The 72,089-nt window shown below is 40.9% G+C and overlaps 1 protein-coding gene across 1 annotated transcript; it reads right to left on the bottom strand.

Moving 5' to 3' along the window:
• Positions 1-32,780: 32,780 nt before the first annotated feature.
• Positions 32,781-53,112, bottom strand: LOC111951955 (rab11 family-interacting protein 2). The gene is made up of 6 exons (XM_023970328.3): positions 52,931-53,112; positions 51,718-52,372; positions 44,712-45,118; positions 44,207-44,576; positions 43,234-43,297; positions 32,781-40,698 (listed from the first exon to the last, which is right to left on the bottom strand). Exons 2-6 carry the CDS (start codon positions 52,068-52,070, stop codon positions 40,471-40,473), a joined length of 1,422 nt encoding a protein of 473 aa, XP_023826096.1. The 5' UTR covers positions 52,071-52,372; positions 52,931-53,112; the 3' UTR covers positions 32,781-40,470.
• Between the last annotated feature and the right edge of the window lie 18,977 nt (positions 53,113-72,089).

Raw genomic sequence — 72,089 nt, 5'->3', positions numbered from 1 at the left:
AATCTGCTGTCTTCCTTCTTCTTGTGGCGGATTCCTCATTAGCGGCAGTTTTCATCATATGGAGCGTTGATGTTGTTTCGCACGTGCACTTTGAGAACTTTCAAAGTTCTTGAATTTTCCAGATTGGTTGACCTTCATCGGTCTTAGAAGTAATGAGGATCTTGTGTTTTCTCTTTTCTATTTGAGTTGTTCTTGCCCATCCAGCATTTATGGCGACTTTGGTCTTTTATACAAATAGGGGCTCATCCTTTCTGTTACCACCCCTATTGTCCAGGCACAACTTGATCTTGGTTCAAAGCCATACTGAACAAGAAGTGAGCAAGGAATTCCAATAAATTAACTTTCATAACAAATGTTAATTGAATGCATTCCAGGTTGACCTACTCATGAAGCTGGTTGAGAGAATGTCAAGAGTGTGAAAAGCTTTCATCAAGGCAAAGGGTGTGCAAATTATGAAGAATCTAATAATCAAAAATATTTTTTTGATTTGTTTAAACACTTTTTTGGTTACTAGCATGAGTTCATGTGTTTTTTCATCAGTTCTTTTAGAATGTCTCCATCTTATAATTCCAGAACTGTAAGAAATAGTCAAAAAAAATAAAAAGAAATACTGGCTCGCACAATAATGAGTAGGTTCTTTCCAAACTTTTGACTGGTTTCGGTGCTCACAAACCTTCCGTATTATATTAAAGCTTATTAATGTGATCTTTGAAAGCCGCGTGTTGTTGGATATATTGGCATGGGTGTTCAGTTAGTGCTGCCCGAGTAGAGAAGGCACTTATCAGCTTTTATAGCAATGGGTTACCCGTAAACATATTCAAGGCAAATGATCTTTTACACTATTTTCATTAAAATGTTAATATGCACTGAATTTATTCATATCTATTTTCATCTTCACAAGATCATAGTCCCGAACACCGGATTTTGGGGTTGTTGTTAAGGCAGAGCTGTTTGGTTGTTCGTTCTATCGGTTTGGTTGCCAGAGATACGACCCAGTCGTTCAGTCTTTTTGTTCTGTATCTATGGACGCGACCCAGTCGTTCATTCTAAATGTTCTATTGACATACTGGCTGGCAACGTTCTTATAGAATGCGGTTTTAACCAATCAGCATTCAGGATTATATATACATGACTTATATCAACATCCTTAGCTTGCCCATTCACTATACAGTTAAAAAATCTGACTGACACTCAATAGCTTAAAGGTCCATCAGAATACTTGGATTGGACCAAAAACAGGTGTGCTGTAAAGCTAAACAAATTCTGTTTCGCTCACTGAGGAGATGGTGGATCAAATTGCAATTGTTTCTGTTGTTTGTTCTCTGGCAGTGACTCATTGCAACTGCCACTAATAAATGCAGTTTGTGTGTGTGTGCACACTTGCTCATATCCTCCTCAACCTTTAACGTTACCAGCCGCCACTGACAGAAACTAGAAGAAAAAAAGTTCCCAGGATCCAAATCCCAGCTTGTGACGCAGCCTCTATTCCTGTGCAATTCTACACTTAAATTCTGTTAATAGTTTTGAAAATGTTCATAAACATACTCCATCCTACTTTTTTTCCCTTCTCACATATCCACAGCTGCATGCACTGTCTTTGGGATGGGGGGAGTAGAATTCCTGTCCTGATTTATATGATGGACCTGGTTTTAACCCAGCCGTGTGTGCTGAACACATGCCATCATAGTGGCAGTTATTAGTATGCTGTTGAAAGTGACCAGATAGCATTTTACACCGGGTTTGGGTCAGACTGGGCGGGTTGGGTGTTTCAGGAGTGGAGGGCCTCTCATCAGGTGTGTGAGTAAATCTGTCATACACTCCCACGCTTGCACCACTCAACATGGACAGAAAACACTCATATTATATTGCCATGCTGAAATTACGGAACTTGGGAGGAAAAGGATTGTTGAAATTAAAACTGTCCATTTGACTGAAACGGTGTCTTGAGTGCTGCAGTTAGAAATGTGGGTTCCCATATTTGACCTTTGGCTTCAGTAAAAGCTGCTGTCCACCTTGCCATAAGTCATTTAGAAGTTCACYGATCATAATAACGGCAACAGAATACTAATGGCAGTCATAAATCATGACAATCCAACTACAAACCATAACATTGAAATCGTTCATTTTAACTTATATAATGCAAATAAAGGGTATTGTAATGGGAACACATCGTGGGATGCTCAATTTAAATACAGGGTAATGTAATGGGAACAAATTAAGGAAAGGCCGGCCGGTAAAGATTCAAAGAAAGCCAAAGACTACAGCCATTTGTTATCCTTCCTAGATCACTGGAGGGCCTATGCTAAACCCTAAACCACACCAATGAGCACTTGTAAAATGCCTGTTGGTAAGCTCTGTAGTAGCTGGATAAGTCGAAGAGGAATCTAGAAATAAATAAAAATGGATTAGGCACTCTGAAAGCCTCCATCTTTGCCCTACAGCTGGCTGGGTACCTCTCCTGTCTGTATGATAATAGCTTTTGTCAAGGCTCATGACCCAGTTCGTACATAGTGGGAAATTACGTCATTTGCAAATGTGCTTTCATTCCATGATAGTGTATAATTGTACAAATGAAAAGAGATTATCTCTCTAGTCTTCCACAAACAGCTATCCAGCTTCATAGAGGGGATTGGGGAAAAAGTGATCATTTGCCCCAAAAAAACATGGCGTGGAAGCATGTAGTCAACCTTGGGCCCAGGTTATTTTAAAGGAAGCCAATCTTTGATCAGCCAAGCTGAAATGGCTAAGATAAGTGGGAGCTACATCTCGCGGCAGGACCGCGCTCCGCTCTGTTATTGCTGTGTCCTCCTTGGTTTCTCGAGAGCGGTAAACAGCGGCTACCCCCTCCATTTCTTCGTTCCATGCACCCCCTCCTGTCTCCCCTCCCCCTTATCTGCTCCCCACTTTCTTCTGGAGATCTCTGTCACTTTAATCCACAGAGTCTGCCGCTGGTTAACAAGGAAATCCTGTGTCAATTATCACCAACCACTTCCTGCTGGGAGAGCGGTGGGGAATCAAAGGGGCCTGAGAGTCTTTCACACCAGAGAGGAGCAGTAGGCCTAATTAAATGGCCCTTGTGTCCTGCTGGCTGCTGGTGGCCGGGTGACAGATAGCTCGGCCCCAACGATAACCTCTTTTAGCTGACGATTGTTTTGATAGGGGAGCGAGTGGCACTTTGGGTGCCCTAAGGTTGGCAGATTGGGATCCATGAGTCTAAATGAATTCACGTCCAAAGTGCCTGGTCCTAAGTAGGTGAATGATGGATGAATACTTGGGAATGTGTAAGTATGGCGGTAATATTTGGGACAGTTTGGGACAAGTCTGTCCACTGTGATAGCCTAGATGGCGACAATGGAGGAAAAGCTGCACAAAACGTGTCTTCCCCGGGTTAGTTTGGTACGAAACATAACATTTTTATCAAGCAGACTTTACATGTTGAAATCCATTTATGAACAGTCTTCATTCAGTTCTATTCACTCTTTCCAATTGCTTTGAGATAGAGAGAACTGCTATCGTCTTCTGGTCTTGCATGTGGGATCAAGTGAAACTGTCAAAAAGAAACCAAAATTAAGTGTTGCATACTTAGCTCTTCATGTATTGACCAATCCTGGCGTTGTCCGAGTGTTTAAGTCATTAACTACATGGTGAGYGTTCTACATATAGGTGGAGATCCAYTTGTRACTCACTTACTTKTCCCTTCAAGAGTTACTGGCACATCCCCTTGTTCATTTGCGCTAGGGGTTGCACTTCTTGGATTTCAAAAACATTTATTGATTGGGAAGAAAACAAAGGTAGCAATTTGAGCAAGTTACTATATATTTKAAATATTAGTTAGAAATAATAATGCATTCACCTTTTRTGTCATACTTTAGTTCGATTTCCAAAACTTCCCTTTGGAAAAAGGCAAAAGGAAAGAGGCTATTTGAGGGCAAAATATGCAGCACTCAAAATGATAATTCTCAGACATCTTTCAAGTGGAGGTCTGAGAAACGGCAGCTCAAGGTTCAAACTGCTTTATATCATCTTTATCATCATAAGGGGTCAGCAAATCGCCAACCTGCTTACCTTGTAGTAGCCACTTCACTCATAACTGTCACTTACAGGTATCTGGTGCCTGCATAATGCCAGATTATGCTATCACCCAGAGTCACCACAAAAAGTGTTTCTTTGCATGTATTCATTAAAAAATAACTGTTCAAAAAACTTGCCTGAATTATAATTTCAAACTTGTGGAAGTGTATGAGATATGCRGTATATTTGTTCACCAGACTTCCAGTGCTTGATAAAATTGGTAATAGAAGAGATGGAATGAAGTAAATGAGTATAAATATTTGTGCAGACAGCACGGAATCATACACGTTACAAGTGTTGGCATTGAATTAAGATAAACAGCACGAAAAAAGGATGTAACATTGTAAGCAGATATAATAATATTACAAATAAATAATAACACATTTGWTTACACTTTGAGATGTATTTACATCTTAACAAACTCTGTAGGAGGACAAAAACCCAAAGACCTGCTAGCTCTCCCCAGTTCTATCCATTTCACCCCCCCTCCCTTCTCCTCCCCAATGCTCTCCCCCATTCTCAGCCTCTGCTGAAGGGTCCCCCCTCTGAGCACCTAGACCACCTTTACATTTCCGTATGGAGAGAGGGGGGGGGTGCAGAAAAACCAATTTACTAACAGAGCGACATCATCTGTTTGGCCGTTTATCTCTGACACACCACCCCTCAGTCCAGTGTTGACGGTACATGATATTCCATTAATCTGCCTAATGAAAATTTAACCAGTGTTATAAACAAATAATTGGCCATTATCCTCTCAAAGATTCCGAATAAATTACTTGGGCGTTTTTCATGGGCTTCTGAAAGAAGAAGAAGCCGGCCCCTCCTGATTGATGCTGGAATAAATGCGGGGCCTGCTCCGTCGCCGCGAATGGGTCTCGACTAAGCCTGTGATTGACTTAATGAGAGTCTTTGGGGTGAGTAAATGTTCCAAATTGCCCAGTCATTAGCTTTTGCTCGGCTGTCTGAAGATACCCCCGGATCTCCAGCACGGGTCTCTCCTCTTGTACCATTCCGCCTGCAATTACATTTTCATTTAGCGCAAACCTCTGAAGTCCGATAGGCAGGCCACTTTTCATTACGCTGGCCTCCTTTTTCTTTTTTATCTAAATGGTGTGAAATGTCTCTTCATTTAGACCAATTAAAGTTGAAAAAGACTGTGCTGTAATGAATTATCATACAAATTATTTACTTAATGCCACAATCTCGTTCGCTCTCTCCCTCTCCTCCTCTCTCCTCCTCCTCTTTCTGGCACCAGGGATGCAGAGAGCCAGGCAGACAGGGAGAGCGGTGAGAGGGAGGACARGGTGGGAGTCCACTGTGAATCTACTTTAAAATAGAAACTTCTCCCCTCAAATATATACTCGCACAAATTGCTGAGGTTATCCCCTTTGCCGGTTTTATCTAGGTTTTGCATTAACTGTGGGCTGTGGCTACTMTATTCCGGAATCGAAGAGGGAAGGAGCACCACTAGATGAACAAAGGCATATATCGTCAACATTACTGTCATTTCAGGAATTTCATTTCAGGAGATGTCTAAGCTCCTCTTAATTAAGAACAAGCTTATGCTTTCAAATTAACTCATTTTAATTGAGGGGGACGTTTTCCATCTGCAAGATGGTGTGGAGAATGTCTCAAGTCTCCTTCTCCGGGCTGCTGGCTGACACACAAACACTGGGAGAGTTCAGAACTATCACAGCAGCCACATCCACTCCACTGGGACTGCCTCTCTCTATCTCTCCACACTAGGGCACAACACCACTAAAGGCTCCTCCATTAGCCTTTTACGCCAATACACGTCAGCTACTTAGTGCATAATTATTCAGCCACAATACAAGGCAGCAGCTAAATGTACCCACATTGTTGTTGTTTTTTAGGAATGGTGAAACTGTATATTATATCTTCTGTTGTTTTTGTTTTGCATCAGTCTGAATCAGAGCCCAGTAGCACTGGGCAAAGCTGATAGAGCTGAAGTGGCTTGTCACCATGGAGACTGCAGCTCCAGCTACATGCCAGAGCAGTTTCGGCACAGGCCCCAAGATGAGGGGGCAGCAGGAGGGGGCCACCAGGGCGTCCCTGTCCAACCCCAATCCCACTATAAACCCCCACTCCTCTCCAAATAGGAGGGGAGGTCTGGCCTCAGAGAGAACCCAGATACACTGCTTTGGGCCATATTTAAACAACAATGCATTGAAAAACTATCCTAGATTAATTACTTTTAAGTTTGATGATGAAATCTAAATGCTATGGGGGGGAAATAAACCCATGAGGGTCAGATCCAGAGGAGGTGTCAAAGTGTTGTTAGACTCACAGGGCAATAACGTTAAGTGCTCCATGATTTGTGCTAATCGGTATGAAATCACCCACAGTGCTTATGTGCAGCTACCGTTTCTGTTACACTGCTCTGTTCAGTGTCAGGGCCGATTCGTTCTGACAGCTTCGAAATGCAAATACCAAATGGTCACCCACCTTGAAAACTTTACTCTTAGGTACAGCGGAGTAGACTTAGTAGACGCTCTTATCCAGAGCGACGGCATACATTTTCCTAGTTGTTCATCCAGGTCCCCTGTGAGTATCAAACCCACAACCCTGGTGGTGCAAGTGCCATGCTCCACCAACTGAGCCACACTTTTCTAATCAGTCCTCATTGGCTTGATTTTCTTTGGAATTGTTTGCATTGATCATCCAATTAGAATAAAACAAATAAACGTGAGACCTAAAGGCAATTAAAACATGATTAATGACTTCAACTGCAGTGATATGGCGAGGGCCTCTGAACGGGACAAATTGAACTCTGGTGGAACAAACAAAAGAGGTGATATAAAGAGTCAGAATCACCATATATTATGTACATTTGACTGAGTTAACCTCTGTTGAACAGTCACTATCACCTTAGACCGCGAATGTCATTCTGAAAACAAACATAGTGACGAGCATCTGTTAAGTGGTTAAACACTAGAGCTGAAGGAAAGGGTCTGAGAGCCAATGCAACAAAAAAAAAAACTGCTCGTTTAGATGTGTCAGAGGATAGGTAGGCTGTCCAGTCACCACTCATACGGCTAGACAGGGGATGTTTGCTCAATCAAACACAAAGCAGTCTGGGTTATCATACTCAAGTCAAGTGCCTTAGAATTATGCATGGCAGTGTGCATGCGTGTATGTACAGCTTATGCATGCTAATGGCTGATTTGCTAGTCCTGTGTTTTCATGGTCAGGAATAAGATGGCAACCTATCTTTCCTGAAAACAGCAGAGGGATAGACTGCCCATATTCTTATTCACAGTATGTATCATATATTGTCATAGCTATGCCTATATTCTAGTAACGGTCGTTGTAACAACACAGAGCTGTTTGCAGTACACTCGAATTGTGTTACGTGCGAGCACAGTTCTGGCTTGTATTTCATATTAAGAATAAGATTAAGGTCACTTTATTGGTCAATGGCACATGAGGTCCAATCAACATTTGACTTCCTCTTTTCACCCAACCCCTTCGAAAGACACACACGGGTTTTGCAGAGGTGTGGGGGCTGCCACACTGGGTGCCCGTGAGCTGTTGTAGAGGGAGAGGGGTGGAGGGAGGGAGAGTTTTAGGTGCCTTGCTCAAYGGCACAAAGGCATCTAGGATTTGATAACAGCAACCCTTAATAAGTTGCCAGCTTACTTTCAGACATATTCTTCCCATCGGACCCAGGATTCAAACTGGCAACCCTCTGGTGGCTGGCTCACCTCTTTAACCACTAGGCTACCTGCCGCCCTTATCATATATCCTGAATGAATCAAAGCAGCTGTTACTGTACATGTGATAGCATCAAATGAATCATGAACAGATCAGAGAAGTGTGGGGAAGTACCTTACACATGTCCCTCACATACAGTATCTGATCCAAACCTTACAGTCCTAATATTGTCTTTGCAATGTCTTAGCGCGAAGGTTTCCAACCTTCCGACAAAGAAGAAAATTGTGACTCTTCTAGCCTCTCTCTCCTACCTTACCACCACATAATATGGGCATGTGGCACATTGTGTAAGGACACGTAAATGTGTTAGACAACAAATGGACGAATATCGATGCCGCTTGTCATGTAATAGTTTCCTTTMAAAAAATGGTGTCAGGAATTGTATTGAGCTGCCAGTGTTTGTTTGATGGTGGTTGAGCTTTTACGACTTCATTGTTCAGTGAGGCAGATCACATCAGAAGAAAGTCTTTGCAAACCTGCGGGATCACATTACCTACCTCCCACCTGAACACAATGGGCTTGTTTCTTTAGTATTAATAACCAAGCCTCACCTATACAAAATCAATTTGAAAGTGTGCTTTTGCTCCTGAATGGAAAGCGGAAGAACTATTAATTAAAAGTGGAACAGGTTCTTATTTTAGTGGAAAGTGGGAAAATGATGAGCCTTTGTTGAGGAAAGCCCAGGAGCAAAGCTTTCATTAGCCTACATGCATGGCAAAAGCAATTCATCAACTATAATTTTCTCTCAATGGGCAAAAAAAAAAAGGGATCAACCTCAGTATGCTATTTATGGAGATTTACAGAAGTCTGGGAAATGCTAATGTGATTAACATTTATCTACAACATGTTTTGAAATGGCCCTCGTGTCCATATTTGCCACAAGATTAAAGTATTGCACTTATTCCCAGGAAAATAATAAAGATATGCTGTGATATCAAATCTGCTTTGCAACGCAGGAGTAGCACACAATTATGATTTTGGGGAGAATTCTCTGTCATATTAGAGAATTTCTTCTTCTCTCTCTCTCTCTCTCCCTCTCCCAGCCCTCTCCTCTCTCTCTAAATATCTCTCTTTATGTGTGTCTGTCCCCAATGAAGGCACGGCGAGCAGAGCGGCTGCTTTTGTCCTACCGGAGTKTCTCTCGGAAATGTGAACTGTTCCACGGATTAGCCGAGCTGAGATTTATTTAATGCATCCTCGTAGAGTATTGTTGAAATCTATTTTGGGATACGAGGCTTGCCAAGCTCTAAGCCTGGTAATATATGCCTGCTACAGTTTAAGAGAGAGGGTTCGCAGACCCTCTTTATGTTGGGATCATATGGATCATACAGTCATTGAATATGAAAATATTGAGGGTCTGGTAACACATTTATTGTTTTCACAAAGGAAGCCCTCAAAGGCGTGTTTCCAGCATTCTCCCCTGTCTCTTGTTTGTATGGACTGTTTAAATATTTGATGTCCTAGAGAATGTTTTTTGATATTCTCCAGATAAGATACTGCACATGCATATGCCATGAGAGGCCCCTATTTAAGATGTGGGATTAAGATTTCTGAGAGGCCAACAAAGCCATGGYTGGAAGAGACAGGAGTGCATTTGCATTGAGGCTGTGGATTTAGAAGGAAAAGCGAGAGGAAAATGAATTATAATAATGTATCTTATTTAAAATGCTAAGTATTTACCWTATATTTTAATTTCCTTATCATAAAACCGCGAGTATAGTCACGACACATTTGTATTTACCATTCATTTCAATGACTTTCTTCTGTTCTAAACATGAAATATATAGAAATGAATATATATATAAAAATATATATTGTAACTCAAATTACACCATACATGTCATTCTATCAGTCTTCCATTTTTCACCCAATACTGAACATACATACATCATCAATCTGCACCTGCTGATCTTCGTCTACTGTAGTCCTAAGAATTAAGCTTAGAATGAAGCTTAGAATTCTCCAGACATATTCCAACTACATTTCCCAGCATGCTTCAAGGTTTGGACTCCATTCCTCGCAGTGAACTGTGGGCAATGTGACAGAGAGCGACACAAAAGAGGAAAGCCAGGGGGTGCACAGGAGTGGGGGAGAGGGAGCCGGACAAAAGGGGAAGACATGGGCTTTTCACGGAGGACACGATAAAGCCAGCAGCATTATCGTCAGTGTGAAAGACGGGGGCCATACTTCAAACGGGATTTTCTCTCCATGACAGGATACTCCGCTGACGCATTGCAAATACCTCTTTGTAGCAGCAGCATATAGCCCAAGGGCTTCTGTGGTCCTTTGTACAGTCACTACAACTACAATAAAATGATTCGATCTGTTATAGAGAAACCCAGAATTTTTCATACAGATTGATAGAGAAATATATAATTGTTGTCCAGATCGTTTGTAAAAAAATATATATACGATTTTCCATAGAAGAAAGGTGGTTTTCACTCTTGAATCTCAACATAATCTAAATGTTTTCAAGGTGCACAATATCCTTTACATACTGTATAACAGTGAAAAATGCCTTCATTTTTCCCGAGAGGCATTGAGCTTTACAAGATATCCCTCCTGCAAGGAATCCACAGGGTTCAATCAATTAGTTTGTGATTACGATTACTTCTGTTCTTATTACTAGTCCCACTAGCCTGGCTGTTATGGTAACCCTAGACACAGTCCATACTACTAATCCTTGCCCCTTCCCTAACCCTAACCTTTACTCTCTTAATCAGCATCATGTCGCGAGCAAGGGTGCACAAATATGTACATGTTAGTTCTTGCTATGTTCAGTGAGAATTCCCTCTCAGTCTGGGAATTCTACATTCAAGTTGTTTGTTTGTGTGTGTGTGTGTGTGTGTGTGTGTGTGTGTGTGTGTGTGTGTGTGATTCTGCCCTAGTTCAGTGGACGGCTTTCACTCCTTTGTCTGGGTTGAAATACATTTTAAAAAATTAACATTTGAATCGAAATAAATTAGCAGAAGAAAAGATTTTAGTTGTAAATGGGTTGTTGTGCATGTGAAGGTCTGTGTTTGATATGACTCTGTCTTGTACATTATAGCTGTTCTACTGCCCTAGTAATATAATTCATAGTCTGTCTTAAAAGTTGTGGTACAATACCATGTATTATGACTAAATAGCAGCAAAGAGAGTAATATATGGTATACCCTAACCGCAATTAAATAAGTTCAAGCCAGACAATGGGTAGGCTGTCTTTTCATTTCGTGTTTTTCGGCAGCAAAATGATTGTTGAAGAAGTTTGATGTGACAATAAATATGAACTGGACGGTAAGATAAAGAAAAGCATGAGAACACTGCAGCAAGCAAACATGACAGCAAGACAAAGATATTTCCTATGCAAAGCTTGCACACAATGTCATGTGTGATAGGGAAGGATCCTGTCCAAGTCACACGCAGGAGGGGAGTGGGGGTGGGGGGGGGACCGAAGCGAGGCCGGCCGCCTGCATCTTCCATTGATTCCCCCACTCTTTGCTTTGATTCTGTTGATCCGGTATCTCGCCGTATACCAGGGACAAAAAGCAGATCTTGGCTTTAGGGTAATCTCATTAAGAAACTCTAACCACCATGAGAAGAGAAGAAAATCGACTCATTCTGCGCCATGCCAAAACTAAGGCTCAGGGAGGCAGGTGTAATGTTACATAATTAGCCTTTAAACCGTAAAAAGGAGATTATTGCAAATGGGCCTACTAGCCAGCACATGCAGCAAGTGTACCTGCATGGTCCCTAAACACACACCAATTGAGTGGCACTGAAAACTCCAGGGGGACTGATCTGGGGAAAACAAAAACAGAGTATGCTGCTGTGAGGGTGCAGTTCAGGGGGGTTGYCGGTCAAGAACGGTGGTCAAAGTGTATGGTCAATATCCTCTCAGCTCCACTCCAATATACGTTATGAACATTAAACATTCACGGTTTAAGCATGTCAGGGTCATATGATTACATTTTGAAACAATATACCCACATTCTATATGCCTGGGGTTGGAAGGAATGTATTGGAACTAAACAAGGTCAGCATCCAGTAAGATATAATTTTTTCTTCCATCTCTCTTGTTACTTTTCAATACATAAACACTGCATTGAGGGACTTTACTGAGGCCAGACTCTGTGCTCCTGCTGAGTTCTTCTGTCAACTACTACCAGTGGTTCCTGCATCTCCTTCTTCAAAAAAAAAAATGGTTAACAGAAGAAGTGATGGAGACTATGATCCAGGGAGCCCATACCAAGTCTCTCATAACCTCGAGACGGAATTATCATGTCAGATTGTTGCCATATGTGGCACGGAGCACCACTCACACAATGACAGTGATCAACTACTACTGTGCAGCGTCCCCATCCTCTCTGCAATGGACTAGACAGGATCACTGGGAGTTGAATCCTAAAACACTTCTCATGGTAGAGATACCCCCCCCCCCCGAGCTGTTTGAGAATTCAATCCCGCTCCACATTTTATGTTTCAAACATGTTAATTATTGAAACAGACGATTCGAAGCACTGTACGGTCGAAGACCAAACCCGGCTTTGGAGCAGGCAAGGGGGCGGCATTCCTTTGTTGCCTCTTCAGACGCACTGAAGCATCGGCTCGTTGTTACATAAAGTGGTATAACAAATGAGGCTGGAGCCTTTGAACTGGGCTGACCACACAGACCTGGAAGAGCCACTAGGAGCCCAACATGTGGCAGCAATAAGAAGGCCCCGCCCACTGCGAGACATGTGAGAGACACTGCATTCCAGCCGAGCTCATTAAAGCCAAAACACAACTCCGACAAACACTGCACCAGTCACAACGTTACTGGGTGGACTATTTAGTCAGCAGAAGAAAAATGATATAGAACATAATTGCTGCCTCAGTTTAACCGAAAGGCCTTCAATGACAAAAAAAAAGTTACAACCGTAGTGTGGTTAGTCGATGTGTAATCTCACAACGATGTATAGAATCGAACTAACAAACTGTTTCAAACAGCATGTTATTAATGATTGACAGCTGTACAACAAAAGGTTTTCCTAAATGCACAATCTGTAAGATTTCCTGCTTTTCAGTGCTTTCCAATGGTTGTCCTAATCAAATGCTATATACCCATTATACCCCGTATTTAACTGTCTCACAACTGTCTTACCCTATCATCACACAAAATCTAAGGTTGTATTACTCCATTGTTTTTGCTGCCATTGATTATTTGCAAACAAATAATGTATAACTTAAAAAAACWAAAAAACATGCTTAAAACGTCCATGTCTTTCAGTCTCATGGACAGTCAGATCATGCAGCAGTACTATAGCTCTGTCTATGAATTTGACAGTGGTAACATTTACCCAGACTCATCCCGCAGCTTTGGGAACAAAGTGGCAGGGTAAGGCTGTTGAAATGACAGATTTGGGCCTTTAAAAGTAGTCAGTTACCTTTTGTAGAGAGGCTAACTTTAGATGCTACGGCTTCAACAAACTCTACAGATGTGGTTACGTTTCCCAACTAAAATATTGAAACCTGCSATTGAATTATGTTTACTTCTGTCTCGTTGGAGTGTGTGCGTTAATAGACAATTGCTGACTTTCATTTTGAACCACTCCCTGAACAATGACATCAACAYAGAACAGTCTTTCAGGTAAAAAAAAAACAGCAACCTCATATCATCAAATGTGACCGAATATTATTCAATTTGCTTAAAATGGCATCACAACATTGAAGCCGTGCATTCTGGACCCAAGAGMATATTCACTTAAGATTGCTAAAAACAACCAAATCAAATGCCCACCGGTGGAGGCGGTTTGCTTGGTGTAAATCACATCTGGCATGATTATTTTCAGCTCTTCAACTAATCCTCTCGAAATGTAAACTGAGGAYAAATGTGCCAAATGGCTTTAGAGCAAGACTGTGTTCTGGACTTGCGGAAAGATTTAAATGAGTTGTATAGAAATGTTAGAGGCATTATTGTAAAACGTAGTGAGACAATTGTAATTAGTTTTCAGCCTGTCACATTTATAATCATTATCCCACTTTTTAGACATGGCAAATTTTCACTCCCCGTTAACCGTCACAACCGTAAGAAAAGCCACATCAAACGCAGCAATTTTGTTGATGTTTTGATGTGCCTTCGTCCTTGTTGTCACCAGCCAGATGTTTGATACTGTACGTGGTGTTGAGACTGAAAATGTACATGAGTCGTGTGCATGCCATTCAGAGGTGGCACTGCAAGACAAAACATCTACTTGTCAGGGTTGACTGCCAAGAATGTCAGCCCACACACTTTGTAACATTACTTTATTCAAATTGGAGATCTGGGACATAAACTGTCTAGAATAAAACACACCCACCAGCATCAATGAAAAGGAGAGCTACATCAAAATATGAGCATGCGAACATGCTACGAAAACATTGATCCTTGTCCACTCAAAAAGCTTAAGAGTTTGCTGCACACTGGAGCCGAAATGATTTTTGTTGATAACGAGTAAGCGCACTAATACAAGACTTTCTGGAAGCGTGTTCTTTTTAACTCCAAATATGTTCCTGCAATATTGAAAACTAACCTCATATTCATGAAACTACGTATTATGTGTATGCAACAAAGAAACTGTGTTTTCTGTACAAGCCAAGATGCAGCGTAGTCGCCCCCACATAGCAGGTGCCACATATACAAGAATATGTATATGTATATATATTCTTATTTGAATAAGAAGTCAAACTAATTTTGGGGCTGAAATACATAATACACATTTCCATGCACATTTCCATGCAGTTGGCAGGCAAACAGTGCCATCATTCAGCTGCTTAATATATGAGCAAGCAATAACATATACATCAAATGATGTAGCTAAGTCTGAGATTCCAATCCCCTGACTTCAAACAACGAGATGCATTTGACAGAGGTTCGGAATAGCCCAATCACAACAATAATACAACACACTGGCATGATTGATGGGGTTTAAGTAATGGCTCTTCGTGGCTATTTAAACAACCTCCAGTTGGCCAGTGACTTCAGTCTCCAACACATCATGAATCTCTATAAACAAAATTGCGGCTCCAAAAAAAAACACACACATCATAAGGCAAATATGTCTAATATATGTTTTCTGCTATTTAAGACATGCTTCCAGGTCACAAAGGCAAGGTTCACGTATGCATAYAAAGACACCTGTTGGAGCAATCGTTTAGGAGTGTAATAAATTCCTCTCTTGATAAAGAAGACAGGCGGATGAGGACATCTGCTGCTGATCAGAGTCTCACAAATGTATATTGAGGAGGATACTCTTGATGTTTAGTGTAAGTGCAGAGGTACACAGTCGTGGTATACAAGGTGTTCTACTTTATAGTAAGATGATCTGTTTTTGGGTCCATGTTATTACGTCTTCTGTCATTGAAAAGTGAGCTTATTTAGACGTGGTTACAATGATTAATGGTTATGAGCGCTTCAATGCGAAACGGAAGAAAATAATAGCTTAGTACCGTGTGATAGTAAATTAGGCAGACAAAAACAAATGAATAGATATTTTAGTCATTCAAGTTGGTCATAGATTCAAATGAAAGGCTATGTGTGATTGACCTTTGCATAAGGCAATAAAGATTTGTTTCTGGAAAACCTGTCCTAACTATAACTATAAATTACACTACTTCAACGTCAGTTTTGGCAAGAGAGGAAGATTCTTTCCAGAGCTGGATATATTAATTTTACACCTTAAAACTGTCCATCAGAAAACCTTTAGCACAAATACCATTGCCGAGATAAAGCCTGTATTATCAATCAAATTTTGGAACAAGACTAAATGAAAACAATATCAAATCCAAAGTGCACAATCTCAAGATGATTCAAATAAACCAACAAATAACATCAGTGTAGTAAAACATTCGCCTCAGGGCAAAGAGAGGAGCTGGCTGCCAAGACACGGCCCCAGTGAATGCCACAAGGGGCAGAGTTCGATACTGAATATATAAAATTACTGCTCGATTAATAACGACAGTAATTGTTGAAATATCACCACAAACATGAAGGGGAAAGAWAGATTCATCGAACTCTGCTGGTGGTTTGCAAGTAGCGTACGTTATTATCCTTGAAAGAAAGGATGAGGTCAAACCAGTTAATCATATTCATGTATGATGCCTTTCATTGTCAGACTATTACTCAATATTATATCATAAGGCTGTTTTAATGAATAGTGTTGGCAGTGGTTACTTCAATGCACTTGTAGTGAGTGTTGATACTTCCAGTCTAGACACAGGGCCAGTATTGCGTTTTGGATCCATATTTTCTGATTTACAATGTCACAATAATTGTAATTTCCTGGGCAAAAATACAAAGATTTGCTCTTGTAACTTCAGTCACAGCCTATGAACCTAAATCTGAATTCTGCACCCAGAAGTGAATCAAAAAGTTATCAATGACTTTAGGTCTGTAGTTATAGTTTCCTCTGTCTCCAAGGCATATTTATTTATATTATTTAACCAGGAAAGTTAGTTAAGAACAAATTCTTATTTACAATTACGGTCTAAACCCTAACCACGCTGGGCCAGTTGTGCGCCACCCTATSGGACTCCCAATCACAGCCGGTTGTAATACAGCCTGGAATCGAACCAGGGTCTGRAGTGACGCCTCCAGCACTTGAGATGCAGTGCCTTAGACCGCTGTGCCACTCGGTATAACTCAGTAGTACTATAACATACATCATTAATGTGGAGTGTCTCCAGATAATTAGACAACAATTCGGACGGTAACATCAGAGATCCTTAATGTGGTTTGAGATGTCACATTGTCATAGTCAWTCTGGGACATTACACCAGATGCCAGTCAAAGGCCAGAGAATAGAATAACAGGAACAAGAAACCCAAGACGACCAAAGGCCTATTTACTTTAAACAGTATTCTATTAATTTTCAAAATGCCATTAAAAGTGGCCCAGAGAAATGTTAAATATTTCATGCTGCCAATTAATAGCTTCTTAGTGGAATCAAGTTATTTGAATTAGCTTGAAGCCTTGAACTCTCCTTTTTTAATTCATCAGATTAGATTGTTTCACAGTGAAGGAGATCAGTGTGCAGCTCTGGAGGAAGTGCAGTGAGAGAGGGAGAGAGGGAGAGAGAGACAGAGCGAGCAAAAGGGAGAGAGAGATTACAGTATGTAATGTCTGTATACTGTACGTATGTTCAGGTAGGCCAGTAGGCTATATAGTATATAGTACGCATACATGTGTGAGTTGCTTGGTGGCTGGGCAAGGGGAAACAATCTGTATCAGTATCTCCATCATCCATAGACCGAATTAAAACAAAAAAAGGGCTGTCCGACTGAGAGGGTCAGAGAGGGAGAAGTAAGGGGGGTTGTGAGGGCATGGAACTCGATAGCACAACTCGAATCTCATTCAATCTGTGTACTAAATTGATGGCGATGAAAATAAGACTCTAAGACACAAAAAAACACTTGTTTGCAGATTATTGTCTTAAATGGAGGCCTGTGAGCCCACTCTTTATTGTTGGCTTCCTATATGGGCCTGAGCCCTGGTCTAKGAAACTTCACTACCGATCCTCAAGACCAGGCACTGTGCTTTCAGGCAAAAGTAAAGGGGAAAGTAAAGGGGCTTAATGCTAAGAAAACATGAGTTAAACTTCATACGGTCAAAATCAATAAAGATTTATGCCCCTTTTAAACCTGAATAACATATTAATAACTAAGCATTTATAAAGGAACTTGCTCTGCAGTAGTTATACTAAATGTAACTGTTATTTAGGTGTTTTCTACAATGTCATAGTCAATATTGAAATACTAATATTCTCCAGGAAATTAATACATTTGTTGACTAACAGCATGGCTAAAAGTGTTAAATATTCAACATTTTAATCTGGTTTAATATTTTCTCCAGTTTTATGCAAATGATGGGCTATTAGCATAATCACATTTGAGAAATACATCCTTATAAAGTGAAAGATTATAACKAATTTTTTCATACATATATATCAAAATGGTATATTGAAATGTTAATGTTTTAAATGTGGTGTGCAACTGTGAAAAAAAATTGTACATTTACATATGCACTTTTGAGCATTAACGGTTCCACTACGTGACAAGATACAAAAAAACCTGAGCTAAAACCTCCATGAGGGAAAGCATCCAACAGCTTAAATGTGTTACCAGACATGAGAAATCCATTTAGTGAGCCACGATAAACAACTGTAAACAGTCTCTTTGTGCCGTTTTGCCCATGTTACACACGTTTCCCCTTGATTCTTCATGGTATCACTTTTCCACCTCCTCAATACTGTATACGTAACAGGTATAAATCCGATTTCTAGGCAAGAGAGGAGAGAGTAGAGAAGGAAAGAAAAAGGTAGGACATTACCTTCGGGCATTTAAGTGGAAACGGGGTCTGTAAAAGCTTCAGCAAGATATCAGTGTGGATAAAGACGTAAGAAAGGGCCATTATGCTGCCGAGGGGACTCTATCTCTCTCTCTCCATCCCTCCCTCTTTCCCTCTTCACGTTCGCCTTGAACTTACGAGGAGTTCAGCCGGGTCTGTGACTACAGTCCAGACAGGCCCCTGGAATGCGAGTACGGCCACTCAAGCCCGTCCGACCTGCCACCGAACCAGCTCCATTTCACTCGAGCTAACTTACCTATTCATTTACAATGAGACTTAAACTTTATCTCTCACCGTAACCCAACATTAACTACCAAAGAGCTGGAAATGCATTATCGGCCCGCCCCAAAGCTTTGGGATCGCTTCACTCATAAATAAGATCATTATACCAGGGGTAATCCCATTAAATAGATCATTTTGCAAATATCTAAATCCAATTAATAATGTGTTTTCCAGAAGGGGTGCAGAAAACACTGCTCTTTAGAAAGCTGACATGCTGTGACTCAACGTCCTTTGTTAGTTGCTTCTGCCTCGGTAGCGAGTGTGGCATTAATAAAGTACAAACTTGAAGCCTGAAGCACAGTCTGAAGGAAAACATCAAGATAAAGTCTTATAGTCTCACAAAATAATACATCCACTGACATGCCATAGAAGACCGCTCAACAATATATCTTCYACAGTGCTCAAGACAATAAAGCTCAAAAAATCTCGAACTATTTGATGCTAAAATATTGTACGTAAAACGTTTGAAGTCATATACCACAAAACACAGAAATGTATAATGTATCGACATGATGGCATCAGATGATCGAACTCACGTAACCCAAGTTAAAAGTGCTTATCTTTGGCCACATGGTTCAATAAACGAGTAACCAACCACCAACCATTCAACCATGCTAAACCATTTAGTTTTAAATTGAGGAAAAGTTGGTTTATAAATTAGCCATTTATGGGATTAATAAGGGTCACTTAATTGGGAATAGCTGAGAATTAAGAAGTTATTAGAAAATTAATCAGAGAGAATACCCTCTAAATGCCCTTTAACAACCTCACTAACTTATTGGATAATATTTCAAGATTTAAAAAATAATGGTGACACTTAACATTATGATGCAGTTACAATGCATTGGAATAATTGTCATGAGCATGTACTGTATCGTCCCGTTATAATGTCTTATAATCATTTCACAATGATCCTGACTAAATACTGGCCATTTTGGCCAAGTTCAGTGGTGGAAAAAGTACCCAATGGTCATACTTGATTAGTGTTGTAAAAATACTTTATAGTACTACTTAAGTAGTTTTTTGGCGTATCTGTACTTTACTATTTATATTTTTGACTACTTTTACTTTTCCTTCAATACATTCCTAAATAAATAATGTACTTTTTACTCCATACATTTTCCCTGACACCAAAAAGTACTSGTTACATTTTGATTGCTTAACAAGACAGGAAAARGGTCCAATTCACACACTTATCAAGAGAACATCCCTGGTCATCTCTATTGCTTCTGATCTGGCAGACTCACTAAACACAAATGCTTTGTTTGTAAATGATGTCTGAGTGTTGGAGTGTGTCCCTGGCTATCCACAAATTAAAAAAAAAACATGAAAATTGTCCTGTCTGGTTTGCTTAATATAAGGAATTTGCAATTATTTATACTTTAACTTTTGATACTTAAGTATATTTTAGCAAATACATTTACTTTTGATACTTAAGTATATTTAAAACCAAATACTTTTATTTTACTGGGTGACTTTCACTTTTACTTGAGTCATTTTCTACTAAGGTATCTTTACTTTTACTCAAGTATGATAATTGGGTACATTTTCCACCACTATACTTGAGTAAAAGTAAAGATACCTTAAMAAAATACTACTTGAGTAAACATCTAAAAGTATTTGGTTTTAAATACACTTAAGTARACTTATACTTGGCTCCCGAGTGGCYRAGCGGTCTAAGGCACTTTGTCTCAGTGCTAAAGGTGTCACTACAGACACCCTGGTTCAAATCCAGGCTGTAACACAACCKGCTGTGATTGGGCYGTGCACAATTGGCCCAGCGTTGTCATTTTCTCTAAGGTGTCTTTACTTTTACTCAAGTATYATAATTGGGTACTGGGCCAATTTACAATGACCAGTGTAGGCCATCATTGTAAATAAGACCTTGTTCTTAACTAACTTGCCTAGTTAAATAAATACATATAAAAAGTATCAAATGTAATTGCTAAAATATACTTAAGTATCAAAAGTATAAATAATTTCAAATTGAGCAAACCAGACAGACAGCACAATAAAAGTAGTCAAAAATTTAAATAGTAAAGTGAAGTACAGATACCCCCAAAAACTACTTAAGTAGTACTATAAAGTGTTTTTACATAAATACTTCACACCACTGGACAAGTAGATAAAAAAAAAAAYAAAGACATAAGAATTATAACACATTACAAAGACTGTGCTTTTAAGTGATACGGTCTGCAGGCTGTAACTAGTGTTGCCAGGTACCCTAGCGATTAAGTGTGTTGGGCCAGTAACTGAAAGGTTGCTGGTTTGAATCCCTGAGCTGACTAGTGAAAAAATATGCAGATGAGCCCTTGAGCAATGTACTTAATTCACTCTAGCTGCCCTGGATAAGAGTGTCTGATAAAAACATATATATTTTTTTATTTTTTTATCAATGACATTTAACATTTACTAGAAAATTATACCATGCCCGAGCGGCTATCTCAGCAATTCAACAATACAGTAGTTGTCCCTGAAGTGGTTTTGTTTGTTACACTAAACTAATAAGTGTATAATCCATTGAGAGATGATATCCTGAGCTTTGGTTGTGCCTGAAGTGGTTGTTTTACCTTTGTGGAATTCACATCTGGCATGGTAAGACTGTTTTCATGTCTTTTCATGGTTTTTAATTGTCAACTGAAGCGGTTAAGAAAACACTGTTGTGGTTAAATGAATTAGTGTGGAGCGCCCCTGGGTGATGTTAACACATGACACTTATTTCATCCAAAACATATATGTTCAGATGTACCTATTGAGGCTTAAGTTCAATATAAGTGATTTGCTTATTTTTTTATAAATGTAGTTGGATTTTGATGAGATTTCCACACTTCCTAGATAGCTCTTCTTTGTTTGATGCCCATTCAGCATCGTTCACACCCTCCTAAACCTTAGCATCACCCCACCCACACATGTGGTTCAATATGGTTGTCCATAGCTATATCTTTCCCAAAAAATCTGTGGTAGCAAAGAGTATCTATATACTGACCAGGGAAGCCCCCATTCTGTTATAGGCAGAAACCTGTGGCATGACATTCCAATCAGGACTCATCTCAAGGCATGTCCAACCACTCCATTATCTTAGCCAATCATGATTAACCAGGAAGGATCCTGTCTTTCTCCCTGTATCACCCAGTGCTTTCTCCTTGGCTAAGCCAGGCTWATAATTGTACATTTTTATTAATARTTACGGATCCCATACAKGTTTGTAATTAAGGCACATGAAAGTTCACATTTAAGATGGCATACATGTTACATTTATTTTTATATCTAACAGCCCTACTGTGAAGCAGGAACTAGCGTCAAACACCTCAGATCCTGTAACAGGTCACAWATGAAGTCAACTGCCAATGAAACACCTGTAATTCACTGTTATGCATGCTGATTTGACAAAATGAAAGAAACCACAACCTTGAGAGATTTGTTTCTGCCTTCTGTTTTGGTATCGCTTGACACCATTGCAAGCTAGGCATAAKATCCCATATTTTCCCTGAAGAGAACTCGACATACGGTTAAAGCTCTATTGCATCGACAACACTCAATGTGTGCGTGTGCGTCTTGTGTGAGCATTTGGGCTTGCGTACGAGCATGCATGCATGTGGAAGTGCGCGTGTGATTCCCCTGGGGAGTGAGGAGTTAAAACACTTTGGGCCACCGTCCCACCAGATCATATTCTGTGATGCACCCTGGGAAGGAGAGAGGTTTGCGCACTGCGGCAGACCCCTTCTTCAACATCCTAATGACAGTATAATTAGAAGGATCATTGTGGTAATTATTCTTTTCATCTGAAGGGAAGTCTGCAAAGTGGGTGGGTGAAGAACACAGGTTGGAGGTTGCCAGAGCCCCCCTTCTTCAGTCCCCCTTTTTACCTGTCTAATCTCAGTCTCTCTCTAATGGAAAGAAAGAAAGAGAGAGAGAGAGAGAGATGTGGAGATTGAGGTCGCCTCCCCCTCGCAGGGTCAAACTCGAGGGGTTAATACCTGGTGCCCAACACAGCACACAAACTCTGCTGAGCTCATCACACTAATTAAACAGACACATATCCTCTCAGGGCTCTGATGGCCAATCGCTGCCAGCTAAAAAAGCAGCCCATTCATGGAGCCTGGCACGGTGTGTGTGTGTGGGGTGGGCTGAGGAAATGCTACCTGGTCTTGCTGAGTTTGATTAATGTGGGGAACAATGGCGCTCCTGTGGGCCGTCAGCCCCACTCCACTTGGTTCTGGTTCAGCGCTCTCGGAGAGGGGACTTCATGTTCCAAGTTCATACCCACCCGTAACTAGCCACCCACTATCTATTTCTACCTCATTTCAGACACTCTGTTCACTAAGCTCATCTCCTCATCATTCTATCATTGGATCTGCAGTGGTGTTGTGATTGTTGTGGTATTATTTGATCACAGTAGCAAAGGCAAGTCCTAATGGACCTTGATCACTGATAAACCCAATGTGGATGATAGCATCCTCCATTTTCCAAGATGACTWGAAATGATTGCCATTTTAATGATCAAATATTGCAATACTACTAAACTACTGAGCTGCTTTCTATGAGAGTTKTATGTTTGGGTTTATTTCGATTACCTTCTGTACTGTATTACTTTAAAAGAATTTGTAGACACTATCTTTATTTTTCTTATCTTTTACATCAGGTCATTTAAGAGTTATCCTTCGATTTACATTTACATTTCTCAACTTTACTTATCCAACACAAGTGAAAGAGAATAATGGATATTTTAGCCCACGAGTGTGACCATCCTTCTCTCTCGCTCTCGGCGTATAAATGACAGCCAGCAATTACCTCGCTGGGATAAAGATGTCAACGTCATCCTTCTCGAAGACTGACGGCGTAATGCTGTGCGTGTCAAAACTGGGCAGACGTAATTAATTGCAGCACTTCTTCAACTCACAGCGAGACTCCTAGAAACTCAAGCCTCACTCTCGGGCTCACCGCCTCAGTAGTATCAAAACAGGGAGACAAATCGAGCCACCTGCGTACGTTTCCAAAATAGACCCCGAAGCCTAATTTCACTTGCAAATCAAGAACGTTTTTTTTGGAGGAGAAAAATAAAAAGAGAGAGAGAAAYGGTCCACAAAGGTTAGCTAGATTCCAGCCAGCTCTGACTTGATGGGTCTTCATGGAGCTATGTGACACTTGGAAAACATTGGAGATTTTCCATCTCATATGGGGCTGGAAAATGAGCATGTGAAGCCCTAATGAGAACATGTGACTTGAGAGTACGGTGTTGGTCATCTACTGTACGCTGGGGCTGTTTTGAGTAGTAGTGCTTGACGAAGAACTGCCATTCACTTGACATGCGTTTAAAAAAAAATATACCTTGGCATGTTCTCAGGCATGCTGCTGAGAGGGATAGTGAAAGCTTGCATTGCTTGGCCGTGAATGGGACTTTGCTAGGGCATAATTGACCTTGCACTTGACACTCTGTTGACCATACTACTAATACTACTGTTATCAGAATGGCTGTCTCGTGATTTTTGTGTAGGTGTAAAGTTTGTGAGGAAAAGTGTAGATGTACAATCTCAGAAAGAGAGAGTGTGTGAGAGTGAGAGTAGAGAGAAGAGAGAAGAGAGAAGAGAGAAGAGAGGAGAGAGGAGAGAGAGAGAGAGAGAGAGAGCGAAAGATAAATAAATAAATAAAAAGTTATTATTTGGTTTGGTGTTTTACGGTATTGTAATCCTCTTTGGAAGCTATTTTGAAACGGAGTAAACGATTATTTATCTCAGATTAATTTGATTAAAGACCCTTTAAATTTCATCTGCTGTGGAGTGCCCATGAAGATTCTCTTTATGTGAAGAAGAAACACCAATGGATCTTTCCAGCCAGTCATTTTTTTTTGTAGATTAGAGGATTGTAATTAATTGGTCAATTGGCTAATTGTTCTGTTCCTTAATTAGGCACTGCAGAGGAATAAGTGTTCTTGCTAAATGACCCTCAATTAATGTGCAAAGCAGCGAGGTGTAGTTTCATTAGCCCATTCAAAACATGCAGTGATTACATGCAAGCCAAATTTAGCACAACTGCACATACTCACAATACAGTATTATACACACTGGCAAATAACAGACAAATTACAAAATGGGGGCAAATCGTGGAAGGGTGCCATTGTTTGGGGAGAAAAACATCTGTGTAGCTGACAAATCCCATCACCTGTTGTCAGCTGTTAGGAGAAGGATTAAAGTGAAATTACATTTAGTATCTTGACTCCTCTAACACAAACCTGAAAATGACAGTATTCCCATCTGATTGACTGTTATGGCTTAATGAAGATCAAATACATAATGAGGAGTAACAACTGAAGTGACATTTACAGTACAGTACATTATGAGGGCCTGYTTTTGCTTTGTTCACCTGCTGGAACTAAATACCTGAACAATACAATTTACAACTTTCAAATCAATACAATGCAAAAAATATGCAACCCCCCCCAAAAAATGTCTGTATTTAGTGGATAAAGCAACACAGTCTAACAAGTTTTATAATCCATTTCAACCAAATAGTTGTGTTGAGTATTTTGCCGTTAAACATMGCATTTGAATGTTTTTCAAATCCTAACATACAAACACAAACATGTTTAAGATGCACCTTTCAGTGCTGGTTTTAAGGTGAGGGTTAGCACAACTGTATTTATTTACTTATTATTCCTAACTAAAATGGACAGATATTGAGCTTTGTAATTTTGCTAGTTTGATCCAATACTCGTTAGTTAGTGGAGTACCACAGGTCACTCCTTTGGATCCCCAGAGAACTTATTTGGATCGTCAGGGGAGGGGAGGGGTGGGTCCCTGATCTGGGAGCATGTTCTAGATCACCTAATCAAGGGCTTGATAATTAGTTGAATCGGGTGTGCTGGCTCTAGAATAACTCAAATACATGGAATGTTGGGGGTCCCCAAGGAGAAGTTTGAAAACCCCTGTCCTAGATCTCTTTATTGAGTTTTTGGACAATCTGTATGTCATAGATCTATTTTGGGGATTTCCAGATTTGAACCTTTCTTAAAATGGTCTCTCAGATTAAAAAATGTTTTTGTCCCAGACCACTTTTTTTTTTTTTTTAGAACATCCATAGGACCACTTTTTTGGACCCCCTCCAGTTTTACCTCAATTTTTTTCCCATGCAACTATTGCGCAAAAACGAACTAATGGAACATAGACTTGACCACTCGATGATACTGGGTGAACACATCKTAAGATCATTCAGTTCAGTTATACGGAATATTGGCAGAGGGAACGAACACAAACCATTTTTTTGAGGAATGTTGAAGACGCCAAAAAAAACGACAGTACATTCAGATGTGGAACTACAATGAGTATTGTCAGCTGAACCACCATGTGATGTCATGTCCTGCGGACAGGCGAACGTGCACAGCCTCAACAGCAGCTTTCCCACTTTCACATTTGAACAGTGTCGCTCTGTGCAGAGCTACGAGGGCTAACTGTCGGGCCAGACACTCAAAGACATTGGCAGAACACTGAGTCGAGGGTAGCCCAAATATACAAAGTCTTCCCGTCAAACCTTGCTTGCTTAGCTGCTGGCACCCAATGTCGTCAGTCATTTCCATGCCAGCCGAGCTGAAGTGTGCACAGAGTACACACAGTGGCATCTCTACTCGTGCTCCTCATGCCCTCACTGTGTCTACCTTGGCACTTTACACATTTGATGGAAAAAACCGACACATTGTAGCTGACAAGTCAAGTGCCAGACACCATATTTATACATTTTAATTAGCAATAATGAGGTATGCTACCTGCCAACATCTGATGCCAGTGGTGCCAAGTGTTGACTGTGTTTGTCTGTGGTTTGCCTGTTACTAAATGTTACTCATTTACTAAAAATAAAATCATTGGAATGTTTAGACTTCTTTGTTTCTTTGTATAAATTGTATATCTACATGATGAAACATGTCCACAGACTTGATGTGCTCATTAGGTATGTAAACAGTTTGAACTGAGGGAGAAAAAAAGACTTACAAGTTGTAGCTTGCCTCGTATTTACACAGGATTATGAATTGGCTTAAAAGATGATTAATAGTTGCTCTTGGATTTGACATCTCACAGATCTTTCGTTTCAGCGGACCTGTTACGACATGGCGGGGAGCCACGTTACTCTCAAGACATTTCCTCAGAGATCCCTATGATTTGAGGCCATGTTTTGATGTAAACATGTCTAGATTTGCCAACGGTGATAAGTTTCAGCCCTGCAGAGAGACAAGTTCTTGCGACAGTTATGGAAACGAGGACAGCGTGCATTTGCTGTAAAATACAGCCGTTCCAGTGACATGTGAATTTATGGCGTGGTAATTCCCCACTAGAGTAATTTGGCTGGTACATCTGCAGTTTAACAGCATTCCAGCAGAGCTTCCCTGCCCTGTGAAGTCAGGGAGATGACTGATTGATTGACTGTATTACTCTCAGTTTAGCATGTGTTTATAATGAGCAAGGGATCAAAGTTCAAATGCAAACTACCCATGAGCAACCTGTTCTGATGWGTGACTCACAGACCGTTGTTGATTATATTAACCATTACTAGCATGTTGGGACCAATGATGTAAACTCAGCAAAAAAAGAAGCGTCCTCTCACTGTCAACTGCGTTTCCTTTTCAGCAAACTTCACGTGTACATTTGCCAGTTCTTGCTGTGAGATGTTACCCCACTCTTCCACCAAGGCAACTGCAAGTTCCCGGATATTTCTGGGTGGAATGGTCCCAGACGTGGTCAGGTCCCAGACGTGCTCAATGGGATTGAGATCCGGGCTCTTCGCTGGCCATGGCAGAACACTGACATTCCTGTCTTGCAGGAAATCACACACAGAACGAGCAGTATGGCTGGTGGCATTGTCATGCTGGAGGGTCATGTCAGGATGAGCCTGCAGGAAGGGTACCACATGAGGGAGGAGGATGTCTTCCCTGTAACGCACAGCATTGAGATTGCCTGCAATGACAACAAGCTCAGTCCGATGATGCTGTGACACACCGCCCCAGACCATGACGGGACCCTCCACCTCAAAATCGATCCTGCTCCAGAGTACACGCCTCGGCGTAACACTCATTCCTTCGACAATAAACGCGAATCTGACCATCACCCCTGGTGAGACAAAACCGCGACTCGTCAGTGAAGAGCACAGTCCAAATCAAACAAATCAAATCAAATTTTATTAGTCACATACACATGGTTAGCAGATGTTAATGCGAGTGTAGCGAAATGCTTGTGCTTCTAGTTCCGACAATGCAGTAATAACCAACAAGTAATCTAACCTAACAATTCCACAACTACTACTTATACACACACACAAGTGTAAAGGGATAAAGAATATGTACATAAAGATATATGAATGAGTGGTGGTACAGAACGGCATGGCAAGATGCAGTAGATGGTATAGAGTACGGTATATACATATGAGATGAGTACTGTAGGGTATGTAAACATAAAGTGGCATAGTTTAAAGTGGCTAGTGGTACATGTATTACATAAAGATGGCAAGATGCAGTAGATGATATAGAGTACAGTATATACATATGAGATGGGTAATGTAGGGTATGTAAACATTATATTAAGTGGCATTGTTTAAAGTGGCTAGTGGTACATTTTTACATAATTTCCATCATATTCCCATTTTTAAAGTGGCTGGAGTTGAGTCAGTATGTTGGCAGCGGCCGCTAAATGTTAGTGGTGGCTGTTTAACAGTCTGATGGCCTTGAGATAGTCCTGTCTGGTCCAGCAACGGTGATGTCTGGTGAGGACTTGCCTTTACAACAGGCCTACAAGCCCTCAGTCCAGCCTCTCTCAGCCTATTGAGGACAGTCTGAGCACTGACAGAGGGATTGTGCATTCCTGGTGTAACTCAGGCAGTTGTTGTTGCTATCCTGTACCTGTCCTGCAGGTGTGATGTTCGGATGTACTGATCCTGTGCAGGTGTTGTTACACGTGGTCTGCCACTGCGAGGATGATCAGCAGTTCGTCCTGTCTCCCTGTAGCGCTGTCTTTCACAGTACGGATATTGCAATTTATTGCCCTGGCCACATCTGCAGTCCTCATGCCTCCTTGCAGCATGCCTAAGGCACGTTCATACAGATGAGCAGGGACCCTGGGCATCTTTCTTTTGGTGTTTTTCAGAGTCAGTAGAAAGGCCTCTTTAGTGTCCTAAGTTTTCATAACTGTGACCTTAATTGCCAAAAAAGAAACGTCCCTTTTTCAGGAGCCTGTCTTTCAACGATAATTAGTAAAAATCCAAATAACTTCACAGATCTTCATTGTAAAGGGTTTAAACACTGTTTCCCATGCTTGTTCAATAAACCATAAACAATCAATGAACATACACCTGTGGAACGGTCGATAAGACACTAACACTGATGGAGGGTGTTAGTGTCTTAATGACCGTTCCACAGGTGCATGTTCATTAATTGTTTATTGTTTATGGTTTATTGGGAAACAGTGTTTAAACCATTTACAATGAAGATCTTATCTTTGAAAGACAGGCTCCTGAAAAAGGGACGTTTCTTTTTTTGCTGAGTTTATATAAACCCTAGATTTCTGATGCTATCTATGTATTGGCCAATGAGAGTCTTTGAAGCCAGTAGTCACCATATTGTCACTCCCTGGAAAGATCAGTCCTCCATAGGAATGAATGGAATTCTACAGTATTTCAATTAAATGTTTCAAGGACAAAATCACATGTATTTAAGATTTTGGTTGTTGTAGTGGGGACAGTAACAGTAAAATACTTTTTTCCTTTTTAGGTGTGTTTGCTGAAGACAAAGCACAACTAGATTTCTTACATATTGTCACGCCCTGACCTTAGAGAGCCTTTTTATGTCTCTATTTGGTTTGGTCAGGGTGTGATTTGGGGTGGGCATTCTATGTTCTTGTTTTCTATGTTTTGACCGGGTATGGTTCTCAATCAGGGACAGCTGTCTATCGTTGTCTCTGATTGGGAACCATACTTAGGTAGCCCTTTTTCCCTCCTTTCYYWGTGGATAGTTAACTTTGTTAGTGGCACTATAGCCCTGTAAGCTTCACGGTCGTTTTGTTATTTCTTGTTTTGTTGGCGACATCATTCCAATAAAAAGAAAATGTACGCCAAACCACGCTGCAGTTTGGTATACTTCATTCGACGGCCGTGACACGTATTTATTATTATTCCGCTCGCTCTAGCGCGTAAATCGCTTAAGCTATCAACTGACCGTCAGCAAGTTGCTAGAGAAAATATTTTCGATAGCATTTAAAGTTTTTGAACTACAACAATATCTCCAATGCATTTCAATGGCAAAAAAAGGGYCCACAGACTTGAACGGTAAAAGAAAATCTACAATTCAGGGACAAATTTCCTCTTTTAAACCAATGTTCAGAATTTTTACAACATTTATACCTGTTGAACTATAACCATTTTAAAATGTTCATACTGACACATTGTAGATTGCTTTTACACAGATTTTTGATTACTATTCACACTTTAAACTATAACCATACATTTTTTTCATAAATTAACATTGGGTTGAATGAGAACCATAGGAATACAGATGTAGCTATTCAAATGGRCCTGCTCCTTGGCCAATTAAGCTACAAGACCAACTTTAAAACATTCAGGCGATCCAAAATTCAGATTCTTAATTTTTTTTAATCAACTATATAGATTTGCATAGATTAGTATAAAATAACCAACCAACAGTAACTCTTGAACCATTCAAGCTAGACACACTGAACCAATTTTCAGGCTATCCTAACTTCAAATCCTTAAAACCTTTATAAACTATAAACAGCATAAATTAGCAGAGGTTAGAAGAAGTGATGAAGTGTCACTTAACCAATGTTCGTCATCTGATATATCTCATCTTCAGTGTTGACCTGCTGTCTGAGAGATCATGAGCGTCCCTAATGACAGCCATCCTGGCTGACAACGAGATCATTATTACCTTCTAGTTTGCTCTCAAATTGGCTTTCCTACTGTGTTTTCACACTAATATAATCCCTCCCAAAGGATTCTGTGGTGCCAATTACAGCATATAAATGACTAAACACTACAGCCTGTAGTCTCCTCATTGAGACATCTCATGTTTCATAGCTTTTGGGTGATAAGTCTCATCAGGCACGTGCTGGTCAGACAGTGTTAATAATGAGAGGAGTCGCTCACCAGCTTGCTYAAGGATGTGTTTTTTRCCCCCCTGGCACCTTCAGAAGGGCAGAGAGTAGGCCTAGTCGCACGAGCTCAACCTGTTCAGCCACACCAGTCACACGATGACACAGCATGGATCTGGGATGCTACTGCTGTCAAGGTGTGGTGGAGCTGCGTTTCCATGGCTTCTTGACAGGATGGATAGCAAATCAAAAAGGCACAGCTGAAACCTGACACTGACCACAGAGGCTAGACAGGCTCAGTCCTTGCCAGGTGCCATTGTTCCTAATGGCTCTTTAACTTTTATGCATTATTTCTCGATGAGTTGCAGATTACCAAGATATTGTGTGATAGCTGTTCATATTGTGTTAAAAAAAAAGAAAAGGGTCAACTGCAAGAAGCATTGAAATGAAACACGTCACTTCCTCGTTGAAAACTGTGCATTCTCTTATGGTTGTGTRAGGATACCAGTCAATGTATACATTTGAAGCCGTAAACACGTTAAATACCCATTACGTCAGAATGACCCTGTTAGAGAGACATGGCTGTGGCTTTTTCTTTCTCTCTTCAGGGTGTCATCTGGCTTTGTTCACCTGATCCTAGACGTGTGGCAGCGATCAGAGGCAGACAATAGACACACAACGCACACGGCTGGGGTCTTCCCTTAAGTGAGCAGCACATTTGACACCTGATTTCTCTTGAATGCCTATTCAGATTAGCTAACAATCTTTTGTATGGCGCTATGGAGGCTTCATAGGGGGCGGGGATTGACCTTGACATCTGGCCCCCGTTCATCTACCTTGTCTGGGGGCAGCTGCCCAAATATAGGTCTACATTTTCCCTCAAAAGCACCTTATCCATCTGGTAAATTTCACCTCATGTAAATGTCTTCGTGATTACCCCGGGCATCCCCCATTCAACGACGCGTGCGGTGTGACATCGATCCCAGGACGCGACGCCCATCCATTTTTAAAGGGGAGCGCAGGCCGACCGGTGTGTGGCCCCCCTCTGGCACACGTGTGCTCTTCACCTGTACACGCGTGCTGTCGAGTGGGCATACTCCCTACCCAAGCTGCTGTTACCCCTGCCATTCGCTTATCCCTTCACGTAATCATGTTRTGTTGTTTTTTGCTCAAATTACAGCAACGTAATCTACACTAATAGAATGACCTAATGTGCTTTCATCTTTGAAGGTGTCCAGGCAGGTGACACGTGCCATCCAAAGCCTGGGCTATGCGAAACTCTATCAGTTGATGAACATGCATTGGTGGCAGTGAGTGTTTCAATTAGCTCCTCAAGAGATCTAATTACACCTATAACATACCGTCCCAATTACACACTTAAATCGTTTGTAGTGACATTTTCACTCACCGATGATTACGTGATATGAAACATACTATACCAAATTAGGACTGTTCTTATTGTTAAAACACCAGTAGGTGAGCATGTCAAACCCTCATTCCATGAATCGGCATGCTAATCATTTTCTTTGTTTGACAAAAATAAACATCTTGTTGAGTACCACAATTAAAACARACAATCACACAGCGCAATATTTTTATAAAATGTTTTACCCTAAAAACCTGGTAATCAGTTTGAATGAATAGGTTCCTTCATCTGCCTTGTACTTAGTTCTATTGAGAGCAAACAGTTCTATTGAACATTAAAAGTGTAGTCRTTGGTTTAACCTGACAGCTGTTTGAGCTGGGATGTAGCCTACTGCCTTTGGGTGCTGGCCGGMGTGACAGAAGAGGGGTCATGTTTTAACCTGCTATTTGGAGAGGTAGAGTGAAAACCCGGCCACAAAAGCACCAGGCCGTAAACAACACAAGTGTRGATTGTCCTGAAACATTTCACATACACTTCTTATACACATAAGCAAATTAGGGGGGAGGTTTAACGAGCAGCCTTGCCACTCACAATTGTCTAACGACGCCACTCAGGTTTTTTTCTGGGAAGGCATGGGAATTTCTCCTGAACAAAAAGGAGCCACAAACGGTAAGCAAACAAAGCTGGACATGACACTCAACACAAATACAGTTCTAATCATGAAATCGGAGTACTGCATTGTATACTGAAATGTGTATAGGACTATTAATACAGAAAGGGAATGAAGGGAAATTACTTTATTCAATGGACTATGGGGATTCAAATGTATGCACTCATCCATATGATTTGTTCAGAAAAAAACACATTGTCTAATATATAATCATGAAAATAAAGCATGAATAAATCCATTAAAACCAAAACAGGTATTTTATTTAATAAGTACAGTGTATTTATTTGAAAAGAGCAATACAATCTGGTTTGTGCCTTCCYATTTTGTTATCCAATGGATCACTGACAATTCCTAATACATTAAGAATGGAAATGTAAGTAAATCCATGCCACATGCCAAAATAATAAGCTTTTGGGGAGGACAGTGTGTGTGAGAGAGATGGCCAATAAATACATACACTGAACGCATTTGAAGTAGTCATATCAAGCAGTGCCATCCTTTGCTTTTTACATAATCTGCATTGTTGTTCCCAAAATAATACCTTGTATACCAACATATACACCATATTCATATTTTCTCAGTATCACAATCAAACAGTTTTCTAATCAACCCCATACGCCCACCCATCCCGACATCTAAACAATTTGAATAAAGTAAATAAAAAAGCTAGTCTTGTGAAAACGTATACGGAAAAGTATAGTAACACTGCCACCATATAGAGAATAGGCGTTTGGAGACATTCCTGCCTGTTTTATTGTACAATCAATCTGGACTTTGATCAAATACTGTTCTTTTCTTTCTCAAAATGTGCTATAATATGAGCCACTGTGGTGATGGCTCTCTAAACAGAAAGTGTCCAAATTGCACAAAGCAAAGACGATTGACATGCAATTTGATATGAAAGCTAACTGCAGTGCGATAATGATTCACTAAGTAAAAAGTACACCAATGTTGTGCTATGGAAGTAACTCATGGAGAAAGTGTTAGAATATTAGCTGTATATCAACACAATGAAGGCATTGTGTTGATATATAAGTGGTCTCAATTATGCTTTCTCTTCCTGGAGATTTCAATTTGGTCATAGCCACTGTCACCTCAGAAATTCTGCGCCACATTACAACTTCAGAGGATTTAGTCAATGCTAAAGCTCCACGGAGGACATGGACATAAATGTAAAAGCTCTCTATACATTTTGGGGGGAATTATAGTGAAAACAGAAGCTGAGTATTTTGTCTGGATAAACCTCATATTTTAAAAACATAAAAAGCAGAAATAATAATAACCTAATTATATCAGTATAATGAATGAAAGCACACTTTAGAGCCTACATGACATTCAATGTAGGATGATTTAGGTAAAGATTAACAAGAATAAATAAATTATTTCGAACAAAAAAACTAAAATGTAATAGAGGTTAACAATTTGTACACAATAGACACAAAAAAAAACAGTGTCTCATTGATGTTCGCTAGGACAAGCTTTATTAAAAGCACCTTTGGCATTTTATGGAATACCATTGAATTCTCTATGTTCTAGTTAATTGTGATTGGATTGGGAGGATTTGCAGTAAAKGGTTTTTGTTACAAAAAAACAAAAAAAAAACAGCAATGAGATACAATCTACATTCCAAAGTGCTATCATCCAAACAGTTAGGAAATCAGACTGTATCCTGACTTGATATCTGGTCATTCAGTTACTTCACCATATTTGACCCTACTTTACCCATACAAGTATACAATATAGAAATTAGAATGTAAAAATGGACCATCGTTTTTTTTTTTTTTAAGTAAACAAAAGAAAGACAGGAAAAAGAAACAAAGTTGGTTTAAAATATGTGTGACTTCATCTCAGCGTTGTCACTGGTTTAGACTTCTGAGGTATCCATAGTTCACAACAGGGGTCACCATACACTTAGTAAGTGCACAACTTTGAGTAACAGTCCTATTAATCTAAAATACCATATAACACTATAGATGGCCCAACATTGTACAAAAAAGAAAAAGAACAAAAAAAAAGTGACGAACGTAACCTTTCCGCCAATTAGGTGAGACATGTTTGTCATCACTGACATTAGCTCCATGAAAGCAAGTAAACTCATAGAGGGGAAAAGTTTTGGTAACACAGTAATACGTTTTACCTACTTACAGTGATAAGTAAGTAATAACTACGTGAAGTAACCTTTTCACAAAGCATTACAACTGTTTTAAGAAAGTTCAAGTCGCACTCATTAATGGTAGACTCAGAAATATGACACCATACACAGCGGGAGACTTCATGCTTAACACATACAGTACCAGTCAAAAGTTTGGACACCTACTCATTCCAGGGTTTTTCCTTTATTTTTTACTATTTTCTACATTGTAGAACAATAGAGAAGACATCAAAACTATGAAATAACACATTTGGAATCATGTAGTAACCAAAAAAAGTGTTAAACAAATAAGAAAATACTTCAGATTCTTCAAAGTAGCCACCCTTTGCCTTTTGCCTTGATGACCGCTTTGCACACTCTTGGCATTCTCTCAACCAGCTTCATGAGGAATGCTTTTCCAACAGTCTTGCAGGAGTTCCCACATATGCTGAGCACTTGTTGGCTGCTTTTCCTTCACTCTGCGGTTCGACTCATCCCAAACCATCTCAATTGGGTTGAGGTCATGTGATTGTGGAGGCCAGGTCATCTGATGCAGCACTCCATCACTCTCCTTCTTGGTGAAATAGCCTTACACAGCCTGGAGGTGTGTTGGGTCACTGTCCTGCTGAAAAACAAAAAAGTGCAAACCAGATGGGATGGCGTATCGCCGCAGAATGCTGTGGTAGCCATGCTGGTTAAGTGTGACTTGAATTCTAAATAAATCACTGAGTGTCACCAGCAAAGCACCCCCACACCATAACACCTCCTCCTCCATGCTTCACGTAGGAACCACACATGCAGAGATCATCCGTTCACCCACTCCGCGTCTCACAAAGACAAGGCGGTTGGAACCAAAAATCTCAAATTTGGACTCATCAGACCAAAGGGAAGATTTCCACCGGTCTAATGTCCATTGCTCGTGTTTCTTGGCCCAAGCAAGCTCTTCMTCTTATTGGTGTCCTTTAGTAGTGGTTTCTTTGCAACAATTTGACCATGAAGGCCTGATTCACGCAGTCTCCTCTGAACAGTTGATGTTGAGATGTGTCTGTTACTTGAACTCTGTGGCATTTCTTAGGCTGCAATCTGAGGTGCAGTTAACTCTAATGAACTTATCCTCTGCAGCAGAGGTAACTCTGGGTCTTCCTTTCCTGTGGCGGTCCTCATGAGAGCCAGTTTCATTATAGTGCTTGATGGTTTTTGCGACTGCACTTGAAGAKATTTTCAAAGTTCTTGAAATGTTCCGGATTGACTGAGCTTCATGTCTTAAAGTAATGATGGACTGTAGTTTCTCTTCGCTTATTTGAGCTGTTCTTGCCATAATATGGACTTGGTCTTTTACCAAATAGGGCTATCTTCTGTATACCACCCCTACCTTGTCACAACACAACTAAATTGGCTCAAAAACATTAAGGAAAGAAATTCCACAAATTAACTTTTAACAAGGCACACCTGTTAATTTAAATGCATTTCAGGTGACTACCTCATGAAGCTGGTTGAGAGAATGCCAAGAGTGTGCAAAGCTGTCATCAAGTCAAAGGGTGGCTACTTTGAAGAATCTAAAATATAACATATATTTTGATTTAACACTTTTTTGGTTACTACATGATTCCATATGTGTTACTTCATAGTTATGTCTTCACTATTACAAAGATAAAATAAAGAAAAACCCTGAGTAGGTGTCCAAACTTTTGCCTGGTACTGTACACTGATACTTAATCATAAAGGTCATAGCAGAATTTGTGTAAGGTGTGTAGAACAAATATTTTTGTCATAACAGTGTTGTTATTGAAGCAAAATGCCATGGAGACAAACTTAAAATGAGAGCGGTCTGTTTTTTTGACAAGCTGATACTGTTTGTTATGCTGTCATAGAACTATTTATGGTAACATATCTCATAAAACTATATATTTGGCCATGCTTTGGACAGTATGAAGACTGTATGACAAATTATTTAGCAAAACATACAAAATGTCAAATGTTTATATATATATATATATATATTTTTTACAACAGGTTAACATAGGCCCTTGTTAAAATATGTACTGATAGTTTGATTTGTAGATGTGTTAAGCTCGTACAGTGTATTACTAGTAAAATATTACCAATAACCTTTCTGGAWAGRAATTACACTGCTCATTGATGGATCAAAGTGCTACGGCTAACATTTGACCTAATAAACAAAGTCAGCCAGCAAATGCATTACTATGTAGCTACGCACCTTGGTTCTACTTCCTTCAAATAACTCAAACAGGAATCAGTAAATCTACAAACTGAACCACTTGTACCTAATGGAATCATTTTTTCCTCTGTAGACAAACAATGACAAGTGTAGAACGGATGTCATTCAGACATGTTCGACTTTAGTACACAATATAATGATTTTTTTTAAATGTAGAGAATTTGTAGATGGACACCAATTGAAAATGAAACATGTCYATAAATTATGATTATTGCACTTACCAGTACCAGTAAAGTAAAGCTAGAACTACTTGACCAATGGTTTATACTTATTTTTGTACAATGTATGGGCCTACATTGACTGTAAATAAAGGTCATACAATACGCTTGGTCCTAAAGACAAATACAGTCATCACGGGTCAGTAACCAGGTTTCCATCCAACCTTTTAATGCGAGTTAATTACATGTTGGATAAAATAAAATGTCACGACAGGCTTGATGGAAATAGAACATTTGTCGGTAAACTTTTCAAATGTCGACAAAACACCTAAGACAAGGTGGGATCTTTTTGTCGGTTAAATTAATTATGCGAGAAATGTCGGAGGAAACGCTTATGCGCAAATACTGATATAATAACCATCATACCGAGGTAAACTTGGGAGTCACGCGATGGCATGTGTGGTCCTCCCACTATGACTTGTCGGGAAAGCATGCAGTTTATTAGGCTACAGATGAAATAAGTTACGAGGAACTTCACAGGGTGGTGAAAGTGCAAGGTGATGAGTTTGATGCTCCTTTTTAATAAATAGCGAGGGTGACATTCTGGTGACATGATTTCGTCCATAATCTCCTGTAGGCCAGGGACGGGCAACTTTCGATAAAACGTTTTAGGAACTCAGTCGGGGTCTCAATTTACTGTTGCGAGTTAGACTAGTAGAATACAAGGTGCAACTTGGTTGTGCAACTTGGTTGTGCATCAGTTTCTCTCTTGTTATGTCAGTCACTGATAGTCAATGTCAGCAACAACAAAAAAGTTGATTAGATAATTTAGCGGCCAGCTAACTTGGCAAACTTATCATGGTCAAATTACTGGCCGGGGGTCCCCATTGATTTAATTAGTCTCACTCATATCATATTAAAAACTGCAAACATTTCTCTCCGCCCCATGGCAAAATGTGTAGAATTGCAGCAAACTTGCTTTTAAACTGCAACATTTTCTCTACACCCCATGGCAAAATGTGTAGAACCGCACAAATTTATCTCCGCTGTCAAGAGGGGAGCCACAAATGTTTTGATCGCAATCAAAGTTGCCCATCCCTGATGTAGGCTGTAGCCACACTGGATCGGTTGGCTAGAGTGCATGTTCCAAAACCAGAGTGGGCACACTCGGTGTAAAAACACACKATTTTTTMGTGAGAAAACTATCAGTGGAGTTGAAAATGCGATGGAAACCCATTTWACTTTTATTCGGTACATGGGAATTTAACCGCCAAATGTGTTATGTGCATTACGTCGTCACGCAGAGCCATTTATCCGCAACAAGTKAATTTGATGGAAACATCTCTGGTGGGAAAACACGCGTATTGTTTTTATGCACATTTTTGAATATTCAAATGAAAATCTGGCGCTAATTGGATGGAAACCTAGCTTATGATAAAAAAAAACTGAAATAACAATCCCAAAAGCAATGACTTCAGAGTTGATATGATGGACAATGGCAGCTCTTTGAATGAATTCACTTTGGTGTAAATACTGAGGAGGCTTCAATAGCGGTGTCTTTAGTTGCCTACACTCAATCACATTCTGCACCAGCACGATGCCGAGACATTCTATATCATCAAATTGACCAGAGAGAATACAGTGTTTACCTATTTTTTTTTGTTTTCACTGGAAGGTCACATTGTTTTCAGATCTGTGTTTGGATATGCAATGCCTTGAGTAAGAATTCAGTAGTGCTTAGTACCTACCCTCATAAGAGTAACTTTAAATAATATAATTTTGTACAAAGATGGCAAATGTCAAGAGATAGGTCCAAACCATCCTAATGCCAAAAGGCTCAGATCAATGTCACAGACAGGCGATAACATTGTATTCACACCTCCAGTATATCAACACAATCCTTGCCTACAGTAAGAGGCGTGTAAAGGGCCGATTGGCTGAGTGGAGAGTTTGTGTGATGATCCTGCGTCTTGGTCTGAAGTGTAAACAGTCATTAGAGCTCTATTCAAATTAGCACATCAAACCCTATTCAATAAACTATGTCCTTTTCTTCTTTCTTTTTTTTTTACACAAGTGTGATAAGTTAACACTCAGTGTTTGGTACATTTTAATACTAAGGCCATACATATTAAACATTTAACAGATTTATTTTTAAGTGAGGCGAGCAAGCCGAAACAAACGAAAAATAAGTAGCCCCTTTTATTAAAGACGTGCTCCGGTATTTTTATAAACCTCCCACTTTGGGATGGATGTGTCAATGAGTAGTTTATACATGCATAACCTATAAGCAGAATTACTGTCTTTCCTCAATTAGCCATGAAATCCCTAGTTTTTCTCTATACTGTGCTACACCATTTCCCCCCACGTGGGCTAGCCCCCTAGCAGCACGAGTTCAACAAATGTACTTTAGCACCTCGCCATATGAATGACAGCTAGCAAGATGCACATGAAGCACCCACAGCAGAGCGAGAGACACAGTAGGCCATTTTCGGGGACCACTTTTGGCTTGCGAGTGCTACTTTTAGAATTACTAGCTAAAGTATACAAAAGTACTAGATAATCCCTTTAAAATACTACAGCAACCTTAGTTCAACACCTAGCGACCTAATCAAGTGATTTTAGCCTCTTGGGGGGGGGGGCATTATTTTGATCGAAACATGCAATTTTTTCAGTAGGACTTAATCTTATTTATTTATTTTTATGTTGTTTTTTTAAAGTGAAGTGGGCCATCTGTTAAACATTTAATTACATTTGTATGGCCTTAGTGTTAAAACGCAAATCTAGCTTGATGGTGGTTCCATGTGCACACAATCGCCTCAGAAGCTGTCTGTGTTTTTCCCCATGTTATATGTGTGTGAAAGTGCACAGGTCTATTGTGTACACTATTGGGAAAACTTGTACACCTTGGAGAAACTGTCACGCATGGCATAACCCCACTAGTTTGTTTCTTATCCCACTGGGCTCTGCCAAGGTGTCATTTCACATTCTTTCAATTCGGCTAAATAGGAAAAACAAAGGAATGTCAATGCAAAGAACGGAGCAAGAGGTATAATACTAAAAAGGATGAATGGATCACTATACAGCAACTGATTCACAGGTTAGTATTTCTATAACTATGGGAAAGCCATGGGGTTTGTTAAAATGCAAGTCAAAATGTCAGATATTTAGGTAGTCGGGTGTACTTCACTTCCCAATAAAWTTTTTGGGGAAACGGGTGTAAACTCAAATCAAAGCATGCAAAACCTATTAAAAAATAAAAATAAAAATGGTGATTTGGCATGGGTCAATCCCCTTCTCTTCATTTTTGCTCTATACCCACAATACATTTCTCAATGGCTAGGATGGGCCCTCACTGAAACAAGAGCATATCGTTGGGACCCTAACTCTACCTTGACACTAGTTCTTTTTGGAGATTTTCCCCGCTTTCCTCTTGGGCTCGTAGGGTGTCCGTAGGATGCTCGGCGTCTCCTCCATAACGCGCACCAGCAGGTTATCAATGTAGTCTTCCAGTTCACGGATATGCGCGTCCTTCTTTTTCACCACCCCCTTCTGCTTGATGAGCTCCTGCACCACCTCGTCGAAAGATAAGTTGCTATAGGAAGCCACGCTCGTCTGCATTGTCTCCTGCGGGTGCAAACCACAGACATTGTGACGACTTCAACATTGATGGCGCCATTTACAAAAAAAAGTGTGTTTCTTCAAACGCGTCTTGAGATACGAGACAATTCCCGAGACAGTTGTTTCCAATGAGTAGTATACAGTACAGATGGTAGGAATAGAAAAAAACTAAGCAAAAGGTAAATTAGTGCTTAAGATGATCTAAAGAAAGACAGAAGGTGGGCTAGGCCAGGGAATCCCTCGTATTACGGCAGACAGACTAACTGCCAAATTAAAGGTGTTAGAAAAACGACACAAACTACGTCACGGCCGCACGTGTTCAGCTCGCATAACCTGGTGGCAATCAGGACTAATTGAGAGGCTGTGATAAGACGTCACTCCCACAGGTTTGTTAGCACTGTTGCTGCCATTGCATTTCACTTCAGGTGTTTGATCTGATCAAGTGTTCAATAGTGTTCAATAGAAACTCATAGATGGCTCGAACAACCAGGAATCCTGTGGCAGGGAATCTAATGTGTTGTTTTAGTATCAGTTCTAGAAAATAAAAAAAGCTTTCAACCCCCATTACCTCTTTAAATCTTAAAGCACATTTCCTCCTCCCAAGCCAACCTAGACAGAGACCTTGACCAGCTGTCAGACAAGAGCATCACATTCAAATGAAACCACGCAGTGAACAGTAATTAAGACAAAAAAAATGTGGAAGCTGCCTGGAAACGACAGAGTGCATATTTCCGGAATAAAAAGGTCAGACTAATGAACAAGAACAGAAAGATGCAACCCAACTATTTTGGTTGAGTTTGTTCTTTAGAGGACCGGGTGCATCGCAGTCTGTGCCGATCCCGTTATGGAGGGACGAGAGGAGCTGTAAAGCCTCTTTTTTTTTAATGAGGTACCATGTTATCGCTTCAACAATGGACATGGTTCCGCCAGGCAGACACAGCAGCAAAGCCATCAACTTGTTTAAAACACTACACTTAGTCCCCTTCCCCATCCCTGTGCCCAAACCAAGCTGCCATCGCTGTGCGGTGTCTACGATGTGAAGATCAAGTGCCGGACCATATTCACTGTATACTGTAACTCTTCGTAGAATGAGAAACAAAGAAACTAAAATGTGAGGATCCCTAGAGTTTATGTCCAAACAAAAGAGGACTAAGGCGGGGATCACACTAAACATGCCAGCACTGTTATTTCCATTGTTTTCAATGGTATGTGGACATGCTAGGTGTGCTGCGGTCGATCGTAGCTACGCTTCAAGTTGTTTTGTTGTCGTTTCCCGGGCAGCCAAAGTTAAAAAGTAGCTAAGCAAATGCCTCACGTTTTCAGTCAGAGTAAAACAGGTGTTGTTAGTGGGGGTGTATCAACTATCAACTGGGGAAGTGAATATGTTTTTGGAGACAAAGTGAAAATATACTGAGAAATAGGCCTTTTGCGCTACCGGAGAAAATGAAGAGCTGATAAGTCATAACGACAACCAATTCCGCTGAGAGACTTTCCTAACATGAATCAAGTTACCAGCTCAGTTTCATTATACTGTACGAGCAATTGTGTCCATTACACACATGCCAAAAAGCCCCAGACACGATATAAAGCTACACAGCCGGGAGCTGTAGTGGCTGGTGACAGAGGCCTGGAAATGACCATGAACTACCAAAGTACTGACAATTTTTCCGCGATCAGTGGTGAGGAGGAGATAAGGCGAGCACACTTGGCCTTCTCCAGTTGTCTCATTACTGCTTCTAATGAGCTCTGCTTTGAGAATTTAAAAGCTCCGTTCTTGAAAATCTCTCACTATCCTCCCCTCCTCCCTCACTGGTTAATTAGCTAGGGCCTGAAAAGGAGAGGAAATGGAACTGCCAGTTCATTTCTGCTCGTGCAGAGTATGGAGGGGCACATGTGGTTAAGACAACTCCTCAACACCCACAACGAGAGGTGAGGAAAGCCATTATCAGCATCCGTTTCTCATTTCAACATCACTTTGGACGCTGCTCTCTTACCATGTTAATACTAATTCTGCAGTGTAATGGCCAGCGACTACTAGAATTAAGCACCATGAAAGCGTTTTTTTCTTACTTGTCTTTGGGTGGGGGTGGGGGGGTGACAAAACTAAGGTGGCAAACAACCCCCCCCATCAAACCAATGACAAATACAGATTTCTCCCCCTCAAAAAAGAGCTCCAATTATGGTACCAGTACGATATAATAGTACTTCACCTGACCTTAGAGACCAAAACTTCACACTGTTTCAAATGATGAGCCGATCAGATGATGACCGCTGTTTTCAGCTGTTCATTAGTTTAATGACACTCATAATGAACTGTCAAAGACGGAACAGAGAGCAGTTCAGAGACCAACATCACCAGCTGCAATGTCAAGTGAGATCTGGGAGAGCTACTCAATTAAAAGCCAGTGGTGTTCTGAATCTCAGAACAAGTCCCCCAAAAAACTAGGACTATGCTTTTTGTTTTTTTCCCCTTCTTGTCTCCCCCCCCTTCATTTTCTTTGAGATTAGTTCACAAAAAGTGTACAAGGTATGATCTCTTACATTTTTCTTTCCGTGGTTCTCTCTTGCCTTTCGGATGTCTCCATTAGTGGTGGGAGTTTTATCGCTGCAAAACATCCATGTACACTGAATTACAAAATCATCAAAACACATCAAATCATATTTACCTGTGGCTGAGGGTTATATTACCAATAACCTGCCCACAATTATTTTTAACCACCATGTATCATCTCCCTTCAACCTAAATGACCACAGAGGTAGTGTATGGTGGCAGCTGTTAAAAGCTGCAATATGTAACTTTTTGGGCGACCCTACCAAAATCACATAGAAATGTGAGTTATAGATCTGTCACTCATTGAAAGCAAGTCTAAGACGCATTAGATCTGTTCTATGTGCACTATTTCTATGCTTCGAGTTCTTAAGTTTAGTTTTTGCATTTTTTACTTTCGGTTTTGTACACCAGCTTCAAACAGCTGAAAATACAATACTTTCGGTTATGAAAAATACATTTCAGAGCGGTTTAGGTGGTACGATTCTCTACGCTATACCTGCATGTTTGTCACAAAAACTGAAATTAGACAAACTATAAGTGCAACACAGGAACTTGATATGATTGGTTCGGTGAAACTGCTTCGAAAGGTACCGATTCAGTTAAACTGTGTTCGTTTTCTGAAAGCATGTTGCAATGTTTTGTAGTGGAAGGTCTAATTGTATTAGCTACCTAGCAAGTCCTGAATAAGCCAGGTGACCAAACGTTAGCTAACTGACCGCAAAATCCATTCAGCTTTGTAAGTCTTCTAACAAAATCAGGAATACTGTGCAATACATGTGCATCTGGGTTGTGTTCATTAGGGCACACAATTGAAAGAGTTGTAATTTTTTGGGGAAAATTAACGTTTCTTATTGGAGGTAGTCCCTACCCGTTTCAGTTTGTATTCTTCCGTTTGGTGCTTATTAATGAACATGACCCTGGCTTGGATACAAAACATGGTGGTGTGGACGTGAAAAGCTTTACCTTCCTTTGTAGTGTGAGAGGAAGGGGTTGGTTGGTTGGGTGTCGCCCTGAGAGTCGCTGCTGAAGGGGTTGCTTGAGCGCAGGTCCCCAGAGCTGCCCGAACGCCCCCCGTTGTTGGTCTTGCGTCCCTCCTTCTTCCCGGTCACACGTTCCAGCAAGCTGACCTTCTCCTTCTTCTCCTTTTTCTCCCCTCGGTCCCACAGCTGGCCCTGCTCCCCCTCGAACGGGTTGCGGTTGCGTGGGAGGGTGGCGTACTTCTGCGGCAGGCCGTCGCTGATATGAGTAAAAGGATCACCGTGCCCCTCGCTGTCCTGGTAGCCTGGCACCTCGCCCTGGGAGCGCCGGTGAGGGGCGGCACCACTCCCTTTCTCTGTGAAACACAAACAATTTACCTGAAACATTCATGGAAACAATACTAATCACAGACAAAGAAAGATGGTACAGGTAGGCTAATACAAGTAAATACTAAAATAGGCCTAATACTAGAGGAAGCTGCTGTCCTTACCCAGCTGTTCCATGGAGTTTCTGGAGTCCAGCTTGGGGCGGAAGTGAGTGCCAATGAGGTCAGACATAGAGCGGGCTGCAGAGAGTGTATGGGAGCCGGCCAGTAGGTGTCTCTTGATCTTGGGCTCTGGCTGGGGCTGATGGTCAGATGCACTGGGTTGGCGAAGGGTCTCCGAGTCACACATGGCGGAGCGGGGCAGGATGGCTGAGGTGGTGTCGGAGAGACCACCGTCGTGCCTGCGCCCCTTCATCTTGTCCTTGAGTTTGGTGAAGGGCGAGCGGGGCTTGTCCTTTACGGAGAGGTCAAACATGCTGGCCGTCATGTTGTTCCTCATGAACTGAATGCCGACCTGGATCTTCCCTCTCTCCTTCCTCTTCTTCCCTGGCCTGGAGTCCAAGGAGTACCAGCTAAAAGAAGGGATGATTATTAGCCATCTGTAAATTGTGTATGTGGCACATTTAAATGAACACAGGAATATAAGATTCAAGGATGAAAGAAAACCTCCGGTGCCATTGTTGGGTGCTAAAACAGATCATTTTCAACAAGTTAAAAAGAAATGTATGTTTTTATTCTGAATTCATTTTACGTTTGTCATGGCAATGTATTCATTTTTAAATGAATACTAAAATGTATGTTTTCCAATATTGGTGTAAAGTGGTAAAAAAAAAAATTGGTGGAAAATATAGGTCTATTATTTAATGCATCTAAATTCTAGGCTTTGACATTTTCTTCAAGGTGATATGCTGCATCCATTTGGAGGTGAAAACTATCGTTAAAGGAACAATACAGAAATCTGAGAGTACATACACTACTATTCAAAAGTTTGAGGTCACTTAGAAATGTCCTTGTTTTTGAAAGAAAAGCTATTTTTTTTGTCCATTAATTAAAATAACATCAAATTGATCAGAAATACAGTGTAGACATTGTTAATGTTGTAAATTACTATTGTAGCTGGAAACGGCTGATTTTTTTATGGAATATCTACATAGGCGTACAGAGGCCCATTATCAGCAACCATCAGTCCTGTGTTCCAATGGCACGTTGTGTTAGCTAATCCAAGTTTATCATTTTAAAAGGCTAATTGATCAATAGAAAACCCTTTTGCAATTATGTTAGCACAGCTGAAAACGGTTGTTCTGATTAAAGAAGCAATAAAACTGGCCTTCTTTAGACTAGTTGAGTATCTGGAGCGTCAGCATTTGTGGGTTCGATTACAGGCTCAAAACGTCTGGAAACAAAGAACTTTCTTCTGAAACTCGTCAGTCTATTCTTGTTCTGAGAAATGAAGGCTATGCCATGCGAGAAATTGCCAAGAAACTCAAGATCTCGTACAACGCTGAGTACTACTCCCTTCACAGAACAGTGCAAACTGGCTCTAACCAGAATAGAAAGAGGAGTGGGAGGCCCAGGTGCACAACTGAGCAAGAGGACAAGTACATTAGAGTGTCTAGTATGAGAAACAGATGCCTCACAAGTCCTCAACTGGCAGCTTCATTAAATAGTACCCGCAAAACATCAGTCTCAACGTCAACAGTGAAGAGGTGACTCCGGGATGCTGGCCTTCTAGGCAGAGTTCCTCTGTCCAGTGTGTGTTCTTTTGTCCATCTAAATCTTTTATTTTTATTGGCCAGTCTGAGATATGGCTTTTTCTTTGCAATTCTGCCTAGAAGGCCAGCATCCCGGAGTTGCTGTTGACGTTGAGACTGGTGTTTTGTGGGTACTATTTAATGAAGCTGCCAGTTGAGGACCTGTGAGGCGTCTTGGCAATTTCTCGCATGGCATAGCGTTCATTTCTCAGAACAAAAATAGACTGAGGAGTTTCAGAAGGAAGTTATTTGTTTCTGGCCATTTTGAGCCTGTAATCGAACCCACAAATTCTGATGCTCCAGATACTCAACTAGTCTAAAGAAGGACAGTTTAATTGCTTCTTTAATCAGAACAGTTTTCAGCTGTGCTAACATAATTGCAAAAGGGTTTTCTAATGATCAATTAGCCTTTTAAAATGATAAACTTGGAGTAGTGCTTTCTTTAAAAAATAAAGACATTTCTAAGTGATCCCAAACATTTGAACGGTAATGTAACTGAATGGAGCTGCTTCATTTTGAAGAAATTAGTAGAGTGGGGACCAAAAACAGTTTCAGTGTCCGACACATTTCCCTGTGGAACAGCCACAACCATTATGTATTAAAAAAGTGACTCGGGTAAAATGTCTGTGGTGGAACTCCCCAATTTCACTCTCACTTTTCACTTCAAATAAATCCGTCATTGGAAGCTTTTCACCTCCCTGAGAATGCATATTAGAGGCTACCCAGCCCCCTCTTTTACGGTGGTGCTACTCTGTTTATTATCTATGCAGTCACTTTAACTCCATCTACATGTACATATTACCTCAATTACCTCGACTAACCGGTGCCCCCGCACATTGACTCTGTACCGGTACCCCCTGTATATAGCCACGCTATTGTTATTTTACAGCTGCTGTTTAATTATTTGTTAATTTTATTTTCTATTTAACACTTACTTTTCTTAAAACTTCTTAAAGCATTGTTGGTTAAGGGCTTGTAAGTAAGCATTTCACTGTAAGCTCTACAGCTGCTGTTTTCGGCGCATGTGACAAATAAAACGTGATTTGATATGAGGGATAAACATAATTCCCTGCAAACTGTGATGGTCTGAATCTCGAGAAGAATGTTGAATAATATTGTTCGTCGAGGCCATTCTGCTCCTGTTTGTTTAACCTCTTTGCTTCGCCTGCTGGAAGTAATACGATTGATGCCTTCGCTGTGAGAAAAAGGGGTGACATTTGCACAAATCTGGCCTTTGTTCAGAACTGCTATGACAAGCAATTGGGAAATGACAAAGGCAACGGTGCAAGACAACCACGCAACTCATACATGCTAATGAGAATGATGGCTTCTCCGTAGCCTATGCCTAGTTCATACAAACCAAGGGTATGTTGATTGCAGAAATGTAGAACTAAGAAGAAACCTCACTCAAAATACAAAGTCAACATTTAAACCACCTCTCAAACAGCACAGGTGTTCTGGCAAATTCCACAATTCCTTAATGAGCACAACCTCTGACTGTCCAAGCTTTAGCCTACTTCTGTCATGGGAAAAGTGGACAGAAGGTGGACAGGGATGATATTTTTTGCCCTAAACTGTCCTCAGACCGAGTGGCCAAAGAACCGCCATGGCATGGGCCTCTCTTGGTCGAGCTAGCCTAATTCCCATAGTAGTGGTCTCTGTCCTCCAGAGCATGATCTAAGAGCCACACAGCATTCTGCTGAGAGGGGGGCTGCCCTGTACTTCACATGGATGTCAAGGCCAAGATAAACCTCCCTCTGCCTGGAACCACAATACTCCCACTCTACCCAGACCGCTGGGAAACTCCTCACAATCAACAAACACAGGTGTGCGATAATTAGGGGCTGCCTACTCCGATGTCAAGATGGACTCTCCTCCCCATGCGTCTGCTTGAAAACACAGCGAACGGACACAGCTAGCTAGCAAACCTGGAACTGCTCCAGTATATGGATATGGTAGCACAAGAGTAGGCTTAGGCCTCTGGCTCGTTCTATGCAAGTCAGTTGTGTTGATGACTAAATTCCAGTCCATTGACATCTCCACAACAGCTCTGTACTTGAATAACTGCAAAACCCTGGAGGTGCATCAGCTCTGGCACCTTAAATAAATACAACCATCAACAGTTGATTATGACATATCGCAATTCGCCCCAACTAGCGGGTAAAGAGGAAGTGTGGTCATGTGTTTGCATGATGAAATGTACTGATGGCTAATTGACACCAGATCCTCCTAATTACGTTCCTGTTCCTCTGAGCAGAACGTAGGCTTAGGCTACTCATCATGTAGGCCTAGCTAACTACAACAATTTGTGCAATGGTAATTCTACACGGCCAAAAATAACTTTATGTAGCGGCCTGGATTGGGTGGAGCTGGTGTGGTGTTTTCTCCATACATTCACACCACTGGAAAAACTATTATCATTTGAATCAGAATTAGTAACAAGACATGTCTGGCCAGCTCCACCACATTCATTTAACATACGCTAATACCCAAAGGGACACACCACAACATTCAGCCGATGCCATGTCTGTAAATGCCAGTTTACCATCTCAATTCCAGTATAAGGCAAGAATAAGCAAGGACATTTGTTCATTGTGTGATTACTGGAATTGAGGTGGAACAGTTTGCTGTATTAGCACCTACGCTGTGACAAGACACAGAAATAATCTGATAGCCTGTTCACTGCTGTTCTCGCTGGACTAGTTCACCAACTACAAAGACTGCACCCAAGTCAACTCAATCACGCCATGAATGGCAGCCTATTCTCAAAAGACTAACCTCTTGATTCATTATCAACAAAGCCCATTTTTCAACGAACACAATGGCGTAGCCTATGTCACAACAAGACAGATGTACTGGAAACCTCTGTTTGGGGCCCAAACTTTGGGCCTAGGCTAAAGTGGCGAAATGGAGGTGGTTTTGAATTGAAGAATCTTTATTCGTACAATTATGCCCGCATAAAAACATGTGGAAAGCTGACCACATACTCTCCGTGTATGTGTTTTTCCCACAACATCAGGTGCTCTAGGCTAGTCGACCCTACTCTCTGAATCGTAATCCGAAATAAGAATATGTTCAATGTTATTTCTGCAGTTTAGCCACACGACATGAACGAGACAGTTCTGCAAATCCACCCTCTTTCCTACTCTTTGCTGTTCCTGAAACATCAAACAGAGAACTAGGGAACCAAAGGCCTAGCACTGTTCAATGTGACTAGGGATTCTTTGTGGCCAGTGTGTTTGTGAGTGTGGGGCTGAGAGCAGAGCAGAAGACAAATTTCCTATTTAACAGTTATAAAGTTGTACTGTACTCAGGGTATCTGCAGGGTCCATGAAATTGAATTTAAGACTTTTTAAGACCTTTAATGCCACTTGGAATGCAATTTAATACCAATTTTGAGGTCTGTGCACGCCACACACCTGCTAATATTTCCCTCCAGAAACGAGCCCAGGTTGGGAAAAAGTTATATTTTCAGGGCTGGTTCCTTCCCCAAAGGCTATAGCCTACATGGCTCATATTATCAGGCAGGTGTGCTATTTTAGCAACGCGCATTCTCCTGTAGCTTAACGAATTTGTAGCATAGTGGCTAGGCTATAGATGACTGAAGGATGGGGTGGCTCATCTGCATTTGTTTAGGCTACCCCAATGGGTTAATCATTAGCTAGATCACAAACTCTTAAGCGTTTAGAATTTTGGCTTCGATACCAATACTAGCTGTAATGATACTCAATACCACAAAAATGTCTTAAAGTAAAATATACAGCACTGTTACTGTATAAAACAGTGACAACTCTCCATGAAGATGGCTCTATTTTCTTATTTTCTTAAAACCGCATTGTTGGTTAAGGGCTTGTAAGTAAGCATTTCACTGTAAGGTCTACACCGGTTGTATTCAGCGCATGTGACAAATAGAATTTGATTTGATTCTGATTTGATCTGGAGAGCTACGCCACTGGGTGTGCAGGTTTTTGATCCAGCACTTGTTCAAACACCTGAGTCAGCTCAATAAGGTCCTTCTCTCATTCAGTGAATCAGGTATCAAATGGCTATCCTTCAAACCAAGGTAGCTAAGCGGGAGGGCTTCTTTTTTTTTTTTAACAATACAAAACATACACATAAAAAGACAGCAGCATACAGATGCACACAAACATCAATGACATCACACCTGCCCAGACCCACCTGCTCATACCCACCTACCCAGACCCACCTGCCCAGACCCCCATCTCTAGCACCCACATTACTACCCGGCACATGGCCTCAAAGTGCACCATTTTGTCACCCACCTACTTTTAACATTTAGATAATAAACCATTTGACCTTTCCATTGTCTTAACGATGGAGGATCGGTTGATTTCCTGTTAAGTATCATTGTCTCCAAGATGATTGACGAGAAAAGGATCGTCCAGCCCATTGGGTATCTCACCGCACCCTCATGTGCCATGTCTTGAAATAAAAATGCAGACAGACGGATTCAAATGAAATGTACATTGTAATACTTCTGACAGCCAACATTGTAACTCTGCCCATAACATTTGTTTTATAGCATTCCCAGAAGGCATAGATTATTGAGTCATTGCTAGTTTTACACTTAAGACATGACTCTGCGGTGGTGCTGCAGAATTTGTGAATTTGTCTCTTGTATAATACATTCGTTTATACTGGATTAAGCGCAAACTTTCGTTAACTGCAATTTCATTACTTATGTTCCAACATTCCCTTCATCTTGTGCCAATATCAGTTATTTTTAAGTCCTGGTTCCAATAGTTCTCTCTTTTCTTTTTTCCCCGAAGAGATTGTCAGTTGGATAGGCTCTCTGCGAGGTTTTGTATATCTTACCATCATATACATATAATTTTCTGACTCAAATAGTATTCCCTCCAGACTGCTCTGATGTCCAAAATATTTCAAATCATAATTTCGTGATATGAAACCTTTAAGTTGCATGTATTGGAAAAGATCTACATTGGTCTGTCCAAAATTGCTTTTTAATTCTGTCATAGAAATAAATGCATTTCCTATTACCAAGTCATTTAGTTTCTATGCCTAGACTGACTTTTTGCAGTGCAAAGTAAGACATAAAAAAGTTAGCTAGTTCATCTGAAATGGCGCACAGAGGTGGATACCTCTAACATCTTGAACGTGTGCCTCGAGTATTATTTGATGTTCAGTTGTTTTTATTTCTCACCACGGGGGCAACAATTAAGCAGCAGCGCAACAATAACGGAAACACTGTAGCCAGTTCTGTCACATTTAAGACTCTTGAAACAGAAAGACATTTTAAGACTCAAGGCCTTTAAATCAGATAAATTCATTGAAGTGTAAGACTTTTTAAGGATCCGCAGACACCCTGTGTACTTTTGTTCTGAAACTTCCTTGAAAGGGAAAAACATGATTTAGTTTGATTAGTTGGTGATACTTACTCTGTTCTCCTTCGCTCCTTGTTATCAAAAATATCATTGAGATTGATGGTACTCTGGCCCAGGAATTTATCCATCCCCACCAGGGACCTGTGCATCACGATAAGGCATAATTCATAGATTTCTGGATTGCCCTCCAGAAGCAGACCAGGCAGTTCAAAGGAGGCTTCTTCTCTCCACGCTGGGTTGAGTGTTTTCTCTGCCACAGATGTCGAGTACTTCTCTTTGCCCAGCTGGATGATAGCGTAGGCGTCGTTGGTGCCATGCTTACCCTTAGCTTGTAGGTCAGTTGCTTGGAGAACAGTGGCTTGGACATGAGTTGGGAACCACGTTTGTGACTGCTTTGCTAGTGACATGATCAGCTCTGTTTATGTGTGGTTAGTCATTCAAATGTATGTGCAGGTGAATTGACCTTAAAAAGTGATGACAGAGCATGCAAATATTACCAACTTATTTGTAGGGCCATGTTGTCCATGTTGATTAGTGATATGTAGGTGTAGATAACTTACAGTGCTTTTTGGTCATATATTTACATGTACAGCTAGTAACATCTCAAAAGTCTGCAGCTAACTAATTCCCTCAGTCCATCTTACACACTTGTCTTTTGTGATTAACGTTAACATATCACAAATGTCCAGGCCACTGTAAGGCAAGTCATCTGAAAGCAAAATGGGAGATAAGAGTTACACATTGTAAGAGGTCGTTGCAGGTTGACTAGATAACTTATCTACTACAGATGTGCTAGTTAGCTAGCTAGCTATGATTGAAGCTAAGCAGGCTAGCTAGTTAACAAGCTAAACTGCTGACATCAATCACCATTTCCAGCTTGGCTGAAGTAAGCTGAATAACTATGTAGCAGGGCTCTCCAAACCTGTTCCTCGAGAGCTAACGTCCTTTAGGGCTTCGCTCAACCCTAAACTAGCACACCTAGCTAATTCTAATAATTAGCTAACGTTAGCGGATTAATAACTGGGTTGAAGCGTAAACAAACAGGAGGGCAGCTTTACAGGAAAAGGGTTGGATAACTCTTGATATACAGCAACAACAAAACAAAAAACATGTTCTTCAGTTCTGTTGCGTTTGTCATATTGTGACACACCACCGGTTATTATACAATAATAACGTTGCAAAGTAGTAGTATTGATTTACTAGACGTTCATTAGATTGAACAGCTGATGTTGGCAAGCTAGCGAAACAAGCTTCCTCACTACTGTACCTCGTCATTTTCTCAAATCTTGTGACATGTTGCCATCCTGTAAATCCACTCGATTGTTGTTGGACATATTTCATAAATAACACATTTGAAAATGATTTATTGGAGCTTAATTTCGTTATTTTACAGCCTGCTAGCTAGCTGTACCAGCCCAAACTAGCTAACTTCCTTGTTGGTCTACTACATCCGCCACAATCACAGGTGAAAGTTCAAGCTCCTCCTCTGTTGCTGTGGAAACTAAATGTTTCAGGAGCACGCGCCTTATCTTTGATGTGTCAAACAAGTTGTTCCTGCCCTACGTACACGGTAGATTACACAGACTTTGTTCATAACCAGAAAAAAGTCCAAACCATGGAAGAAGAATGTATCTTTTTGAAAAACCGTAAAACATATCCGTGTGATACTCATGTAGGCACAGTATATAGGCACTTGATTCAGTTTTCTAAATTTGGAGAGTTTGTTAATGCTGAAAATGCTAAATTGCTCTACAAATCAAGTTTTTGGTTAGAGGAGTGAAGCCTAAGCATATAGTAATTTGCAGTAATTCATTAAAACTAGGAGGATGTAGAGGGTTGAAATTATGTCTTTATGATTCACGCCCCCAAATCTCTGCAATGTAAATATCTGGTTGGTTTTGCTCCCCTACAATTAAAGGAGAAAAGGAGGCCCTGGCCAATGGCATTCCATGGGGTTCAAACACCTCCTCCCTCTCACCTGTGAGGTTTGTGGGTGTCTGTGGGTGGAGGGGAAAGAGGGTGTACTGTAAAGAGGTAAATCACAAGAACATGGGCTCTGCTTTGTCTCCTGAGTGGCTGCATGTAGGTGCAGATAAGAGAGTTCATTTGAATGAATATAGACATGCGTGTCACCCCACTTGACAAGTACATCTTAACCAAACACACCTGCCTATGTTGGCTTTATCATCCTGCCATGAAAAGTGCAGTGTGTACATACCACAATCCCAGGGATGGGGCTGGGCCATCCATCACAGAGAGATTATTACTCTTATCTAGAGTGCATCTCTAAATGAAATGCTATGGCTTAGTGAAATATTGGGCCGTAGCCCAATAAAATGTGCTTTAGGCAGCTTTAAATAAAGAGGCACCATTTCAACTTGCAATTTTGTGTCAAGTCTGACTGCGAACACCAGAAAACAGCAGGGGAACCATTGGAGTAAAATGTAAGATGGTGTCCAGAATGACAATGTGAGGGATAACGCGTAGTAGGCAACTTGTTGAGTAATAAAGGCTAGCAGAAGACCATACACTACAAACATACAGTATAATGTTTCACCCAGTATAAGAAATCAATGTTTCTGAGGACTAGGCGAAGATCTTCTTGACTTGAAACTCAATACATGTAGGCATATAAACTACATGAATTACCAACCAGCTGCTTTCCTCTGATTGATTCTGTTCTATGTTCATGCTTGCTCCAAGTGTATTATATATACAGTATATATAGTGCATTCGGAAAGTATTCAGACCCAAGATGGCGTATTCATAGTCCAAGATGGCGTAGCAGTGCAGACGTGGTTTGTCGTTCTCCCGTGTACATTTTGTATTTTTTTTGTATACATTTCAATTTATTTTCAATCTCTTTTCCATTTTTAAATTAAATATACCTTCCGGCAACCCGCCTCACCCAATGTGATACGGATCCGCTATTTTTAGACCCTATAGCCAGAACCTCCCTCAGAAGCTAACCATCAGAAGCTAACAAGCTAATTAGCTACTAGCTATTTAGTCATTGTCAGCCACTGCTATCGGGCTTTACCTTTTGCACAGACACCAGCCGCTTTTAGCCTGGATAATACCTGCCAGCCTGCCAGTATGGAACTGTTTTCTCCACTACAAAGCCGGATTCCTGCCGTAAGCCCTGGACCATTACTCCTGATCATCACAGCTAGCTAGCTGCCACGAGTGGCTCAGCCCCGAAGCTAGCTCTGAGCCAGGCCACCTCCCGGCCTGCTCAGTGATCATTCGGCTACACAGCTGATGCCTCCGGGACTCTTCATCAACACGACTAGAATCCACTACTCCACCGGATTCTTGCCGTAAGCTCTGGACCTTTGCATCGGATCATCGCTGCTAGCTAGCTGCTACCGCGTGCTTATAATGGCAAACGCCCCTGTCCCGAAGCTAGCACCAGTTAGCCGCGAGCCAGGCGCAGCCAGGCTAGCAAACAAAATTATTCCAGCTACAATACCTCTTTTTCCAAATGGCCTGGACCCTTTGTCGACACGGATCCCCGCCGTTCCAGCAGGACTGGTCTGCCGACGTAACTCCATCCATTGTGCCCTCAACCGGCCTTTGCCGGACGTCGGAGCAAACGCTTCTACTAGCCCCGGCCTGCTAACTTTTAATTTTTAATTTTATTATACATTTAATTGTTTTGAACGCCGTGTCTCCCGCTTGCTAGTGAGGTAACGGCCACCCAGCGGCTTCCCTGTTTCATCTATTGCTGTTCACTGGAACCTATGATCACTTGGCTACATAACTGATGCCTGCTGGACTGTTCATTAATCACGGTACTCCATTTTGTTTATTTTTTGTTTGTCGGCCCCAGCCTCGAACTCAGGCACTGTGTGTAGTTAACTGACCCTCTCTGCACATTCATCGCCATTTTACCTCTTGTTGTTGTCTTAGCTGATTAGCAGTTGTTGTCTTACCCGTTGTTGTCTTAGCTAGCTCTCCCAATCAACACCTGTGATTGCTTTATGCTTCGCTTTATTTGTCTCTCTAATGTCAATATGCCTTGTATACTGTTGTTTAGGATAGTTATCATTGTTTTAGTTTACTGCGAAGCCCCTAGTCCCACTCAACATGCCTGTTGAGTGGTGACCTCACCCAGCATAACTAGTGCGTCCAGAGATGCAATCTCTCTTATCGTCACTCAATGCCTGGGTTTACCTCCACTGTACCTGCACCCTACCATACCCCTGTCTGTACATTATGCCCTGAATCTATCCTACCACGCCCAGAAATCTGCTCCTTTTATTCTCTGTCCCCGACGCACTAGATGACCAGTTTTGATAGCCTTTAGCCGTACCCTCATCCTACTCCTCCTCTGTTCTTCGGGTGATGTGGAGGTTAACCCAGGCCCTGCGTGTCCTCAGGCGCTCTCATTTGTTGACTTCTGTAACCGAAAAAGCCTTGGTTTCATGCATGTTAACATCAGAAGCCTCCTCCCTAAGTTTGTTTAACTCACTGCTTTAGCACACTCCGCCAACCCTGATGTCCTTGCCGTGTCTGAATCCTGGCTTAGGAAGGCCACAAATTTCTGAGATTTCCATCCCCAACTACAACATTTTCCGTTAAGATAAAACTGCCAAAGGGGGATGAGTTGCAGTCTACAGCAGAGATAGCCTGCAAAGTTCTGTCATACTTTCCAGGTCTATGCCCAAACAGTTCGAGCTTCTAATTTAAAAAATGTATCTCTCCAGAAATAAGTCTCTCACTGTTGCCGACTGTTATAGACCCCCCTCAGCTCCCAGCTGTGCCCTAGACACCATATGTGAATTGATTGCCCCCATCTATCTTCAGAGTTCGTTCTGTTAGGTGACCTAAACTGGGACTTGCTTATCAAACTGTTATAGACATATATCCATCCTGCCCTGCCTTTCTAAAGTCTTCGAAAGCCAAGTTAATAAACAGATCACTGACCATTTCGAATCCCACCGTACCTTCTCCGCTGTACAATCCGGTTTCCGAGCTGGTCACGGGTGCACCTCAGCCACGCTCAAGGTCCTAAATGATATCATAACTGCCATCGATAAGAGACAATACTGTGCAGCCGTCTTCATTGACCTGGCCAAGGCTTTCGACTATGTCAATCACCGTATTCTTATCGGCAGACTCAACAGCCTTGGTTTCTCAAATTACTGCCTCGCCTGGTTCACGAACTCCTTCTCAGACAGAGTTCAGTGTGACAAATCGGAGGGCCTGTTGTCCGGACCTCTGGCCATCTCTATGGGGGTGCCACAGGGTTCAATTCTCGGGCCGACTCTTACTCTGTATATATCAACGATGTCGCTCTTGCTGCGGGTGATTCCCTGATCCACCTCTATGCAGACGACACCATTCTGTATACATCTGGCCCTTCTTTGGACACTGTGTTAACAAACCTCCAAACGAGCTTCAATGCCATACAACACTCCTTCCGTGGACTCCAACTGCTCTTAAACGCTAGTAAGACTAAATGCATGCTATTCAACCGTTCGCTGCCCGCACCCACCTGCCCGACTAGCATCACTACTCTGGACGGTTCTGACGTAGAATATGTGGTCAACTACAAATACCTAGGTGTCTTGCTAGACTGTAAACTCTCCTTCCAAACTCATATTATACATCTCCAATCCAAAATGAAATCTAGAATCGGCTTCCTATTTCGCAACAAAGCTTCCTTCACTCACGCCGCCAAACATACCCTCGTAAAACTGACTATCCTACCGATCGGCGACTTCGGCAATGTCATTTACAAAATAGCCTCCAACACTCTACTCAGCAAACTGGATGCAGTCTATCACAGTGCCATCCGTTCTGTCACCAAAGCCCCATATACCAACCACCACTGCGACCTGTATGCTCTCGTCGGCTGGCCCTCGCTACATATTTGTCGCCAGACCCACTGGCTCCAGGTCATCTATAAGTCTTTGCTAGGTAAAGCTCCGCCTTATCTCAGCTCACTGGTCACGATAACAACACCCACCCGTAGCACGCGCTCCAGCAGGTATATCTCACTGGTCATCCCCAAAGCCAACACCTACTTTGGCCGCCTTTCCTTCCAGTTCTCTGCTGCCAATGACTGGAACGAATTGCAAATATCGCTGAAGTTGGAAACTTATATTTCCCTCACTAACTTTAAACATCAGCTATATGAGCAGCTAACCGATTGCTGTAGCTGTGCATAGCCCATCTGTAAATAGCCCATCCAATCTACCTACCTCATCCCCATATTGTTTTTATTTACTTTTCTGCTCTTTTGCACACCAGTATTTCTACTTGCACATCATCATCTGCACATCTATCACTCCAGTGTTAATTTGCTAAATTGTAATTTCTTCGCAACAATGGCCTATTTATTGCCTTACCTCCTCACGCCATTTGCACACACTGTATATAGACTTTCTTTTTTTCTAATGTGTTATTGACTGTATGCTTGTTTATTCCATGTGTAACTCTGTGTTGTGTGTGTGTCGCACTGCTTTGCTTTATCTTGGCCAGGTCACAGTTGTAAATGAGAACTTGTTCTCAACTAGCCTACCTGGTTAAATAAAGGTGAAATAAAAAATGTAAAAAAGACCCCTTGTCCTTTTCCACATTTCGTTACATTACAGCCTTATTCTAACATTTTTTTAAATGTCTCAATCTACACACTACCCCATAATGACAAAGCAAAAAAAGGATGAGATTTTTTTGCAAATGTATAAAAAAAAAAAAAAAAAGTAATTTACATAAGTAAATTAAGTAAAAACCATTTACTCACCTTTGGCAGCAATTACAGCCTTGAGTCTTCTTGGGTATGACGCCACAAGCTTGGCACACCTGTATTTGGGAAGTTTCTCCCATTGTTCTCTGCAGATCATCTCAAGCTCTGTCAGGTTGGATGTGGAGCACCGATGCACAGCTATTTTAGGTCTCTCCAGAGATGTGAGCTCCTGAGCGCTCTGGAGCAGGTTTTCATCAAGGATCTCTGTACTTTTCTCCGTTAATCTTTCCCCTTGATCCTGACTAGTATCCCAGTCCCTGCCGCTGAAAAACATCCCCACAGCATGATGCTGCCACCACCACGCTTCACTGTAGGGATGGTGCCAGTTTTCCTCCAGACGTGACGCTTGGCATTCAGGCCAAAGTGTTCAATCTTGGTTTCATCAGACCAGGGAATCTTGTTTTTCATAGTCAGAGTCCTTTAGCTGCCTTTTGGCAAACTCAAAGCGGGATGTCATGTGCCTTTAACTGAGGAGTGGCATCCGTCTGTCCACTCAACACTAAAGGCCTGATTGGTGGAGTGCTGCAGAGATGGTTGTCCTGGAAGTTTCTCAAATCTCCACAGAGGAACTCTGGAGCTCCTTCAGAGCGGGTTTTTGGTCAACCCTCTTACCAAGCCCCTTCTCTTCTTCCCAGATTGCTTCAATGCTGCGGACATTTTTTGGACCCTTCCCCAGATCTGTGCCTCGACACAATCCTGTCTCGGATCTCTACGGACAATTCCTTTGACCTCATGGCTTGGTTTTTGCTCTGACATGCATTGTCAACTGTGGGACTTTATATAGACAGGTGCGTGCCTTTCCAAATCATGTCCAATCAATTGAATTTACCACAGGTGGACTCCGATCAAGTTGTATAAACATTTTAAGGATGATCAATGGAAACAGGATGCACCTGAGCTCAATTTCGAGTCTCATAGCAAATGGTCTGAATAATTATGTAAATAAGATATTTCTGTTTTACATTTTTGGTTAATTAAAAAAAATTTTTTTTTTTTTTTTTCGCTTTGTCATTATGTGGTATTGTGTGCAGATTGATGGGGGGGGGGGGGGGACTATTTAATCCATTTTAGAATAAGGCTGTAACATAACAACATTTGGAAAAAGTCAAGGGGTCTGAATACTTTCCGAATGCACTGTATATATATATATATATACATAACACAACATGTGAGCATGTAAGGTGTTGGTCCCATGTTTCATGAGTAGAAATGAAAGATCCCTGAAATTTTCTATATGCACAAAAAGCGTATTTCTCTCAAATTTGGTGCACACATTTGTTTACATCTCCGTTAGTGAGCATTTCTCCTTTGCCAAGATAATCCATCCACCTGACAGGTGTGGCATATCAAGAAGCTGATTAAACAGCATTATCATTACACAGGTGCACCTTGTGCTGGGGACAATAAAAGGCCACTCTAAAATGTGCAGTTTTGTTAAACAACACAACAAGGCAGTGTGCAATTGGCATGCTGACTGCAAGAATGTCCACCAGAGCTGTTGCCAGATAATTTAATGTTCATTTCTCTACCATACTTTGCCTCCAACATCGTTTCAGAGAATTTGGCAGTATGTCCAACCAGCCTCACAACTGCAGACCTCGTGTATGGCGTTGTGTGGGCGAGCGGTTTGCTGATGTCAACGTTGTGAACAGTGTGCCCCATGGTGGCGGTGGGATTATGGTATGGGCAGGCATAAGCTACGGACAATGAACACAATAGCATTTTATCGATGGCAATTTGAATGCACAGAGATACCATGACGAGATCCTGAGGCCCATTGTCATGCCATTCATCCGCCGCAATCACCTCATGTTTCAGCATGATAATGCACAGCCCCATGACGCAAGTATCTGTACACAATTCCTGAAAGCTGAAAATGTCCCAGTTCTTCAACCGCCTGCATACTCACCAGACATGTCACCCATTGAGCATGTTTGGGATGCTCTGGATCAACGAGTACGACAGCGTGTTCCAGTTCCTGCCAATATTCAGCAACCTCGCACAGCCATTGGAGAAGAGTGGGACAACATTCCACAGGCCACAATCAACAGCCTGATCAACTCTATCTGAAGGAGATGTGTCGCACTGCATGAGGCAAATGGTGGTCACATCAGTTACTGACTGGTTTTCTGATCCACACCCCTACCTTTTTTCTAAGGTAGCTGTGACCAACAGATGCATATCTGTATTCCCAGTCATGTGAAATTCATAGATTAGGGCCTAATGAATTTATTTAAATTGGCTGATTTCCTTATATGTACTGTAACTAAGTAAAATCGTAGAAATTGTTGCATGTTGCGTTTATATTTTTGTTCAGTACATATATATATATATATATATATATATTGTGTTGAGCTTTGTCAGTTTGTATTTAGTGAAATAGCATGATGTTGCATCCAATGGTATACACTAGGGTCACGACACAGATCCTTAATTTGACAATTTGTCAAACATTTTCATGTGTTACCCTATTGGAAACAGTACCTCAATCTCTCCATCTTGTGCGGGACGTACACATGAAAGGCATTGCATTCCAACATCACCTGTATCCTTTTATTATTTTCCTCTGATAGAGTAAAAACCGGCGTGTATATATATATAAAAACATCAAGTCATAAATTAAAGAACAGTAACGTATGGCCTCAGTCTATACTTTCCAGGGGAACAACACTGAAGCCCCATAAACTGTCCAACATGTAAAGGGAACCTCTATTGCATGGCAGCCAGGTCCACATGTTGAGCCATATTAGGCATCCCCTTTAAAGGCCACAGTCTACCAAGGGTCTCTCGCCACGGTCAGGCAGATGGTTCTGGTTTAGCCTCCTTTCTTCAACACTATATAGGTTGTATTACATTTATTAAACACTTTTTAAAAAATCTCTGGCTGCAAGATTGTCCATCTGTTGGGGGGCAACACAATATACTATGAAGGAAGTATGAAGACCGGCGGGGGGAGGGGTAATCATTGTGATGTCAGTGCTGCTCTTAATGTGGTGCAGGTCTAAGTTCGGGATGGATGATTGATTTAAAAGGGCCCGCTTTTAGCTGAGCGAACATTTAGATCACAGATGAAAATTTAATAAAAAAAGGAGAAAGGCACACAAATCACCCCTAGCTTTACTCTCTGGAATGTTTTTGCGCACAGATTTGATATATAGTGGTGCAGATGTGCGACTAGCGCGTGACGGATAGAGCTAAAAGAGTTGCTAAACCAGCGGAATGTGTCAGCCTGGTGGTTCCCAAAAATGCATTTTCTTAATAACCCCTGATTCAATCGTGTTTATCGGGGAGGCATCCCTATTCTATTTCACCTTCAAATGCACCTTTGGTGTGGTGGCAGAAATCGGTGCAATAAAGGCCAACACAATGATGCTGATGCACATAGAGTAGCTTTGGTCATGCACAAAAAAAACATGTCCACTGTTATGTTGTATATTCCCATGTGCAAACACACACACATTAAACAACTATTTAACAATTTTGAAAATTGTTAAAAACATATTTTAATACATGTGGGAAACTGACCAATGTTAGGTCTAGTTGAGGTAAGAATAAGGAAAGAAGAGTTATAGGACAAGTTATACTGTAACCCGTTTTAACATGAGGGCTTCCACCATTTTAAAGTAGTCAACTGGGTGGGGATTCCTATGAATTGGGAGCAATCAGCCAATGAAGACGAAGAATATTGACTATGTTAAAATGGAGATAGCCTCAATGGCACTCCCGTGTTGTCACAGACGCTATAATGGCACAGACACAAAGATGAGTCCTCTGTCTATCCATATGGCCGGTTGTTCATATGCGTATCTGCCCTCTCATTGGCTAGAATGGTCGCACCTGATCTCACGTCCCGCCTGTCTTCCATCTTTGAGGACATATATTTCCATTGTTAGAGCAGTCAATTGACTATCTTGTCAATATAATACACAATCTTTGCTTTAGTTCCGTTTGTAACACAGCATAATGAGCTTTCCTTGAGTTTCTATCCAGTAATTTTATATAATTTGCTGAAAATGCATTTACCAGTCATCTCATTTATTGTGCAATAGGCATTTTCTGGACATAAACAGAATACTTAAATATGTTTGTTAGTGTACTAATAGTGGTATCTGTAAATAGTTCACCAAGGTTTTCTGCATCATACTGGCTGCCTACTTGTTTAATTTTTAGATTACCTGCCATTTAGGGGCTTACCTCCCACTGTCCTCATCTCACTAATAGTGGCATACCTGGAACCCCCTGGTGTTAGGCTGTGTCTCAGTATCTCTGTGTTATCTTATCTCTGCCATGATTTGCATGGACATTTTTGTGAGTGTTCAGGACATGAGTAGCCTATGCTGGCAACATAAATTCCAATGTACCAATAGTTTTCGGTGTTCAGAGATTTGTCAGAAGGTATTATGCAATGGAATCCATTTCATTGGTCCTGATAGAGAAATTAGCAGTGATAACATAGTTGTTGACATATGTTATATATTGTGTGTCTTGAATTAATTTGCGTTGTCTTCGTCATTGTTGCAGGTATTTTCACCATGCATCATTGTGTGCAGATTTGAATTTGTGTAATTCAGATTCCAAACTCCAGTGGATTACACTGGGTGGGCTGGGGTGCGGTGGGGTTGATCCCAGTGCTAGGCTCTGGTCATCGCGGGTTCAATCCCAGTGCTAGGCACTTGTTTTGTCATTTTGTTTGTTTGTTTTAATCCTAACCCAAACCTTAACCAGTCGAAATTATATTTGTGATATGCATACATTTAAACCTACATTTAACTGTGCATTCAAATTCGGTTGGACTTTTGCGCAGTTTGACTGACAGCTACAGTAACAGATAGCAACACACTCCGTAATCTACAGACGGCACCACACTCCGTAACTGAAAAGCAACACACGCCATAATCTCTGTTGCCTGCCGTTACTACAAATGTCTCGACTTGCCTTAGAGGTTATATTGATCATTTTTTATACTGTAATTATTGTACTTCAGTTCTATATACTTTAAATATCTTAGCATCCATTTAGGCTAGTTGTAAAGAGAGATATGTAAAGATATGAGAGAGAAAGGATTATGTCAACAAATTACACAAGTTACTTATTTTATTCTCAATATCAATGTAAAGTGTATTTCTGAGTGATTTGTAACAGAAAAAGTGTCTAAACATATGGTCAAGACTGCAAATCTGGTTGAAAGAGAATATCACTGACATGTCCCTGGACTGGAGGTCTGGATGATTGCTTAATGTTTTTGAGTTTATAGTGACACGGCTGCTCAAGAACTGACACAAAGAATGGATAATCATCAAGCCTGAATATACAATTCATGTAATGTGCCTTTTGTTCTCTTGTCACCTTACTGACAGCTGTCTAATTGTGGCATATCTTACACAGTCAGTCTGAAAATGGCGATCCGCTGTACTGTACCATTGCATATCTGAGTTGGGCAGAATGTCTCCAGTTCTATAGGCAGCCATGTGTTAAACAGCCACGATGCCTAGAGATTGACTGAGCTCTGAGGTCATGTCTTGTGGGGGGCAGGAACAGGTGTCCTTCCTGCTCCAGTTTTTAAAGAAGAAAATCTACCAGGGCCTAAAGGAAGCTAGCAGGCAGTCCCACATGTGTGTGCCCCACGGTCTCTCTCAGTCTCTTACAGGATGAAATGGTCCTTCAGTACAGTGCTGAGGAGGTATTTGAGGTGTAGAGTTCAAAAGCATGCTAATGACAAGTGCATGTTGGGAGAGAGAAGAAAAACTGCCAGCTTTGAATAAATTGGGGAAGGCATCAAGGGAAGTCATGTCATTAGGCAAAAAAAAATTGCTGTACTAGAGGGCGCTTGCAAAATAACCCGCTGAGATTGGTCGAAATAGCCTATGCCTCAAAGACTACAGGATGGCTGTTGTTGTGCGTCGCTAAACTACTGTTGCATGGTGGATGTATGATACATACAGTATTTATGTCAAGAGACTAGCTCTCAAGCACAAGTATATTTGTTGCGATGAATAGCTAATTACATCCCACACTAATTACTTACATTCAATGCACACTGTGGTAAGAACAGACATTTTTCCCATTTGTTCTTTATATCCTTACAATCTGAAGAAGAAAAAAATATATGCATTTTGTTAAGAAAATGGCTCATTTCCCCATAGCTTTGAAATGTTCAACGTTATTATTCCATTGGATTCTACATAGCCTCAAGTGGAAGATGTAACACGTCGAACGAGTCGTTCGAAATTACCATTGGAGACGAAATTACCATTTGCATACTATTGACATATTTGCGCTATGCCTACATGCAAGAGAGAATATATTTATATGAAAGCAAGTATAAATTGAAGGTGATCGTGTATTTAAAAAACAACAACATAGTATTACCTTGGCATGAAAAACCAGGAGTGGGATGTACCATTACGTCTCCTCAGCTTCAAAGCGGGAAAACAGAATTGAATCAACTTATTAACAGTCACTGTAGGGATGAACATCCCACTCAGCAACTTAGTCTGTACATGTATTCATTTGCTTACATTAAAGCAGTCAAAAACGGGATTTCCTGTGTTTTGTATATATTTCCACACTGTGAGGTTGGAGAGAGAGAGAGAGAGAGAGAGAGAGAGAGAGAGAGAGAGAGATTATTTACCACAAGTCATTGTTGCGTTAATGTCACTCGATAGAGAAATTGGATACAAAAAGGTTGATATTTGGCCATTAAACACTATCTACTGTAGGGTAATGTCAGTAAGGTCACCTGAGATAAGATAATAATGTTCCTCCTATTGCTAACGCTTTACCAAAATTCATAGCCTTGAGCCAGAGTCTAAGTCTCGCTCTAGCTAGCTAATGAAAGTCGGCCCGAGAGAGATTACCAAATTGATGACCTTTGCATGCACGCTTATGCTAAAGGCCATGCGCGTGTGTTCACGACCTTGAAGGATATGTTTCACAGATAACACCATGGGATGACTTGACGTGCACCTCCAGTGTTACGTCATAGTTTAGGTAGTGTCAGAAGCACAAACCTGGACGTTTTTAGCAACTACAATGGTTACACAGTATGTCACCATTTTTTCATATTGCAATGAGAGTATGTTGATCTTGTGAAATATAGTGGATTAATACAAAATAATCATGCAGAATGCTGTTTATTCCACTCAATGCAAACACATTTTTAGAGGTGTATGTTTATACTGAACAAAACTATAAACGCAACATGCATCAATTTCAAATGTTTTACTGAGTTACAGTTCATATAAGGAAATCAGTCAACTGAAATAAATTCATTAGGCCCTAATCTATGGATTTCACTTGACTCTCCCGAGTCTGTACGGGAGTTGCAGCGATGGGACAAGACTGTAACTACCAATTGGATACCACGAAATTGGGGAGAAAAAGGGGTAAAAAAATAAAATAAACAATAAAATCAATTGTGTTTGTTGTCCATAGCTTATGCTTGCCCATACCATAACCCCACCACCACGGGGCACTCTGTTCACAATGTTGACATCAGTAAACCGCTCACCCACACAATGCCATACACGTGGTCTGCGGTTGTGAGGCCGGTTGGACGCACTGCCAAATTCACTAAAACGATATGGTAGAGAAATGAACATTCAATTATCTGGCAATAGCTCTGGTGGACATTCCTGTAGTCAGCATGCAAATTGCACACTCCCTCTAAACTTAAGACATCTGTGGCATTGTGACAAAACTGCACATTTTTAGAGTGGTGTTTTATTGCCCCCAGCACAAGGTGCATCTGTGTAATGGTCATGCCGTTTTAATTCATCAGCTTCCTGATATGCCACACCTGTCAGGTGGATGGATTATCTTGGCAAAGGAGAAATACTAACTAACAGGGATGTTAAAAACATTGTGCATAACATTTGAGAGAAATATTTTTGCGATCTTTTTTTTTCAGCTCATGAAACATGGGACCAACACTTTACATGTTGCGTTCATATTTTTGTTCAGTGTAGTATATATTTGAAATGTTTGTATGATCAAACTCGACCTGCATGTCCCATTATATTTTGCAAAGAACATAACTGATATTGGATATATAAAAATTGTACAAATAAATGGAAGATGTGTGGGAGATGTGTGTACATTCAATACGAACCTAATGTTTGCAGTCTTTTTACATGCCTCTTGTATACATGAGGTATCTGGTCATTGCTCCCTAGAGCCGTACCTTGTGCAGGTCATAGAGACATACAGGTCTCTGCTGGTCTGTCACCATCACTCTTACTCTCCCACTCTGGGACACGTCAGTGGTTCACTGCAAACTTACATGGATAGTACAGCAATAATGGATTTTCCAGATGTTGTGATCAGGTGTCTGTGACTTTTGCACTTTTATACTACTATCTCTTAGAATGATCATCACTGTACTCTATACGTTTTTTGTTCTATGTACATGTATGTTAGTGAGTTTTGCTAGCCTGGGTGCCAGTCTGTTTCTCTGAATTGTCACGCCAAAAATATTTTTAGCTTGACAATGACAATGGAGTTGGCAAAAGCACAAACTGATCTGGGACCAGGCTGGAGTTTTGCATGCATGCAGATGGATTTTTTTTTAGATATTGATACAGTATTACAGATCTGCATTGCATGACAGCTGAGGTGACAAAACATGATGCAGTTACTAAGGGAATTATTCCCCCAAAAAATAGGGTTGTTTCTTGTATCCTTTCAGTAAAAAGGGCATGCCCTCTCAGAGTAGCATGATGATGAAGAAATGATGCAGTATTGTCTGATTCTAAAGTTTGAAACAACAATCATCAAGCCGAAACTCAAAAAAGACTGAATGTAAACTCGGCGCATATTGCAGATGTATTCAGAAAGAAAACATTTTATGCCCAAAATCATTGACGAAATCAATGACGTTGTGGACAAACATGTGTCCTGTGTAGACCATCCCAGTAACATACCAAGCCCAGCACACAGCACACACAGTGGCTTACCAACCCACTATTCCTTTAGTTGAGTATAGCGTTTTCTAATTCAATCTTCGCATCAGCTATAGGGCTGTGAACTCTAAGCTTTGTCGTCAGTGTGCTTGTAAATAAATCAAATAGGATTATAATGAAATATTTTCTTATTGGACCCAAATTATAGTCCCTGCTACCCATGGAAACGTTTTCAATTATAAAACGTTTAAATCTCAGCCTTATACTGAAAAGTCACCCCAAAATAAGCCCTTTGCCATACATGTGCAACATTCCATTAGAAAGGCCAATTTGATGCTGATCATGTGCCCTTGTTGTGTGATACCTTGAGCAGTTCAAAGAAAATCAATGCAAAGAGGGATTACATATTTCAATATTTTGCTAATCATTTATGAAATGCTTAATTATCTCACCCACACGTTGAGTGGATTAGACTACATTGATTTTTTTCTTTCTCTGTAAATAGTACTGTACCTAAACCTGACAAACTATGTAATAGATATTCTTGTGTATGATAAACATAGTTGGCAGAGCGTCATTGGGGTTCATATTGCATGCAATGGGAATGTCTAATCCTTGAAATGTGTGGGTGGGGTGATTAAAACAGACAGCAGCACTGGATATATGTTTGCTTTGAAACTCTGAATATGATATGACTATGTCACTATGAATAATTGGCAGAGAATGGGAGCTCACTTAGATCTAGAACTCAAATGCAGTTTATGACTAATTGTGTTAAGTGAAAATAAAGTGCACTTTTGTTCTTGGGATAATTGGCTGTTTTTAATGTTGCACGAGTGAATGTGGTGCATTTGGGCTCCAGTGCTTTTGGAGTGAACCCTAGCTCCCCCAACGGGTAACATCGCTTGTTGCACACCATTTAGAAGACAGGAGCTAAGCATCATATTATAGTAAACATTGTGGAGGTATCGCTGTGACAAAATTCTAATTCTGACAAATTATATTCAAATGTTCTTACCACAACATTTTAAAGCTGCAGGGTATTGTTTATGCTCCCAACGTGAACATGTAGTGGCTCACACACTATGTTTATTGATTGTACTAGTCGTATAGTGTTTGGATACATTTTCTATGAATAATACCTAGCATCCATGGAAATGATCTCTTGTTACCAGTTTCCATAACTTTTAAGTACAAACTGAAAGGGAACGAGTCATTTCTGAACCAGTCTCCTTTGGATGTCGTCATATAACCATTAGTTTATGTGTTTGAAAAGTACTTTGCACATTTGTCATTTAATTCACCACTGTGTTATTAGTTCCCCACTGGCGACCAACGTAATATACAGCTTTGATGCTTGTATATTTTAGTACCCATCATGAGCAGAGAAGGTGGATAACGCCGAAGGTCTTTCTCATGTTCTCCACACACCCCATGCTCGATCCCAAAAGTTTGGGCCAGAGCTGGCCTGCTCTGCCTGCCGACCGACCACTCAGAGCCTGGGCACTGGATAATTGGAATCAGTTATTCAAAACATCTCTAAATGTGATTGAAATGGGGAGGATTTATGGTACGTAGAAGGAAACCATTAAAGCAGGAAGGCAAATTCCGATTTAGGAGCAGAAGACGACGAGGAGCGAGGAACGAGAAAAGAGTTGGGGGGGGGGGGGGAGGTGAAGTAAGCGGGAGAAAGCAATTACTCGATGTAAAGGCCACGAACAGAGCTCCTGCCGTCACTGAGAAATCAAATCTGTCAGCAATTAGGAGGATCTGAGGAGGCCAAGCTGCACTCGCCAGTGGACAATGGGGCAACGGGAGAGGGGGTTAGCAATTATGAGAGCTGATAGAATAGCTTTATTTATCTAAACAGCAGGTTAGTCGCCCAATCGCCTCTTTTGTCAGTTGCTGCACACATGGGAAAGGGGCACCACTTAATCCGAATGGTGTTCCTTGTCGCAGCCAATCGGTATTGTACGTGGGGGTAAGACCTGGAGAGGAGATGCTTTTTCCTTTCAACGCTGGGTCAGAGTAACCCATTGGGTTGATCTAATGCTCTTGCAATGCTTCCTTCACTCCCAAGAGCTGATCCGGGATCCTTTACATTTGAAGCTATTTATTAAAGGGTCGGGAAGAGGGGGCACACTCCTCTAAAACATGTACTCAGTATCAAAGACCGCTGCTCCTTGAAGAGGCCAAAAGCCTCACGTTGAGGACGAGTCTTGGGAGGGGTATTGAAGGTCTGCGGTGCTTACCTTGCACTTGAGACCCTACTGCAGACAGGGCACACTAATAACTACTCAGCAGCTCGCAGTATATAGGATAAGCTCACAAGCTCGGGGAGATTTCCCTTTCTTTAACACAACAAAGGCTTGCAAGAATCTTTGCACAAATGTAGCATCGTGCACGTAAAAGCATCAGCATAGCTATTTTAGGTCTAGATCATTTCCCCTCTTATGTTCTAATTTGGTAAGGAAGTCGGTGTCCATATATATACCAAGTTGTATTGGTATTGACAAAGGTAAAGGTCTAATAGAGTCAATAGTGGCAGATTCAATAGGACCCTCACTAGATTCCAAGATATTGGTATTTAAATACTAAATGCAGTGTACACTTCCTGACATTTACCATACACCATTGGTATGTTCAGTAAAGTATGGTCTTGTAATGAATAAAACGATTTCAAGTTATTTCTGGTAAGACGTACAGTATGCCTTTGGGTGTCATCTGTTGCTAATGGTTCAAAACTAAGAGGAGAACATCAGAATGATTGGGAAAAGTGAGAGGAGACCTACACCTGCACACATATGTCAAGGATATTTTATAGTGACTCAAAATCAATGACACGTGCTTTCTTACAATGCCGGCTATCTGCTTTGACACAGGAGAAAAGAGAATGTGAGGGAACAAGTCTATAAAGTGTCCGGAGATTCGTTCTGAAGTTTATGGAACATTTTTTTCTTCTCTCAAATCAGTCCCGAAATGGAGAAATGTGTCATTTGCTGATGATGTGGGTTCATTTCAGTAATTACGTGCAATTGTAATTGAATCCAATTAATATTTCTCTGGTTTGAGTACGTCTGCATTGTCCAAAGAACATGAAACATCTAGACTAATGCATACAATCGGGCGTCATGACTTCATTATCCTGATGCTGACATAGGCACAATTCTAGAAATAGCCCCAGATAGAAGAAAATAAACTTTTAATTTAATGACGCTCATATCAACATCATTCTTCAAGTGTTGCATTACACGAGGAGATTCATTAAAAGTCCAATTGGAATTCTATACATTTTAACTAAGTTTTATAAATATCAGGAATAATTAACATTTGTAACTTTGAAGTTTTAGTAAGGCGTTTCAGCTACTCGATTCATTTCTTAAAACTGGGTCCAAATCAATCTCTTCATTGATAATAACATCGTACTGCAATAAGTCCATGGGAAAATGCTTGACGCAGCACAAGCCTAATGCATTACATACCAATCTATATTATTAAGTAAGTCTTCTGTGCCACGGATACTTACAAATACTTCACAAAGCAAACACATGTTCGACTGCTGCTTCCCCAGAGGAACCTGAACCTGCAAGTGAGGTCTGTTGAAAATAACTTCTTGATTACAGTACAAGACATGATCCTTTATTGCAATACCTAAAACAAACCAAATGGAAGAAGCATATGAACTCAACAGGTCCTCTTGGCAAGTGTGAATATCTCAAACGTACGTTTCTGGTTAAGTACATGCTTCACAGTATATTTACCTAGTTGAAATTGACACCATATACTTCTTGAAGTTCACAACTGCATAAAACTTTACGATTTCACCATATACCAGCCTATTACTTCTGATATATTCAAGAAATCATTTTTATTACGTAATTACAAGGTACAATTTGTCATCCACGTGCTTGACTCTGTAGCACACCTTGCAATGATACAGTACAATTGTCAATAAAGTATATGGATGGTCCAGTACCGGAGCAGGCAATATCTTAAAATGGGATTCATAAATGGGAACCAGATGTCCAAAAATGAAATCCCATAAATTATCTAAGGTTGATTATCCTTCTTCATTTCTCAATTGAAAAATGTACCAGGACATCACTCATGGCTCTAAGCAGATTTCCAAAGATTACAGGGCTGCATATTTTCTAAATGGTGCAAGTTTTTACTGTGGTTTTAGAACAGAGAACTCCACGGAGCAGGCCTAATAAGCTGCAGAGACCAGTGTCCCATTCTTTAAGTAGACATTTAGGTATTTGCAAGTCTCTCACACATGCTCACATGTGTTCCCCAACTACACCGCTGTCATGGTGACATACAGGCCATCCGAGGGAGTATTCATTTGCGTTCGACCTTATGCATGATGGACTCCTTTTCTTATAAACAATATATTACAATGTTGTGTTGGTACACGGTTACGTGTTCTATTTATTTAGATATAGAATTGGAAAGAAAGAGTATCTATTCAGGCCTATTCAGAAACGTCATCATATGAAGTCATATGCTCCCTTTTCAAATGTACGCAAACAAAATACAATACTCTTTTCAGCATTTATGTCAAGAGAAATGTGTCTGATTGACAGGCTCGTCAGGGAGAAATAGTTGGGCAAGGAGAACACACAAAGAACGTTGTTACCTTTCTTCAACATGCTTTCACAGCTTAAACAAATTTAATAAGACTCTTTTGATTGACAGGAGCGAGGTCTCCCACAATGTCTTCTTTTTGCTCTCACATTCCTCCGCAGCAGCTGTGCGCTGTTTTGATCCGG

Source organism: Salvelinus sp. IW2-2015, linkage group LG25 (genome assembly GCF_002910315.2).
Source record: "Salvelinus sp. IW2-2015 linkage group LG25, ASM291031v2, whole genome shotgun sequence".
Lineage (NCBI taxonomy): Eukaryota > Metazoa > Chordata > Actinopteri > Salmoniformes > Salmonidae > Salvelinus > Salvelinus sp. IW2-2015.
Note: the sequence above shows the minus strand (reverse complement) of the source record. Positions and strands in the feature narration are given on the sequence as shown.

Excerpts from the sequence above, each read along its gene's own strand:
- LOC111951955 (XM_023970328.3), bottom strand. The coding sequence starts at position 52,070 with ATGTCACTAGCAAAGCAGTCACAAACGTGGTTCCCAACTCATGTCCAA. Across the intron at positions 44,577-44,711 it reads AAACTCCATGGAACAGCTGG|AGAAAGGGAGTGGTGCCGCC; the intron begins GTAAGGACAGCA and ends TGTGTTTCACAG. Across the intron at positions 43,298-44,206 it reads CTCTCACACTACAAAGGAAG|CGATAAAACTCCCACCACTA; the intron begins GTAAAGCTTTTC and ends GATGTTTTGCAG.